The 51,365-nt window shown below is 42.2% G+C and overlaps 2 protein-coding genes across 3 annotated transcripts in view; one reads left to right on the top strand and one right to left on the bottom strand.

Moving 5' to 3' along the window:
• The first annotated feature begins 246 nt into the window (after positions 1-246).
• LOC146376795 (protein mono-ADP-ribosyltransferase PARP14-like) lies at positions 247-33,090 on the top strand. The gene is made up of 25 exons (XM_084945368.1): positions 247-524; positions 725-807; positions 3,047-3,074; positions 3,416-3,484; positions 4,641-4,814; positions 8,065-8,190; positions 10,754-10,927; positions 12,378-12,503; positions 14,404-14,505; positions 15,168-17,349; positions 17,764-17,946; positions 18,053-18,119; positions 20,420-20,656; positions 24,440-24,661; positions 27,444-27,549; positions 28,104-28,238; positions 28,848-28,910; positions 28,997-29,179; positions 29,892-30,095; positions 30,422-30,504; positions 31,064-31,299; positions 31,406-31,677; positions 31,811-31,956; positions 32,327-32,501; positions 32,602-33,090. Exons 1-25 carry the CDS (start codon positions 341-343, stop codon positions 32,880-32,882), a joined length of 5,841 nt encoding a protein of 1,946 aa, XP_084801494.1. The 5' UTR covers positions 247-340; the 3' UTR covers positions 32,883-33,090.
• Positions 33,091-45,177: 12,087 nt separating this feature from the next.
• Positions 45,178-51,365, bottom strand: part of LOC146376794 (GTPase IMAP family member 8-like) — a 15,708-nt gene continuing 9,520 nt past the window's right edge. For both annotated transcript variants that reach the window (XM_084945405.1, XM_084945406.1), the window contains exons 4-5: positions 49,627-50,859; positions 45,178-49,534 (exon numbers count right to left, since the gene is read on the bottom strand). In XM_084945405.1, coding sequence (XP_084801531.1) covers positions 47,979-49,534; positions 49,627-50,859 — 2,789 coding nt within the window. In that variant the 3' untranslated portion in view covers positions 45,178-47,978. The remainder of the gene's footprint in view (positions 49,535-49,626; positions 50,860-51,365) is intronic.

The following is a 51,365-nucleotide window of genomic DNA, read 5'->3' as shown; positions in this document are numbered from 1 at the left end:
GGCAAAATAAAAACGATAAATCCAGTATTTATTTATTTATTTATTTAAAATGTGTGCCTGCCTGTAACAAATCAAGGCAGCAGCATTAAAAACACGAACTTCTTTAACTCAAATTAGTCGAGTGCCAGAAAATATCCCAAACCAATAAACCAGTAAAAGTGTCTTTAGATGCAGGTAACACGTAACCAGAGCTGGTGACCTGTGAGTAACCAGTGAGTCACGGTTTCAGTTTTCTGGACGTTTGTGACGAAATGAAAGTGAAAGTAAAGTTTAGCCTGAAGTCTCGTTCGGCGGTCAGTGTCTGTGTGTCTGTGTGTGTCCAGTGTGTGTGTGAAGCAAGATGGAGGGATCCGAGTGTCCGCCTGTGACCGTGGAGGGGGACTGGACTCCGGCTCAGACCAAAGCCCTGAAGAACAAACTGCACATTTACTTCCAGAGCAAGAAGAAGTCGAGCGGAGGAGACTGCCGGGTGGAGGCGGAGGAAGGAGCCCCGAGGGCGGCCGTTTACTTCAGCTCACCGGAGGGTGAGTCCGCTTCATCATGGTTCGGATAGTAAAATAAATCATTTAATAATTAAAAACACCAACAGATGGAGACCTGCGAGTGTAATGATGGAACAAACAGGTCTGAGAGTTTCACTGTGACACAGAATGAAACACGTAATTCAAACAGCTGATCATAAAACATGTGTGTGTGTGTGTGTGTGTGTGTGCTGTGACGTCAGTGAGAGAGCGAGTCCTCGCGAAGAAGAATCATGAGATCATCCTGGACAGTAAAACCATCCAGTTGCGGCTGAGCTCAGAAGCAGTAAGTCCAGTTTTAGATGTTTCATGTGGATTTTTTTCCTCACTCAGAGTTTCATGTTTGCTGCTCACTATCACTGCTCTGCGTTCAGCTCTTTGGACTAAGCACCTTTAGGTTTTTATGACTCCATAAACTCTCACTGAGCGCCTCCCTTTATACAAATATCACAGTTAGTTCTTTAAAAACAGAAAACTCTGAATAACTGTGACGTATGAACCAACAGTCTAAATAGAAACGTGTCTCCTCAGTGTTTGAATCATATTCATAAACATGCTGTTATGACCAGGGTGAGTCCAGCCTGCGTGGCAGGTTTTAGAGGCGTTTTCCTCATGGATATAAATCAGTCCCTGGGTGTGTGAAGCAGCAGAAGCAGGTTGGACTTTGAGTCTCAGCTGATATTTTCATATGTTTGCCCGTGCACTGTAATCGTGCCAACAATAACCAACCTGACTATCATGATGATGTCACATGGTCTTCAGGTTTATCAGGCAGCGAAATCACCCATGAGGACAGAAAGTGTTCACCCTCTTCCTGATTTCACACTTTTGTCACACTTAAATGTTTCAGATCAGCAAACAAATGTAACAAAGATGACACAAGTAAACACAACATGCAGTTTCTAAACGAAGGAGGTGAAAACCACTGAGGCTGAACAGGTTGTTGCATGTCGTGATGGCGGCGGTGAGTGCAGCTCGCCGTCTGCCAGGCCTGCTTGGATCAATGTTTATTCAGTGTTTGTTGCCACGGTGTTTCTGCTCTCCTGGTGTATGATATCTATGCTCTCTTTGATATCTGATCACCCACAAAACTTGCATGGAGCGTGATCTGGATAACCTCAAGCCTTCTACCTTTCCTGATTATTTGGGTGTATTTTTATGACGGTGCGATTGCTGGAGCTTGTGTGGAACCAGCTTTTCTTTCTGTTCGTCCAGGCCTACCTAACTCATCGGTGCTGTTTAGAGTAGTGGAGACGAGGACCCAAATACAGGATGACACAGGCAGCTAGGAATGAATTGAGAAAAAGGAAGTGATCATTTAGGCTGATCACTGATACTCCAAAAGGCTAAACAAGGAGCCCAGAATGATAACAGGGAAGTATCAAGTTCCAGAAGACCTAAACTGGGAGACGTACTGGGAAGACAGATGCTCTGACAAAGGAGGACAAGGACGGTGATTGTTTGGCTCTCAGTAATGCTGCATCACTAACAAACAAGACTTTTCTGCTGAAGGAACTCTTTGCTTTCAATGAACTGGATTTTATGTTCCTGACACAGACTTGGCGTCGTGCTGGTGACTCCGCCCTGTTCTTAGTACTTCTTCCTGCCTGTTAGTTTTCAGCTCCCCTCACCCTGCTGGCAGAGCTAAGACGCCAGTGCCTGTGTTCAAATCCAGTTTCCTGTGTCTTACCCGTTATCCAAATTTGCAGACATTTTTCATAAACTTTAACAGTCCTGAACTGTGTGCTCTGATCTCCCACTCAACAACATTTAACACAGATTTCTTATAGATCAGATTTTCTGTCACTTCTTGAACTGTGTGTGGGCATTAAATTAAATAATTCACTCATATTTGTCAGATAGTCTGTTCTGTGTCAGGTAAGGACCATCTGTGTGTTGCACACTTGGACAAACAGTGAATTTAAACTGTTTCCTTTACTTGTCTTTTGTTCTCCAAACACAGAAAGAAAAGTGCTTCAGTTCAGTGAGGCTGAACTCTGCTGGCCGTTCATGAATATCGGCTCCCTGTTAAATTCAGAATTGAAACACCTGCTCCTCACATACAAGCTCTGTAATAACCAGGCCTCCTCAGAGGGGTTCATATGATTGTTTCTGTTGTGTCTGTAGGTCTTTACCTTACTATGAAAAGCACTCTGAGGCGACTGTTGCTGCGATTTGATGCCATATCAATGTTATAACACTGAACTGAACCGAAGTTCAGTTTGTTTGCAGCAACAGAAAAAATGTAATAACATTAGTATAAAACTCAAATTTATTTGAAAGTTAAAGTATAAGAAAGATATTTTTGTAATATTTGCAGATATATAATATTACATATTTGTATTGTATTTATGTATTTATACATATTAACCTCGTAATGAAGTTGGTTTTGCTATAAATATTTTTCCAAAGTGCAAAACTGAAAAAAACCCAGTCAGTTTGAATGTTCTTTTAAAAGTAACTGTCGACATATTTTCCTCTTTTTTTCTTCTGTTGCTTTAAACCTTTTTTTTTTTTGTTCTCAGAGCCCAACAAGCAGCGACCGTGTCTCAGGTAAATCCTCCTCCTCAGTTTTTATCATCACTGAATTTTGTTCATTTGTTTCAGCATCTTCTTCATGTGAAATAAGTGTGTGTTTGTGGCAATGAAGGAATATTTTACCAGACTTTATTCAAGCTGAAGCACATTCAGGTCAGATTGCTCTCTCGTGATTTTAATCTCAGATGAATCCAAATATGTTCCTGGTTAAATGATGATTCCCGCTCGTCTGGAGTAAAAGACTCAAATCAATTTAAACCAGTAAAATATAAGAAGTTCCACGTGTGCTTATTTTTAATAATCATATTTCAGATCTTAGGCTCTGACCTCTCTGTGATTCACTGTGTTCATGTCAGACTCATCGTCAGACTCAAAGACGCCTCAGGCTGAACCTGGAAGTGGAGCTGCTGCTGCCAGCAAAGAGGGTAAAAACAAAGTGATGAAGAATAAAGAGAACAGAGAACAAAACTACAGGAAGTTTGTATTTATACTTTATACAAAGTTGCATTAACTTGGCATTTGACACATTGACATTTAATTTTTTGACACAAACAATTTCAAAAGAATTTGTGGGAAAATGTAACCAGTTTAAAATCACACTGTTTTGTTTTTCTTGATGAAAATTGACACCTATATATTTATCATAGTCCAGCTATTTTTTATTAATGAGAAATATGAAAAATATGTTAAAATGTGAAACTTAAAATGAATTCCACTGAGTTACTCTGCAGTCATGCTTCACACATTTCCACAGCAGTGAACTTTGACATGAACTTACAGAGTCACACAGTGTCTGACATTAAATGGTCTCATCATTGATTTTCTTTGGACTGCTGTGAGTGGACGGACAAAATATAACTGTGGAGTGTTTCAGTGTTCGCAGTACTAATTAAAGGGGTTTTGTGTGGAAACAGCCAGAGGAAAACATCTGTTAATGAGAGACAGTGAGGCGGGTAACACTGCTGTCCGTCAGGTCTTAGACCTCAGTGATGAAGCGAGCTGCAGATGGACGGGACCTCCATCCTCCTGTCAGAGAGGAAAACTGAGTTCATTCGACACAATGGGAGAAGCTTTCTTTAAATAATGATGCTGTGTGTTTTCTGCATCCGCAACATCCACCCTGATCCACACTGGACTGTGACAGCTCGCCATCACACACGGGAAGCTGCAGTTTAAAACCTTTCAGATTTACATCAATCATGAAAGTTCACGCCTGCAGTGCATGTGTGAAAAGAGCTTCATTCTGTGAGGTGAAATTCAAGAACAAGAGTTTTTCCTTCATAAATTATTATAAATAAATACTTACTAGTGTTAAGGGCACAGTCACCAGCTTTCCTCTCAACTAAACAAATAAATCTAAACATATGTGGTTCTTCTTCTTAGTCCAGTGTTTTTGGAGCCATTTTTCTTCACTGATTTTATTTTGGATAAAGTATTTTGATTTTGCCCCTTGACGGTGCTTCATGTAAAGAAAGAGAAATGTCAGTAAAGTAAAGTTTTAGGAATAACAGGTGAACAAAAGACTCCTTCCCTCACTGCTCACAGACACTTTCTTTGATCAGGTTTGTGTGTTTCTCTCAGACTCAGAGTCGTCTCAGAGCTGTGCAGTGGTTTTGGAAAACGTCACAGACAACATGTCCACAGATCTGCTCTCCATGCTGGTGGAGAACATCTCCGGGTTGGATGAGAACGGCTACAGCATGGAGATGATCCTGGAATCCAACAAAGCTGTGGTCACCTTCAGCAGCCCTGCAGGTAGGAAGCAAACACTTACCACCTGATTTGGTGACAGCGGGAAGGAACAACTCCCTTTTAACAGGAAGAATTTACATTCAAAATAAAATAATAATTAAAAAATTATTATTTATTTAAAATAATGAAGGATTTTAAATTTGGTTCTGGATTTAAACTCCACTGGTTCAATAACTTTTTTGAGAAAAGGAAGTTGGAGATTGGCCTGTAATTAGCTAGGACAGCTGGGTCACTCGCCACTTTAAAGGCCAGGCGCCCATTAATTGAGATAAACTAAATTTGAGATACTAACCCATCTTTCATCTCTCTCCCCAAATGTGATCTTGGTGGGAGATTTCAACATTCACATGGACAATAATGACCTTCTGCTCACCAGAGACTTTTCCTCCTGTCTCGAAGGCTCTGAATTTAAACAATTTATCGACTTTCCCACTCACTCTAAAGGACACACCCTGGACTTGGTCTGCTGTTCTGGTCTTACTCCCTCGAATCTTTCTGCTACTGAAATCCCCATAACTGACCACTTCCTCCTTTCATTTAACCTCACTCTCTGCTGCTCTTCTACCAAGCCAACCCGTCTCATCTCGTTCCGCAACATGAAGAACATTGATATGGACATTCTCACTACCAGTTTGGACAATGTTCAGATTCCGGACTTCTGTTCTACTCCTGATGATTTGTTGTTATATTATAATAATTGTCTACGCACTGTCCTTGATTCTCTGGCTCCTGTAAAAACCCACTCTGTTTCCTTCGCTCGCTCTGCTCCCTGGTTTACCTCTGACCTCCGAGCTCTGAAGGCCAAAGCTCGGCAGCTAGAGCGTAAATATAAGAAATCTGGTTTAACTGTTGATTCAGAAATCTATAAATACCACGTACTTCAGTATAAAGACTCCATTAACAAGGCCAAACAAAGCTTCTACTCTGGTATTATCAGTTCTTATGAGGGTAATGCAAGGACTCTGTCTTCAGTTCTCAACAAACTAATTCAACCCCCCAACGCTTTACCACTGACTTCTATTCCTCTGAAACCTGCAACTCCTTGATGCTGTTCTGGACTACGAAAATCAATAACATCCACCAGCAACTCAGATCAAATGTTGTGTCTACGCCCTCTCCAGAACCTTTTCTCCTTTTTGAGCCGTTTTCCACTTTTCATCTTCCTGATTTATCTGATATTTCCGAGTTCATATGTAAATCAAAGCCTGCCACATGTCATCTTGACCCCATGCCCACGGGGCTTGTGAAATCCTGCCTCTCTTCTTTACTCCCACTCATCTCTGCTATCATTCACTCTTCTCTCACCACCGGTATCGTTCCCTCCTTATTGAAGACTGCTCTAGTCACTCCTATACTGAAAAAACCTTCTTTAGAGCCTAACAACTTTAACAACCTCCGTCCGATTTCCACTCTACCCTTCATTTCTAAGATACTCGAAAAAGTGGTTGCAGCTCAACTTCATTTACACCTGGTTAATAATAACATCTACGAGAGATTTCAATCTGGTTTTCGCTCATGTCACAGTACCGAAACTGCTCTACTTAAAGTCACTAACGATCTTCTAATCGGAGCTGACTCTGGTCTTCTCACCATTCTCGTCCTTTTAGATCTGAGCTCAGCCTTTGACACCATTTCTCACTCTGTCCTTCTAAGCAGACTTTCCTCTCTCGGCATCTCTGACACACCCCTCGCCTGGTTTCAATCATATCTCCTCGACCGTTCCCAGTTTATTCAACTAAGATCATTCCGCTCTCGTCTATTCCCCGTCACCTCTGGTGTACCCCAAGGCTCAGTTTTAGGCCCTCTTCTCTTTATAATATACATCCTCCCTCTAGGTACCATCTTCCGCAAATTTGATCTTCAGTTTCACTGTTTTGCTGATGACACCCAGTTATATCTCTCTTGCAAACCTGATTCCTCCCTCCCACCTTCTTCCCTTACAGAATGTCTATCCGAGTTAAAATCCTGGTTTACCTCTAATTTTCTAAAGCTCAATGAGGATAAAACTGAGATCCTCCTTATTGGCACCAAATCCAACCTTTTGAAGGCGAACCATTTCTCACTCACCATCGATAACTCCACAGTTTTCCCTTCTCCTCAGGTTAAGAGCCTTGGTGTCATCCTAGACAGTTCACTTTCCTATAAATCTCACATCAATAATCTCACCCGTTCTGCCTACTTCCATCTACGCAACATTAACAGATTGCTTCCTTCTCTTTCCACCCAGTCTACGTCCATTCTTGTACACAGTCTTGTTACCTCCCGTATTGACTACTGCAATTCTCTTCTGCATGGTCTCCCCCAAAAATCCCTCCATAAGCTTCAACTGGTTCAGAACTCTGCTGCTCGCATTATCACCAGAACCCCTCCTACCAGCACATCACCCCTGTTCTTCAGGAACTTCACTGGCTCCCTGTGAAATTCCGGATAATTTTCAAACTTCTTCTGCTCACCTTCAAGGCCATTCATAACCTCGCTCCTTCTTACCTTTCTGACCTGTTAACCACCACCTGTTCTGCCCGTTCACTTCGTTCTTCTTCTTCTATCCAGCTTACTGTACCTTCCTTCCGCCTCACCACCATGGGAAGCAGAGCTTTCAGCTGCTCTGCTCCCAGGCTGTGGAGCTCTCTGCCCCCAGAAATAAGAAATATTGGTTCTCCCCCAGTTTAAATCCCAACTCAAAACTCGTCTGTTCAAATCTGCATATTCACTGTGAATCCACTGTTTGTCAATTTTATCTTGTGCTTTTGTTTTATTGTTCTTATCTTGCCATTGTTTTACTAAGTGTTTTATCCTATTGTAAAGTGTCCTTGGGTGACTTGAAAGGCGCTCATAAATAAAATTTATTATTATTATTATTATTATAAATTGATCCAAAGATATTTTAAAGTGCAGCCAGCAGCTTAGGTTAGCATAGCTATTGAAACCAGGATAAAGGCTCGTTTGGTTCATCCACAGCTTTTGGAATGTTAACCTTCAATAAATGACTCGCTTTAAGCTCACCTCTGACAGCCTGAGTCTACATTTGGGTCCTGCAACAGTCGACACACTAACAGCATAAAATATTAACACATCTGTCTGCAATAAACGAGGATTATTAAATATATAAAGTAGATCCAACAAAGATTGCCTTTATATTTAAACAAGGACAAAGCCTGACATCATTATATAGATAACACTGTGTAATCCAGCTCTTCTCTCTCGTCCTCTGACCTGTTTCAGTGTGAAAGGATTAATCTGGATTATTTTGCAGATGTGGAGAGATTCCTCTCTGTAAGTCAGACCAGCTCAAAGATGAAGAAGCAAGGACTGACCGCTCGGCCCCTAAAGGTAGCAACAAACATCCGAGTGGAGAGTCTTCCTCCGACTGTGGTCAAAGGTACACGTGGAAAGCAGTATATGCTGCACTTATTCTCTTTTGGCTCTTGACGAAGGCGGTCGCACTTTCTCCTTCTCCCTTCCCTTATCTTTCCTGCTTGGCTTTCTCATGTCTCTGTCTAGTCTTGTCTACTTCTCTCCCTTTACGCTGGAAGAGTCTCACAGTCTGTTCTCTAAAACCTAAAAGAGGAATTACGGATTTGATCAACTGGTGCCTGAATGCAATTGACACCCTCTTCTCGACGAGAAGCCTGGGTTCAGGAGAGCCCATTGAAGACATCTATCTTTTCGGAACCATGATAACTGATCAGCGCTGGCTTGGCCCTGGCTTATCGAAGAATAAAGAAAGCGGAAACGGCTGTTCAAATCCCCACAAGGCTGCCCGCTGTGTTGATTGGAACGATGGAGCGAGCCGTGGCTTCTCAGAATGGGCTCATTAGACGCAGCAGAGGACATATTGGAGAAGCTTGCGGCTGCTGTGAGTACTGAGACTCTGACAACATCTGACAACATCTTGGAGAGGCTCACGGCTGTCGTGAACACTCGTGCTCTGTGAGCAAACTGGATAACTTCTCGATGTAGCTGGATAACATCGTGGAGAGGCTCACAGCTCTCCAGTGGGAATGGTGAGAGACCAGTGATGGACATTAGATGACTGTAAAATTGACATGCAGCGGTTCGCACTAAAGAAAGAACACCACCGTTATTTCATGCGGCTACCATTTCGGCGCCAGCTGCGGTCTCAAGGGTGGAGCTGAACATAACAAATAATTTCTCCCCTGATAACAAACTGTGTTCAGACTCTTCGATCCAAACGCCCCCGTACGCTTATCTCCGAGGCCGAGTCGGACAGCGGGTCTGGGCCCAGCGCTGGATGAATAGCTGCAGGGCAGGATCAGCTTACTTCTCACCCCTTACCCACCGCTGTTGCTTGTCACGTGCTTCATGATGTTGTGATGTGGACATTTATGAGCTCTTTGTGCAGAGGAGGGTTTTTTTGTTTCCTGTTCTCATGCTGTCCTTTCATAGGAGCCCAGCATGAGTAGAGGTCTCTTTTTTTTTGCTTCCTCGACTTGCTGATTGTGTTGTACATTTCTGTGTTTTTCCAAAATACTACCGGTCCCCGACCTGTCTCCCCATGTCATGTCTGTGTTGTGTATGTAAGGTCGGAGGGGGGGGGGGGGGGGGTCCTATCTGCACGTGACAAATAAAGGCTTTCTTGACTCTTCTTGACTTACTGCTGGGCAGAAGTGTAGTCCTGCCAAAATTAACTGGAGCAGCCAGATATACACTAACAGTTTGGACACACCTCCTCATTTAATGTTTTTTCTATTTCTATTTTTCTTCTTTCTACATAGTAGATACCAACTGAAGACATCAAATATATGAAGCAAGATACATGGAATTATGTAGCAAAGATAAAATTGATAAATAAATCTAAATATGTTTTATATTTTAGATTCCTCAAAGTAGCCGCTCTTTGCTTTGTTGACAGCTCTGCAAACCCTCGGCCTTCTCTCAGTGAGCTTCATGATGTCGTCACCTGAAATGGTTTCACATCACAGGTGTGCCTGTCAGGGTTCATTGGTGGGATTTCTTACTTTCTTAACGGGACCATCAGGTGTGTTGTGCAGAGGTCAGGTTGGTACGCAGCTGACAGCCCTATTTGACAACTGTTAGAATCCATATTATGGCAACAACCAATCAGCTACGTAAAGAGAGACTGATGGAGATTCATTCAAAATTGAAGGCACACTGAACCAGCATGGCTACCACAGCATCCTGCATCAACATGCCGTCCCATCATTTATTTTTCAACAGGACAATGACCCCAAACACACCTCCAGGCTGTGTGAGGATGAGATGGAGTGCAGATTGAAGGCAAAAGGCCAACAAGTGCTCAGCATCTCTGGGAACTCTTTCAAGACCTCATGAAGCTCAACGAAAGAGACCCGAGAGTGTGCAAAGCAGTAATCAAAGCAAAGGCCGGCTGACATCCAATATATAAAACATTTTTTGAGTTATTTCACACTTTTTTGTTTACTCCATAATTCCACATGTGTTCATTCATAGTTTGATGCCTTCAGTGCATAGTGATTATTCAGACAGATACTTGTGTCAGTATCACAGTGATTCAATACTGTTTTTAGTCAGTTTTCGAAACAGAAGACAAAGGTAAAATTTTCACTTACTTCCAGAATTATAACACTTATAAGAGCAGCTGCAAAAACAAAACAATAAGTGTCATAATTCTGTCATTTGATCACTTTTTCTCAGTTATAGCTGAATAAACTTCCCACTGTGTTGAGAAACAAATAACAACTCAAACATGGGTGTGTGCTGACTGATGTTCACTGTTACTTAATCAAATAGCACTAAAACTCTGCTGCTAGTTCAAGCAAACAGCCCAGAATCTGCCGCCCTCACCCCTGGAGGGGGTGCTCCAATTTACAGAAAAGAAATGCTGCTGACAGTAAAGTTTTAGGAATAACAGGTGAACAAAAGCCTCCTTCCCTCACTGCTCACAGACACTTTCTTTGATCAGGTTTGTGTGTTTCTCTCAGACTCAGAGTCGTCTCAGAGCTGTGCAGTGGTTTTGGAAAACGTCACAGACAACATGTCCACAGATCTGCTCTCCATGCTGGTGGAGAACATCTGCGGGTTGGATGAGAACGGCTACAGCATGGAGAGGATCTTGGAATCCAACAAAGCTGTGGTCACCTTCAGCAGCCCTGCAGGTAGGAAGCAAACAGCTGGACATTTCCACATACACAAACACAACAAGGCACTACAAGGACAAACATCCAAAATCCCCTTTAGATTAACCTTTGAGTCTAATTTTAAACCTGACTTTATAAAAAATCACATATCTGATCTGGAAAAGTGTAGAGGAGCACAAACCACGTGATATAATTTGAATAATGAATCATTTTCATATAAATTTTACTTTAAACTACACAAACATTGCATTCCATTTACTTTACATAGCATTAAGACTGTAAAATAATAATGCAGAGGAAACTCAAGAATCAGATAGCCACCTATCGGCAAGCACTTTGGTGACAGTGGGAAGGAAAAACTCTCTTTTAACAGGAAGAAACCTGCAGCAGAACCAGGCTCAGGGAGGGGCGGGGCCATCTGCTGTGATTGGTTGGGGTGAGAGAAGGAAGACAGGATAAAGACATGCTGTGGAAGAGAGACAGAGATTAACAACAAGTATGATTCAGTGCAGAGAGGTCTATTAACACATAGTGAGTGAAGAAGAAACACCCAGTGCATCATGGGAATCCCCAGCAGCCTACACCTATTGCAGCATAACTAAGGGAGGATTCAGGGTCACCTGGTCCAGCCCTAACTATATGCTTTAGCAAAAAGGAAAGTTTGAAGCCTAATCTTAGTTAGTGTCTGTCTCAGGATTCAGAAAGATAAAGCTTGATGCTGGATTTAAATCGTGCTATTTTAAGAACATTTGTAATAGAAACAAGAAAGTAGATAACTGGTGATCTATTGGGGTCATATGGCACTACGAGGTCTTTAGGATCAGATGGGGCCTGATCTTGGTCACGCTCAGCGGCCCTGCAGTGAGGATAACCTGCTTGACTTTACCTCGTACACAAACAAGTGAAGCACATGTTAAACAATTTTTACTTTGATATCAATAATCATAAATAAATTGTTATCAGTAAAGTAAAAGAACGAAAAGATCCAAATACCTCTACAGACTCTTTGAGCAGAGGAACCTATCACTGCTCTCCGTTATCACCATTCTGTTTGCTGCCACTGATCCCAACATCTTTGTTGCTTTACATACAACATAATGTCGTCTACATACAAATTAAGATCACAGCATTGAGCATAATCAAGAACCTGAATGAATATTGTTTCCTTTGACCACAACTAGTTGAAATATTAACTCTCTTAATCCTTCATTCAAATTTGAAACAGGGTCCATTAGAAAGAACACAAACAGCATAAAATGACAGCAGATCTGTCTCCAATAAAGCAGGATTATTAAATATAGAAAATAAATCTATATTGACTCTACATTAAAAAAAAAAAGAGGAAGCCTGATCTAGATTTGGGGAGCTTCATTCATTCATAAGAACATTTCTAGATAATATGTTGTAGCCCAGCATTTCTCTCTCATCCTGTTTCAGTCTGAAAGGATTAATCTGGATTATTTTGCAGATGTGGAGAGATTCCTCTCTGTAAGCCAGACAAGCACAAAGATGAAGAAGCAAGGACTGACCGCTCGGCCTCTGGAGGCAGCAACGAACATCCGAGTGGAGAGTCTTCCTCGGACTGTGGTGAAAGGTACATGTGCTCCTAAAAACCATAGACTGTATGTACAAGCCTTTGGATAATTAATACATTATTTTTAATAAACAGCAGGGGTCGACTCCTCTGGTTGAAAAAAGTTTACCAGAACATGAGCCTGCTGCTCAATATAGCTGTTATGTTATATTCGATTTTAGGTTAGCATTTTACAGTGGCTTTATTTGTTAGGACAGTTTGAGCTTTGTCGCTTCCAATTTCACCTGAAATCAACACATGAAATCTAGAAAGGAGCTAATCAATGCAACAAGAGGCATAGTTACTTATACAGATAATACACAAACAAGCTAAATATAAAAATAATCATCTTCTCCTCAATACAGGAAATGAACTCAGTGCATGAATGAGCTCATTCATCATTATAGCTGTATACAGTGTAGCTTCCACACTTTTTGCCCCCTGCTGACCCAAATCCAAATGGTGCTGAGTGCTTTAAGGGGTCTCCCTGGAGCTGAGCTGGGCTTTGCCATTGCTACCACATGGCTGTTAAATCGATTCAACCCTAAATTTCTTTCTAACCTTTCGGAACAATAAGGACAATGTCAAGGCTCTGTGTGCGGGCAGGCGGAGATGAGGATCCAGATGCAGGACTCTGAGACGGAATGTAACTGAAAACTTCAGCTTTTATTGCTGGCACCAACACAAAAACAGAAACCAAACCAAGCAACCAAACAGGAACACAAAGGCTGGATCTGAGGGTACGACGCGACACCGAGCACGGGAAAACACAGGGCTAATATACACAGGGACGTAATCAGGGAATGGAAAACAGGAGGGAGACACAGCTGGGAGAAATTGGACTAACGAGACAGGGGAGCAGTAAAACAGAACACACTCACATGAGACACAGACCTTCACAATAAAACAGGAAACAAGAAACCACTAAACAAAGACGCAGACAGAATATAACACATGGAACTTGAACTATGCAAAACATGAGACACAACCAAGGAGCAAATCCTAAATCATGAATAAACAGAAACCTATAATTCTCATAATGGTCAACGATGTAAAAGAATCAAAATACAATACAAAATACAAAATTAAACCAAGACACGAGAAACTCGAAATACTGGGTCAAAACTGACCCAGAACCGTGACAGTACGCCCCCTCCAAGGGCTGGCTCCTGACAGCCCTAAACAAAAAACAGAATAACGAACCAGAGCACCAGGCCAGGGTGGGCGGAGGGGGTCCAGGATGGAGGGACGGAAACAAAACAGAAAACAAGGAGCATGATTCCAGATCAGTCCATAAACAAGAAAACAGGTCAACACAAAACTAGATCCATCACGAGTCCACGAGAAAGTTCAGGGGGTCGACCCGAAGGTAGACAGCACAGGGCCAATCAGTTCAGGGGGCCGGCCGTGTGGACCGCAATGGCGGCGACGCAGACGAGACACATCAGGAGGCCGGCCACGTGGAAGGCAGTGGTGTCAACAAAGCAGGTTCGGGGGCCGGCCATGTGGAAGGCAGTGGCGGCAACGCAGGCAAAACAAATCAGGAGGCCGGCCACGCAGAAGGCAGTGGCGGCAACAGAACAGGTCCGGAGGCCGGCCGCGAAGCCAGCAGCGGCGACGACCTCGTTCTGACGGCGAAGACGTCCAACCAAAGGCCTGGAAAGTGGCCGGCAAAGGCGAGGTGGTTCAGGCAAAGCTGGGTCGGACAGCGGTGGAGTGGCAGAGGCTGACGCTGAGGCCGGACCAGGCGAGGCCGATGTAGAGGCTATAGACATTTTTCATTATACTGACAATGAAAAAATAGAAGTACTCAGATTTTTAATGCCAAAAACATTTCTGCTAAAATAACCAGATAACCAACTTTGAAAGTAATTTAACCTTCATGCATCTGTAAAGCTGTGCATTTCTGGCTTTTTTCTAGACATACTGGAGTTGTATTTTGAGAAGACTTGGACTCATCCCAAAAACATCATCATGATCCCAAAAGAAAAGGCTGCCATCATCACTTTCAGTGATCCTAAAGGTCTTTTTTTTGTTGATGTAAACCTATGCTGAACGTATGCAGACACCAGCTTGCTGTAGTAGTGGTGATTAATGTGAGGGCTTTGCCCACCAAGATCTTTCACGTCTTTAAACAGAAACTGGTTCAGCAAACTTTGGAAACATTTTAGTGTTTAAGCTTTCAGAATGGATTCTGTCCGACTAATAGTTGTCCTTACTGGAGCTAAGCAGCTGAGATGAAACCAACAACAAAAAAACCCCAAATGTTAGAACACATCACTCCTGTACTTTGGTTATATAGTGCTTTTATTCCCAAGGACGAGGTACGTCTGAGGCAGCTAGCTGCACATAGGAAATATTAGGTCAGCTTTTCCAGTTTTTTAAAGTGAACCTGAACTTAGAGGCAAAGAAATCAGTTATTACTAAAGTTAATAAAATAAAATAAAAAATGCTTTAGATTAATACCTGTTGTACTTAGAAGTAGTGTACAAATGACTGAAACGGTTAGCTAACAGTGACTGAGAAACTGTAAAAAGTCTAGATCCAATCTGAAATGTGTTTAACTGAAGTAATTTGAACATGAAAAGTGTTGTAGAAAAATGATATTTGTCAGATCAAGAAGGTTCAGAACCGCAGAGTAACCACTTATCTAACCTTTGCTTCTCTGCTCCTTGTTTGCTGCAGTTGTGGAAAAGATTTGTGTAAAGAAAGACCTCGAGATGAAATCTATCACAGTGAAGGCATATCCATACTACGAGTCACTGGGAACCGCCTTGTACAGCAAAGAACGCCCAACATGGAAGATGCCCGAGCCCTTCACAGAGCGTGTTCACCACGTTATCTGGAAATTCCTTGTGGAGAAGAAACTATCAGAACACATCAATGATCAGATGCATCCACATTTCTGCAGAGTGGATTTGAATGGCCCCGACGTGAAACTCAGCCCTGTGCCAGAGTTTTTGAGGCAGCAAGATCTGACAGCAGAACATGTAGAAAACTGGATGAGTAAGGCCCAACATGCCTTCCGTTGCCTGATGTCTCGGTACACAGCATTCATATGTCACGTAAATGCACTGGGATGGAGAGCTGCAGAGAAAGATGTCCGTTCAGTTGTGAAGGAAGATGCCATCCTGGTGCTGGATGCATCACAAGGGGTTCTGACTGTTGCTGGCCGAGCTGATGATATAAAACGAATCAGGGCTCCTGTGGAGAACATGCTTCTGAAAGCCATGAGTCACATTGAACGACAGACAAACAGCATCTCTGAGGAAATGATTTTGCCCCCTGCATGGTTCTACATCCTGAAGCAGGAGGGGCTCCACAAAGCTGCTCTGGACATTTCTCCTGAGATGAAACTCTCTTATGATGAAGGCACCCAGAAGTTAACCATTACAGGACTCACTGCAGAGTTCTACAAGACCAAGTCATGGATCTCTGAGAAGATAATGAATATGAGTAAGAAACATCAGAATGTCCCCCCATGTCTTCTAGACTTTCTCAGAACATTAGATCCCATGGACTTGTCCCAGGATCTGTTCACATCTCAAGGCATCAGTGCAGTCTATACCATTGAAAGCAAATGGCTTCTCCTGTTGGGGAGTTCTGACAGAGCCCTTGTTGATGCAGAAAGTAAGATGAAGACTGCTTTGGCTCATCAGATTGTAGAAGTGGAAGACCAAAAAGTTCTAAAACTTCCCACCTGGGGCCACCTGAAGCAAAAGCTGCTGGATACCTACAACCTATCCAAGAAAAAAACGGTTGCCATTGAGATGCATCCAGAAAGAAGAAACAAAATAACAGTGGCTGGTTTTGTGAATCCAGTGAAAGAGGTCAGCCACAGTCTGAAGGAGTTTATTGCAAGCAATTCACAAATCCAAGAAATCCTTCGTCTCCAATCCTGTGCTGTTGTTTTGTTTATTAAAAAGAAAAAATCAAAGGAATGGTCCAGTATTGCCAAAGATAATCATGTATCAGTAAGGTTTTATGTACAGAAGCAGAGCATCAGCATCCTTGGTGCTCGTCTTCATGTCCAGAAAGCCAAATCCTGCTTTATGGAACTGGCCAGTGCTCTCTTCACTGACACCTTAACTGTGGACAAGCCAGGAGCAAAGAAATATTTCCAAAACCAAGGAAAAATGTTACTGTCTACATTAATGAATGAGGTAAGATGTGCGGTCTTCCTTCGTCCAGAGATTGAAGAAGAAGAAGAAGCTGCGAATTGTGGAGAAGAAACGACCCTTTGTTATTGTGAAGTGCAGACCAACAGTGGAGTACTGATTTCTGTCAGTAAGGTGGACATCTGCAGCTTTGGTGTGGATGCTGTGGTCAATGCAGCTAATGAGGACTTAGACCACATTGGTGGCCTGGCTTTGGCACTGCTAAAGGCTGCAGGACCACAGCTGCAGAGAGAAAGCAGCGACTACGTCGCTAAAAATGGACGTCTACATCCTGGTGACGCCATCATAACAGATGCCTACAACCTGCCTTGCAAACATGTTGTCCATGCAGTTGGTCCACGATTCTCTGACTTTGACAAGAAGACGTCAGTGTCACGGCTGAAGACTGCAGTTAGAGAAAGTCTGAGACAAGCAGAGATGGCCAACTGCTCCAGCATTGCACTGCCAGCGATCAGCTCGGGCATCTTTGGTTTCCCTGTTGACCTCTGTGCTGAGACCATAGCCCAGGCAGTTCGGGAGTACTGTGACAGCCCACAAGGTCTGAGATCATTAACTGAGATTCACCTGGTGGACAACAACGATATGACCATCAGAGTCATGGCCACAGCTGTGAGCAAGGAGTTCTCAGACCTCGGACCTACCATGACCATCCCACAGCAAGCAGGCGGAAAACGAACAGGGGCTTCAGGGTAATTTTTTTTTTTAACCATTTTTAATAATGAACTTTTACTGTAAACATCTTAACATTGATACTCATCAAGCTCATGATCACAGGTAACAATATCCAGCTCCATGTAACGTCCTTATTTGGATTTTGTGTGTTGTATAACTGTATAAGCACTTCTGTATACCTGACAGCATGGAGGTAATCTATATCCACAATCCCCCAAAATAAAACTATTTCTTTAAATCTTTTCAGTAAACCTTGTTGATGCTGAGCTAGTTGAGAAAGATTATATCAATTTATTGGTCAGATTTATGGTTTATGGCTTCCTAAGCCACAAAGATGGCTGAGCAGCTATTATTAACTTTAAATGGCTGCTTAAGTATTCAGTCAAATTGGAGTCATTTGGAAAGTATTTAAAATTGTCATTACTTCCTAGTGGACATAAGCGGGGTCGAGGCAGAGGCAGAGGTCAGAACCAATCACATGATGCCAGCTGGTGTAATGAAAAGCGAGAAGAAGGAAGAGGCAGTGGAAGAGGAGGTGGAAGGGGAGGAAATCATCACGGTAACAGGGGAGGCCTGAGCCCCAAGCAACAAATCAGCCATAGAGAGCATGGAGGGTAAGGTGGTTCCCCTTCTATTTCTTTGGTTTTATCACACTCTTGATGACCTCATGTTCATTAGGCCTCTTTGATATCATCAGTCCTGTTATCTGATTGGATGCAGGTTGGAGCAGACCACAGCTGAGGGGCTGAAGATCATTTTATGTAAGGGAAACATTCAGGACCAGACTGTGAGTACCTGTGCTGTCATTTGGATCATAGTTTAGAGGATTCTGTAAATGGTCATGCAATTACAACATGAAGGGATAGATTTGGCTTACATACATCTTTAAACCAGGATTAAAAGTAAATTCTGGTTTATGCAGTATTTTTTCAATCTGTCGCTGTCTTTTCATGGTTTTGTGGAGTTTCACTCTGTTCTGCTGAACACCACAACAGTGTTCACTACAGGGCCAAATGAGCATACATAAATTCATTTGAATGCTGAGTTTACAAAGGAATGCTCATCAAAGACTTTTGTACATTAGTGCATTGATAAATACAGCACATTCAAACATCCACTGATTCCAATTTGAAAGCTGCTTTATGTTTTTAATTGACTAGTGTGAAGGTGTCACATGTTTCAAACACGACTCAAACTTTGCTCATTTAACTATAATTTGATTAACATGTCAAAATGCCTGGATACATTTCCTGGTCTTTCTATATCAGGTGGGCAAAACGATCAGCCAGAAATAATATATTAATTAAGAACAAAGCTACACACCTTTATCAGCAGGAACAACGAAGGCACATACAAATCTGATCACATAATTAAGAATTTATACTGCAATATTTTTATGGAAGACAGTACAGTTTGTGTATTTTATACAGGGAGTGCAGAATTATTAGGCAAATGAGTATTTTGTCCACATCATCCTCTTCATGCATGTTGTCTTACTCCAAGCTGTATAGGCTCGAAAGCCTACTACCAATTAAGCATATTAGGTGATGTGCATCTCTGTAATGAGAAGGGGTGTGGTCTAATGACATCAACACCCTATATCAGGTGTGCATAATTATTAGGCAACTTCCTTTCCTTTGGCAAAATGGGTCAAAAGAAGGACTTGACAGGCTCAGAAAAGTCAAAAATAGTGAGATATCTTGCAGAGGGATGCAGCAGTCTCAAAATTGCAAAGCTTCTGAAGCGTGATCATCGAACAATCAAGCGTTTCATTCAAAATAGTCAACAGGGTCGCAAGAAGCGTGTGGAAAAACCAAGGCGCAAAATAACTGCCCACGAACTGAGAAAAGTCAAGCGTGCAGCTGCCAAGATGCCACTTGCCACCAGTTTGGCCATATTTCAGAGCTGCAACATCACTGGAGTGCCCAAAAGCACAAGGTGTGCAATACTCAGAGACATGGCCAAGGTAAGAAAGGCTGAAAGACGACCACCACTGAACAAGACACACAAGCTGAAACGTCAAGACTGGGCCAAGAAATATCTCAAGACTGGTTTTTCTAAGGTTTTATGGACTGATGAAATGAGAGTGAGTCTTGATGGGCCAGATGGATGGGCCCGTGGCTGGATTGGTAAAGGGCAGAGAGCTCCAGTCCGACTCAGACGCCAGCAAGGTGGAGGTGGAGTACTGGTTTGGGCTGGTATCATCAAAGATGAGCTTGTGGGGCCTTTTCGGGTTGAGGATGGAGTCAAGCTCAACTCCCAGTCCTACTGCCAGTTTCTGGAAGACACCTTCTTCAAGCAGTGGTACAGGAAGAAGTCTGCATCCTTCAAGAAAAACATGATTTTCATGCAGGACAATGCTCCATCACACGCGTCCAAGTACTCCACAGCGTGGCTGGCAAGAAAGGGTATAAAAGAAGAAAAACTAATGACATGGCCTCCTTGTTCACCTGATCTGAACCCCATTGAGAACCTGTGGTCCATCATCAAATGTGAGATTTACAAGGAGGGAAAACAGTACACCTCTCTGAACAGTGTCTGGGAGGCTGTGGTTGCTGCTGCACGCAATGTTGATGGTGAACAGATCAAAACACTGACAGAATCCATGGATGGCAGGCTTTTGAGTGTCCTTGCAAAGAAAGGTGGCTATATTGGTCGCTGATTTGTTTTTGTTTTGTTTTTGAATGTCAGAAATGTATATTTGTGAATGTGGAGATGTTATATTGGTATTACTGGTAAAAATAAATTATTGCCTAATAATTATGCACAGTAATAGTCACCTGCACACACAGATATCCCCCTAAAATAGCTAAAACTAAAAACAAACTAAAAACTACTTCCAAAAACATTCAGCTTTGATATTAATGAGTTTTTTGGGTTCATTGAGAACATGGTTGTTGTTCAATAATAAAATTATTCCTCAAAAATACAACTTGCCTAATAATTCTGCACTCCCTGTATACTGTAGTTTGCAGACATTTAGTGTCTCGGCCTTTTTAATGCAAAAATAATGAGATATTTTTGATTTTTTACTTAAAACTGACTTTCATTTACCAAGCTTTTTGTGATTTTACTTTTGTTCCACAGACTGACGTCATCGTCAACACCATCTCAGAGGACATGAAACTGAACCAGGGAGCTGTGTCCAAAGCCATCCTGTCAGCAGCTGGAAGCAGTCTGCAGGACGCCATCTACTCTGAAGCCAGAAGGAACACGCTGCGATACGGTGATGTTGTCGTCACTGACGGCTACAACCTCACATGCCAGAAAGTCTTTCACGCTGTTTGTCCTTTCTGGGACAAAGGAGGCAGCCAGGCAGAGGAGGTGAGGCTTAATAAAGGTTGGACACTGTAAACATGAAGGACCCAGGATACACAGTTTAGCTTTCCAGCTGCTGGTCGCACACACACCAGCTCTGGGTCCTGATGCCACTGAAATAAGGAGAGCGTGAATAGTCTATTAGGCTCAGCTGCCCTGTCAGCCTGCCGGTCACTGCCCCCTGAGCCCACTGCACCACCCTACCCTCTCCCAGCCTATCACCCCTTTGGACCACCATGAACTTAAATGACTGTGGACAAATACCACTGGGTTATCTGGGCGTTGGCATCTTTCATGCGGTGGAGCCATTGCAGCTGGGCTTGGTCTGAGCAGAGGGTGAATAAGTGTCCCAGGATGCAATAACAAAGAGAGCTGACTGCCCACTGGATTGCCAGACACTCTTTCTCCACCATGCTGTACCTGGCCTCCCTCTCCGACAGCCTCCGACTGATGTAGACTACAGGGCAGTCAACCTGCCTTACCTGCTGTGACAAAACTGCCCCCAGCCCTCTGTTTGAGACATCCATCTGCAGAACGAAAGGGAAGTAGAAGTTACATGTGTGAGACAGGGGCTCCCACAAAGAACCTTTTTAAACCACACAAAAGCCACCTTGATCTGCTCCATCCATTGGACCAGATCTGGGGCACCATTTTGGTCAAGGGGCTGGTCAGGTTTGCAAAGTTTGGAACAAGCCGGTCTTAATAACCAGCCAGTTCCAAGAACCACTTAACCTCTGTTTTGGTCTTGGGACATGGGCAGGATGCAATGGCTGATGTTTTGTCCATTTAAGGGGCGCATCTGTCCACTTCCCAAGTGGTACCCGATATACTCTACCTCTCTCCCTCAAACCACACACTTCTTTGGGTTGGCCATGAGCCCCACCTGGCTCAGGGACTCCAGGATGCACATGCACATGCTCTGCCCAGGTGTCACTCTGAATGATAGCGTCATCCAAATAGGCAGCAGGCATAAGCAGCACCTGGTCCATGAGGCGTGAGGCCAGCGCTCTGAACAAGCCGAACAGAAGTGTAACAAATTGGTGCAAACTGTACGGAGTGGAGAAGGACAGTTTTTCCTTAGACTCTGCAGACAAGGGCATCTGCCAGTAGCCCTTGGTTAAATCCAGTGTTTGTTTTTTAAAAAAAAAAAAACTTGCAGTGCCTAACAAGTCCAGGAGGTGGGAATGGTGGAATTTTGTACCTCCAACTCATCTCTCTTCTTCACCAGGCTCACCAGAGAAGCCTCTCTCCATGCTTTGAGGAGGTTGAGGTGATATACAAGTGTGGTTCCTCCCCTGTCTGACCATACCACCTCATAGTCTACGTCCCCCACCTACCGTGTGACCACAAAGGGTCCTTGCCAGTTGGCAAGTAATTTTGAGCTAGAAGATGGGAGTAATACAAGCACTTTATGTCCAGGGAAAATGAGTCTAGCCCCTCTGTTGTGCAGGTGCTGTTGATGTTGCTGGACCTGGGACAAATTTTGCTGTGATAACCTTCCCAATGTGTGCAGTTTTGCTCTCAGGTCCAGAACATATTGAATTTCAGTTATAGCTGGGCGCCGACCTTCCTTCCAGTTTCCTTTAATCAGGTCCAACACCCCTGCGGCTTTATGCCAAACAGTAACTCAAAGGGAGACGATCCTGTGGGGGTCTCGGGATTGTCTGTTGTCTGTTTGCAGTGCACCTCACGCCCTGCAAACAACAGAAGGTCTAACCAGCAATCCCAATTGCATTCATCCTCGTGAATGAACGTATGAATCATGGACTGTAAAGTCTTATTCAGCTGCAACAGCCCACCAGTCTGAAGGCGACAGATGCCATCCAAACAGACTTAATGCCCAATAATTTCTAAAGCTCTTTGAGTGTGTGAGACATGAATGACGTGTCCTGGTCAGTCAGTATCTCTTTCGAATTTTGTCTGCGATGCTTGTGAGATGACCAGAAGCAGAGCCTTCACCACGTTCTGTGCACAAACGTTCCCCAGCACAAACACTTAAAGTGTGTCCCACAGACATCTGCATTTCTTCTACAGAAAGCCGTTTCTATTCTCTTTTCTTTTCTTAAACTCTGTTATTCTTATAAGCCCCAGCATGTGTGAGATACTAACTAACTTCTGATACTAACTAGAGATGGACCGATCCGATATTACGTATCGGTATCGGTCCGATACTGACCTAAATTACTGGATCGGATATCGGAGAAAAATAAAAAATGTAATCCGATCCATTAAATATCACGAAAGCACCTCACAAAACTTACAACACGCCGTAACTCGCCTCAGAACGTTAGCACGTTGGAGCAGTATGCATCACGTGATAGAGCGGCTGTGGCATGCGGGACCTGTCGGTGGTCTGGATAGCATTTGGAGCTTCGCTAACAACCCGGCATTTCATCTCCGACAAAGTTATCCCCGAGAGAAGTAAAGCAAGTGTGTAAGTCCATCTCTGAATGTTTGTAAAGCATTCCTGCGTTAAGCTTAACAAACGATATACGGAGCGACTGCCTCTTCTTGCTGCTACTTCAATCATGAAACTGCTTAATGATCAGCTGATCGGCTTTTCTGTCACGAGTCCGTCTCTCTTGTTTGTTTTTGGCCCACTTTGCACCAGAAAGAGGAAACCAGTGGATAAACAACAGCAGCACGTTTAAGCTTGATAAGCTGATGTTAGAATTTATTTAATATAACTTTCTACACCAGGATCTTTTTCTACGCAGCTGACGGCTGGTAACTGTGCAGGGGCGGATCTAGCAAAGTTTAGCCAGGGCGGCCGATAGGGCATGAACAGGGAAAAGGGGGCACATAGACATACTTTTCTTTCTTATTCTCATTTAAAATGTCGAGCTTTTAATAAATAATTATCTGACACCCAAAATTTTAATTTGATGTAAAATGAATAGAAGTCCATTACTGTATATAGTAACTATTAAGTCTAATATATATATCCTAGTAAGCTATAGTACTTTTTCCTTTGGGAAGGTACCATCTGTGCAGTCTGCAATTTTGTTGAAGAAAGATGTTGAATCTATTTAATATTTCTTGAAAAACAATTGATTTCTGTGCATTTTTTTTCACACTGCATCAAATTAAGGTTGATTACATTGATTAAGCATCATGAGGTGGAGCGTGAGGGGTGGTTCCCTATTTTTTATTTATTTATTTTTGTTGTTGCTGGGAATTGGAACCCTATTAGTTAGGTTGCTTAATATTTACGCTAAGTACTCTTTAAAATACCAGAATAGGGAGGATGGTGTAGGTTTAAGTTTATTAGATTGATCAGTATTGCTGAACTATGAATTTTTTTTTTTTGCATACAGGTATAACAGAATGGCTTTAGTGTAGTTGTTGTTTTAAACTTGAGTATGAACTTATACAAAATGCAGCAAGATATTTAAAAAAAACTGTTTTATTGATTAAAAAACACTATATCGGATTCATATCGGTATCGGCAGATATCCAAATTTATGATATCGGTATCGGTATCGGACATAAAAAAGTGGTATCGTGCCATCTCTAATACTAACATAGCACTTCTCTACGCTACCTGAGAACTCCAGATTCTTTCTACTACAAGCCTCACACATTCATCCGATCACTGTTTTCTATCCCCAAACGCTTTTTTAACCATCATTCATGCACTCATCCAGTGAGGGATGCATCAGGAGAAACTCTGTGCCCCTCACCACCACTGAAAACTCCACTTTTGTTCCTGGTCGTTCACATACCATACTGTGTATCTTGCCCAGTCACTGAAGTCCAGCTTCACTTTGTCTTATCTCTGTTTGTCAGGAGTTAACGTCCATCATCAGATACTGTCTGGAGGAGGCTGAGAAACGTGAGATGGCATCGTTGTCCTTCCCAGCCATCGGGACAGGAAACCTGAGCTTCCCCAGAGCCCTGGTGTCCAAACTCCTGCTGAGAGAGATCCGCTCATACAGCAGCAGCAGAAACCCTCGCTGTCTGAGAGAGGTGGTCATCGTCGTTCACCCCAGTGACAGCCAAACCGTGGATGTGAGTTTGTGACTCTCTGATAGGAGCTGTTTAAGTGCATATCATGTTCTGACAGTGAGCACTAGAGACGAGCAAACCCACAACAAACACATGGACACATAATGTGCAGGCAGACACTGATCAGTCACACTGTCACCTAGCTTAGCACACAAACTGGAACAAGTGAAGCTGCTTGTGGCTACAGGTAGCAAAAACCACACTGAGTGGTGATACACACTGTTAGTACAGTGGTCCCTTGCTATAACGGGCTTCACCTTAAGCCGCCCGTGGATTTTTTTTGTGTGCAATTTTGCATGTTTCCTGTTTTGTTTTTTTGTTTTTTTTACAGCGCATTGTGTTCTGCATCCTCATCGGCTGTAGACCATTGTCAATCAATCTCGTGCAGTGTCTCCTGTACAGTACAGAATGTGTTCAGCTTGTCAAATTTCCATTCATCTTCGATCGCTAGCAGTGTGACTCTGAAGTGCTGTACTCTCAGTGTTGGGAAGGTTACTTTTAAAATGTATTCCACTGCAGATTACAGAATACATGCCGAACAATTCATTTTGTAACGTATTGTGTTACGTTACTCAATGAGAGTAACGTATTCTGAATACTTTGGATTACTCAACCCTCCTGTTATGTTGGTTTCCAGGAACACCAATTATGCTCCTGGGTCAATTTGACCCGGGGCATGTTTCCTCATCCAAAAGTGTCAGAAACACCGGCATTGATTATTTTACAATTTTCTTTTATAATTTTGATTTTTTTCGTTTTCTGTAGTGATGCAGATGACATGTGACATCTCTTCTGTTCTGGGTCAATTTGACCCGCAACATAACAGGAGGGTTAATATGGTATCACAGCTACATGAATGTACTATTGCTGTGTGATTTATTACTATTACTGAAGGTTACTCTCCACACCAACACCAACTAGATGTTTAAATCTTAATATAAATGAGTAACAGTAGGTGGACATTAGGTAAGGCTGCACTTTTTGCAGCCATCTCGTATAGAAACTATTCCGCGCGTATATAAAACAGGTCCGCGGCTCCGAACCGTAGTAAAGGGACCTCTGGCTAATACGTCGGGTTCGTGTCGGGCTCGTAGCTGAAAACTAGCTTTACTTTGTTGTCTGGGTCGACTTTGCTAGCGAGAGACAGAGAGAGGCGTTGAAAGGCTGCTGCAACGGAGCTTATTGTTTCAGAGGAAAACAGGAACACAGTGTACAGTCGAGTCTTAACAGCTTACTTACAACCAGTGTTGGTCAAGTTACTTGAAAAAAGTAATCAGTAACTAATTACTGATTACTTCCCCAAAAAAGTAATCAGTAACTAATTACTGATTACTTCCCCAAAAAAGTAATCCCGTTACTTTACTGATTACTTATTTTCAAAAGTAATTAATTACTTAGTTACTTAGTTACTTTTTAAAAACACGATTTACAACCTGAATAGGTGATAAAGCGATAGATCTTTCAGCCCAATTCTACTTTTTCTACATAATCCATCATACAAAATGTAATCAAATGGAAAAGTCCCTTTTTAAAACTTGTTTTATTAGTTTTAATCTTTTAACTTTATGCATCAAGCAAAAATTAAATTATATGCAACATTCTCTGACTGGAAGAAATTTGTTTAATATTTAAACCTATTTTCTGCACATTCCAGCACATAAAATAAAATTTTATTTTTTTTTGTGTGTTTACACTCAGTCTTTCAAATAGATGCAAGTAAAACACAGCAGAAAATAAATAAAATCAAAGACTAGCGGTCCTGTTGCTCTATTTTCACCTGTAAAGCAGGAGTAGGTTAGGCGGAGGTTTACCCTGGTGCAGGTGTGCCGCAGCGGTCAGTGGAAGAATCCGCGAGTTTCTCTGTGAGTTTCCCATTACGTCATAGCTACTCGGTGCTTGCTTGAAAGTTTAGGGGTTTTTTCGCTGTAAAAAGAAGTTTTCTTCCCACGCACAACGGACACTAATGTTTTTGTCACTTTTTATGGAATCAAACTCAAAGTAAGGTCAGTACTTCCACGCTTTAAAGGCTGCACGCTCATACTCTCTCCGCACTGGATATATGATCCATTGTTGATCTGCGCACAGCTGTTGTCACGAACGTCGCACTCGCTTACGTCACTGTCATGAGACATTCTGGCAAAAAAATCACAGTTTTAGTAACGCAGTAACGCAGCGTTCCTACGGGAAAGTAACGGTAATCTAATTACCGTTTTTGCAGTAGTAATCCCTTACTTTACTCGTTACTTGAAAAAAGTAATCGGATTACAGTAACGCGTTACTGCCCATCTCTGCTTACAACTGGGCTCGTCAGGCTCTCTGTTTGGCTGCAGTGGTTATTATTATATTTACATGCTTCCAGCTCCCGTTTCTGCTCCGTGACAACTGTACTTTCTTAAGTACACCATTAAGCAGTCAATGCTTTGTATTTCTTAGGTAATGACATTAGCAGAATTATGTTTTGTCAGCAGTGTCAAGCATACAAGCAGTTGATTTCATTAGAGCTGTATGAGAATATATTTGATGCTGCTTCAGGAGGAACAAACCTATGATGTAAATTTAGCAACAAAAAACAATAAAAACTTAAAAATCAAATACAACAAAGATTAAATCAGACTACATTACATAATCTTATTAACATGTAATTAAAACCACCTTCAGGTTTTAAATGATAAAACATTAAATAGTATTTTTTTCTCTGCATTGAGCTGCAGTTACAGCAGCTTCATCAGTGCTGTGAAAACAAAAAATCACCAGTATGAACGTAACACGTGAAATATATTATCAGTGTTTCACCAGAGAGTTCACTGGTCAGAGGAACGTCCAACATGAAGCACGTGGTTTTAATGAGGTACCAGCTCAACAGGCTGTCGACCAATCACAGCACTCCTCAGGTAAGAACCATCAGAACTACAAAGAGCAGAATCCTGTTTAACATGATGTTCACAGGTTATTTAGTCTTAATGTAGCAGGTCAGAGATTGGCCAGCACAAACTGAGGATGTTTTAGTTTCACTAAGTGGCCTGATGTGACCATCAGTGACAATTCATGTCGTTAAAGATGTATGCGAGCCTAGTTTAACCAGCAGGTGTCGCTGTTGAGCTTTATGTTAAACACATTGGACAGAAGAGAGTAAACACTGTGTGGATGTTGGTGGGTGGACAGTTATTAAAAGTTCTTGTTTTAATGCCTTTAGTGTAGTTTTAGAAATAAACCTGTAAGAGGCGACGTCGTGCTTTGCTCATTGGCACATTAACTTTACAGGTCCTGGGTTCAGATCTTCAGCTCGGTCTATTCCCGTTTAATTATATGGAAGAGTTGGTCAACTGTGGATTTTTAAATAGGTGTGAGTGTGAAAAAGTGAGTGTTATAAAAGAAACTGTGTGTGTGTGTGTGCGTGTCTGTGTGTGTGTGTGTGTGTGTGTGTGTGTACATTTCTCTGTCCCAGTCTTGTCCACCTCCCTCGATGTGTACCAGATGCAGATCGATCAACTCACCCTTCAGGCATCATCAGGTGACATTACCAAGGAAGCCAGTGATGTCATTGTCAATTCCTCCAATCAGAGCTTTAACCTTAAAGCAGGTGAGTGTTGACTTTATATTTGTGGCTACAACAGTTAAGACACTGAGTAGGACCTTCCTTCAGGGTGCTGTGCAGTATCTGTGCTGTTCCTAGGACTGATCTGAGATGTTGTTCCTGGGATCTGCTGGAGCCACTCGCCCAGGTTGATAGTCACTGCACCGAGTGCTCCATTTACCAGTGGGACCAGTGTTACCTTCACCCTCCACATCTTCTCGAGCTCTTCTCTGAGTCCTTGGAACTTCTGCAGCTTCTCATTCTTCCTGATGGTGCTATCACTCGGTGTAGCTACATTCCTACAGCTGTCTTCGTCTGCTTGTCCACCTCTGCTGTCTGGTGCTTTAGAGCACTCAGGGCAGTGCCCGTCACACTGGGCTGGAGGCTTCAGCAGATTCCAGAACAGCGCAGTCCTAGGAACAAACCAAAAATCAAAAATACTGATCAAGACCGCCTGCAGGGCGGGTAGAGAATTATTATTTTTAAAATATGCACATACAAAGAGAACGAGACAGAGGTAACTGTGAAATTTAACTCTGTGAAAGTAAACATGTTTTTTCTGTGTAACAAAATCTGACTAACTGCACCTGTTGCTCTCCTCTTATTGCTGCTCAGGAGTGTCCAAGGCGATCTTAGACGGTGCTGGAGTAACAGTTGAGCAGGAGTGCGCTCAGCTTGGTGTGTACATGAAGCTCCAGCCTTTTCACTTCCTTTTTAGACTCACTGTGCTTCACACTTCTCATAACGCTGTTTCCTCCCTGCAGTGAGTTCCACGGCTCAGCCTCCTGCAATGATCCTGACATCAGCCGGGCAGCTGCCCAGCAGGAACATCGTCCACGTCGTCGGCCAGAACGACCCTGCAAACATTAAAAACACGGTTTACTTGGTGCTGAAGGTCTGCGAGAAGAAAAAGTTCAGCTCTGTGGCCTTCCCAGCCCTGGGAACAGGTCTGTACAAACTACAGTCATGTGAACAGGAACAACCTGGGATGCACACAGCTGTGCGTCCCAGTGTATCGGGCTTTCCAGCAGCTTTCCAGATGTTGCCATCTGCGCTCTCTCCCCTCTCAGGTCCTGGCGTCACTGAAATAGTGAGAGCACGACTAGTTGAGTGGACTCAGTTTCCCTGCCAGCCTCTCTGGCACTGCCCCTAACCTGCTGCACCACCCCTCCCCTGCAGCAGAGCCACAGGCTACACCTCCATCACAACTCGGTTCACTGTGCAGCAATGCGAAGCATCCTTACTTCACACCACTCTTACAAACCTGAGTTTGTGCCACTAAAATGTCTTTAATACAAAGTTGAAACACAGCTCTACCGACTCTGTGTGATGTCAGATTACAGCGATGTGTGATTAGAGCAGCTAACTGTCCGGTGGATTTACTGCTGCGAGGTAGTTTCCATCTCTGCTGCTCCTCCATGCTCGCTCATCTCAGTCACATTAGTGCTTTTTCCAACAGTGCAAACGACTCTGAGGTGGACTGTTGGTGCTCCGTGTTCTAACTGATTTATTTCTATGTTTTTCAGACAGTATGTTTCATTTGTCCAGCTCTTTCTCTTGGCACTGTATTGAAATGAAACTCATATTCTGAATCTAACAAGCTGTCATCCTTTCATCATCATCATCATTATCATTGCTTGGTCCTTGTCTGCCCATCAGGTCAGGGAGGGGCCAGCCCTTCAGAGGTGGCTGACGCCATGGTGGATGCAGTGGTGCAGTTTGTGAAGAGGAAACAGCCGAGGTTTGTTCAGAGTGTGAAGATCCTGATCTTCCAGACGGCCATGCTGAAACATTTCCACATGAGCATGAAGAAGAGACAGGAAGAGAGGGTGGAGGAGAAGACTGTCATTACCGAAACTGAAGGTATTACATTGTTTTTTAATCTGTTAACAATAAATCACATTCAGGCTGATGCACTTTTTTACATCAGCTCTTCTTTGAACAACACTCTGTCAGTGATGAAGATCTAAGAATAGAAACTGCTACAGTGTCTTAAATATATTATATTTTACTATTCTCAATTAAAATATTGTTTATTTGTTTTTTTTTAAGTATAGTGTTTTTATGGATTTTTCGCACATTGTTTTATGGAGATTGGACTCTATGTGACATTCACAGATCTCTTTGCTATAATACAACAGTTATTTTGAGCTGTTTTAGACTAACTTTGTTTTTTGGGCTCGGAGCAGAGCAGCCAATCACTGCTGACTTAGTCCTGGAGAGGGAGGAGTTTAAGCCTGTAGTGCTTCAACTGTGTGCCGATGACCACAAGGTACAAATTCATTCACGTCATGTTTCCATTCATATTTATTTATTTTACAGGAAGTCTGCTTTCTAGACAGAGGTCAGTGCATTTTAGGATGAACCCTTTCTTTAAATAGTCTTTTTACTTTAATAGTCAGGCATAAATATATTATTACACACAGTCTCTTTCTTTTATTAATATTGATCTCAGATCTTCCTACATGTGTAATGCAGAGCTCGAGGCTAGTTTAGCATAAATAACAAAGCAGCAGAGAAATAGATTTCCTTGTTTGGTCAAAAGTTCAGAAAACACTGTTAGAGAATGAATCCACAGTTCCTTCAGAGTTCAGCTTCATCAAGTCTTTCATCACAGCGAGGTTTACTACCATCGTAAATATAGATCAAAGGAAAAATCTCTGTTTCTAACTGAGCAACCAAAACTATATTCAGAGACACTGTGTTGAAGTAACTGCTGGTCTGTATACGTGTTGCTCACGAGGATATAGTTCCAGTACACTCAGTAGAATTAAAATAAAATTATTGTCTTTAAATCGCTGTTATTAACACACATTTGTCTGATGCTGCAGGCAGCGAGTCAGGCCAAGAAAAGGATTAATGACCTGATTATGGCTGAGCAGGCACAGAAAACCATCTCTGACCCCTGCATTAGTCAGCTGTCACAGGCTGACATGGAAAAGCTGAAGGCTCTGCAGAGAGAACTGATGGTCAGCATCCATCTGGACAAAGGAACAGAGGACCAGGATCCTGAGATCCACCTGGAGGGTCTGACCAGGGATGTCTACGCTGCTGAGTCTACAATCAGGTCAGAAAACAGGAAAGCCACATAAACCATTGACATGTAATAATTCTTGGGTTTAAAGTGTTACATGTTAAAGTATTGCTTTACCTTTTTATTTGATGACCATCAGGGACATCATCCGTAAGGTGGAGCGGGCGGAGGCCTTGAAGAAAAAGGCCTTGGAGATGAGTGAACTGGTGGAATGGCGATTTAAGGACCATAATGGGTCAATGGTGGCCTTTGACATGAACACCAACCTCACCCTCGAGGAAGCTTTCAAGACTAAACAAAAAGCAAAGATCAAGATCAACAATGACGCGTACACCGCCGACCCAGAGCGTGAAAAAGCAGTTTCAGCAAACGGACGTAATGACGTGGAGCTCCATCGAAAAGACCTGAAAGGTGAGTCAGTAATGTGCACGTAGTCCTCATTTAACCTGCTGGAAGAACACAGAACAATGTGTCCAACGTTTTGCATTGGATCAAGAAAAGGCTGAAAAGTTTCACTGGTGAGTTTTTACTTTTTGTTCTGCAGGTACCAGTGCTCTGCCTTTGCCTTCATGTTGGGAGGACATGAAGGACGACCTGCTGAAGTTGTTTGCTGTGGCTCCAGCATCTAATGAATACAACGATGTGGAGAAAGAACTGACGAAGACCGGACTCAACCTCAACATCATCAGTGTATGTTCAGTCATAAATACACAGCCCAGGCTGTATGATGTGCACAGAAGTATTCTATATTTTTTATATAATTGAAAACAAAAGGAGAGTAAATTAGTTCCCAAGTCTCAGCTTTAACTTCAGTTGGTTTGGCATAAACTGTATATGAAAGTTGGATCTGTGACATCACCCATTGGTTTTCCATTCCCAGTTTGAAGCCTTGACTTTGCCACCTTGGATCATTTCAAGCCAGCAGAATTTGAATGTTGAATAAATTATAAATACTTTGTCAGGTTTGTCAACAATCATTAGAGAGCAGACACAGAGGTAAGGAGAGTTTTTGTACTTCAATGAAAATCACCAACATGATGTGTTTGGATTACGTCGGCAGATCGAACGAGTCCAAAATCCGTCACTGTGGCAGAATTACCAGATCATGAAGAAACAAATGGAGGTGAAGAATAAACACACAAACAATGAACTGCTTCTGTTTCACGGCACCACTGACACCTCCATCCATCTGATCAACAAACAAGGCTTCAACCGCAGCTACGCAGGAAAACATGGTAAAGCCATCACACACAGTACACACATACAAGGGTAGAATATTTTAACACTAGTTTAAGTGAATTAGTTATTCAGTTAATTTGTTCACTCTGTCTACAGCTGCGATGTACGGCAACGGTTCTTACTTTGCTGCAGACCCTACATATTCAGCAGGAAACTACGCCACGCCCGACACCAGCGGACACAAGCGCATGTACCAGGCCAGAGTTCTAGTTGGAGACTACACCCAAGGACAAAAAGGCATGATCACCCCTCCTCCCAAATCTGGGAGTGCCTCAGACCTGTATGACAGCGTCACAGATGACGCTGCTAATCCAACCATGTTTGTGGTCTTCAATGATATCCAGGCCTACCCAGAATACCTCATCACATTTACATAAACAGCCATGCTCCCACTGTGCAACATGTCTGGGAGTCGGGTGTTTTAATTTAACTTCAGTCTATTAACTCTGTCAGATAATATAAAATACTGTACGTCTTTGAAGGGGGCGCTGTTGTTATAGTTTTTCTTGCAGCAGGTGTCACTTTGTACTTTAAATCTAATCAAATGCAGTTTGAAGGAGCATTAAAGTAACAATACAACAATCAGTGAGTCTCTTGTTGGTTATTTCATACACGCTTCATGTTGATAATGTTATGTTTGAGTTTACAGATCATGTTCTGAATTAGTCACTTGAGCTTTGACTGGATACATTTATTAATGAGTTCAGATGCTGCTTTGGTCATGGAAGAGCATTCCCCTTCATCAGAGGACTGAGGATGTCCACAGTGATCATTTTCTGAGTTCCACTGAGCACTACTGTGAAGTAAATATACGTCTAAATTATTGTTTATTGCTCAGTCTTCTCAAACCTTAAAATAATTTCAAAGTAACTAAGAACTAGAGCTGTTCTTGACTAGATTCTGATACAAGTCAGAATGTGAAATCCCACATTGGTAAATAATCCTTTCAAGTTGAAAGTTGAGCCAAACCTCATGGATGACATTTTCATACAGACCTGTGCAAAACTGAGTGAAGAATCCTGAAAACAAACAAATAGGCCAAACCAGTCAAAAATGTAATTTGTATTAATACTTCAGCTTTTGGCCTCATGTGATGACATCCACTGAATTGAAGGCTAACTGTGTATTTATGCTTCAGCAGCAAACCTGTACCTTCCACTATAAACACTATAGTGTTGTAGTGAAACATTATAAATAATCCTATAATAATAACTCGTCTGAACACTACGATGTAACCTGACATGCCACCATATTATTGTAGCGTCTACCTTACAATATACAGCACCTGTTGTTGTGAGTTGGTGCTGTATAAATAAAATTGAACTGAATTGAATCTCCCTGGAAATCTAACTACAGTGTTGTGGATGCATTCAATAACTATTGTGATCAGATCACTGCTGATTCCTCCTCCTGCATTTCTACATATTTTTTTCACCAAAGTTTTCAAATTGGCAGTCAGAAAATAACAACAGTCAATACAGGAACTCACAAATATAAAAATGAACGAATAAAAGCAAATTCATGGAGAGAGACTGGCAAAAGTTAGACGAGAGAGAAAATACAAAGAAATGGAAACTTTAGGGGTAATTATGGCCTGTATTTGTATAGCGCCTTACTAGTCCCTAAGGACCCGAAAGTGCTTTACACATCAAGTCCAATTATGTTAAATATGTACCAACATCTTATTTCTTTCTATCATGGCTGGTACAGTATATAAAACATCACATGTACATGTAGTACACACGTGTACTTAATTGAATTGGATTCAACTCAACTTTATTCATTTTCAGAAAATCACAACAACAGGTGCCTCAAAGTGCTTAATTTTGTAGGTAAAGACTCTACAGTTATACAGAGAAGGCAGGAAACAGGTAATGACCTACGCCTGACTCCTGTGACGGCACACATGGTTAATACTGGGTTAAGAACCACCTCTTAAGGGACGACCCCCACTAGGGTTTAAATACCTGAGACTCTCCCCCCGTTCAGTCACTTCTTTCAAGCTCCTAACTATGAGAGAAACATGCTCTCTGTTTCTACTTGGTTTGCTCGAGTAAAAGAAGAATTTATAAACTTTGTATTTTCTTTTGTCTCCTTCTTACGCTGATAGCAATGCCTGACCAACGGTGAACATTTAGAAAATGTATGATCTGCTGCACACAGCTTAACACACAGCTTTCCTGCATGGAGCAACTTTTGTTCCTCACTGGTTCTAATAGGAGCTGTTGATTAGCGATAATTCATTAAAACACAGAAATTTTATCATATTATTACAAATATCACTAAAATCATCTGCTGCGACGGGTTCAGGTGAGGGGAGGAACCGAAGTTAATTATAACTAACAAATAAATGCAGAGAGGTAAAAACAAACAAAAAAGTTGGGTGAAGGAGAAACACCCAATGCATCATGGGAATCCCCCGGCAGCATATGCCTATTGCAGCATAACTAAGGGAGGATTCAGGGTCACCTGGTCCAGCACTAACTATATGCTTTAGCAAAAAGGAAAGTTTGAAGCCTAATTTTGAAAGTAGAGATAGTGTCTGTCTCCTGAATCCAAACTGGAAGCTGGTTCCACAGAAGAGGGGCCTGAAAGCTGAAGGCTCTGCCTCCCATTCTACTTTTAAATACTCTAGGAACAACAAGTAGGCCTGCAGAGCGAGAGCGAAGTGCTCTAATAGGGTGATATGGTACTAGTAGTTTAGAGATATTGTACAAATGGAAGAAAATATTTCTTTAATATGCACAATGAAGGACATATCCTGGTCAAAAATCAATCAATCAATCTTAGTAAGTTACACGTACATGTTGCGTGTTGCATGTACAGTTACCTGCACCCTTTACATCCTTCCCTCTTTACATCTTCCACCATGTAAAAAGGACGTGACATGCAATTCTTTAGGCTTCGAGAACAAAACTGAGAGACTCTCTGAAGGTTAGAGTTAGACGAGTCTAGACAAGGACATGAGAAGCCAAGCAGGAAAGCTAAGGGAGGAGAGGGAGAGAGATGTGACCGCCTCCATCAAGAGCCAAAGCAAAATGAGCAAAAATGACTCCAAGGTTCCTCACAGCGTTACTGGAGGCCAAGGTAATGCCATCCAGAGTAAGAATCTGCTTAGATACCATATTTCTAAGATTTTCAGGGCCGAGTACAATAACCTCAGTTTGATCTGAATTAAGAAGCAGAAAGTTAGCGGCCATCCAGGTCTTTATGTCTTTAAGACATTCCTGCAGTTTAACTCATTGGTGTGTGTTATCTGGCTTCATGGACAGATAGAGCTGGGTGTCATCTGCATAGCAGTGTAAATGTATGCTATGTCTTCTAATGATGCTGCCTAAGGGAAGCATGTATAATGTAAACAGAATTGGTGCTTGATGATTAAACAGGCTGGACACAATAATATAATATATATAATTATAAATTGAGGTTTACTCAGTAGACAAAGAAACAGTTTGATCTGATTCTTAGGACTGATGTGTGTTTCTAAGTTTAAGCGCACGGATAAAGCGCATGAGCAAAAGAGAAACTCTTGCAGGCGTGGTGGTTTCTTTGTGTGCATAGCTGCTGAGTTCTGCCCACGTGATTGTTGAATTTACACCGGTGAAATGAAATTATTTGCTCTAATTATGTTTTTTCCCCCATGGGACTAAAGATCATTCCATATGCAGCACATCCAGAAGAAAACTGTACCAAAGTAAAGATGATCTGACTGATCGCTCTGAATATGAATCCAACAAGGTTGATTCAATCATCTGGTTGTTGTTTTACTGAATGGCTCAGATTTATTCTTCTGCATGAAACTTGTTAAACAGCCAGTTAATGATGTAATCAATAACTGGTATTGATTACATCTGAAGCCTAAAGGAACATGAAGATCAGACGTGTCCAGACAGCAGTGATAGAAATGAGAGTGCTGTTGTTCAGAATCAGAATCAGAATCAGAAAGGGTTTTATTGCCAAATGTTGAGCAGGTTTACAACATTAGGAAATTGCTGCGGTGCTTCAGTGCAAACATACTGTCATAAATTACGCTTAAATAGACATGAAAATAAGAATAAGAATAAGAATTAAAAGTGCTAAGTAGATAGATATATACATGATATATACATGAGTGCAGGTGGTGATCAGTGCCAAACATGGAATGATGCAGTGAACACAGTGTAGGGTCATGTGTTAGTGGTGGGAACAGTCATACGGTTATTGTTCATGAGTCCAACAGCAGAGGGGAAGAAACTGTTCTTATGGCGAGAGGTTCTGGTGCGAATGGACCGGAGCCTCCTGCCTGAGGGGAGCAGGTCAAACAGACTGTGTCCAGGGTGAGAAGGGTCAGCTGAGATCCGAGCTGCACGCCCCAGTGTCCTGGAGGTGTACAGGTCCTGCAGAGATGGGAGTCTGCAGCCAATCACCTTCTCAGCAGAGCGCACAACACGCTGCAGTCTCTGTTTGTCCCTGATAGTGGCTCCAGCGTACCACACGGTGATGGAGGAGGTGAGGATGGACTCGATGATTGCAGTGTAGAATTGCATCATCGTCCGTGTTGGCAGGTTGAATTTCTTCAGCTGCCTCAGGAAGTACATCCTCTGCTGGGCTTTCTTAATGACGGAGGTGATGGTGGGCTCCCACTTCAGGTCCTGGGTGATGGTGGTACCCAGGAAGCGGAATTAGTCCACAGAGGTGATGGGTGTGTCAGTCAAGATGATGGGGGGGAGTGGGGCTGTGTGCTTCCTGAAGTCCACAATAATCTCCACTGTCTTCTAGGCATTCAGCACCAGGTTGTTGTGGCTGCACCAGGACACCAGACGTTCAACCTCCCTCCTGTAGGCAGACTCATCCCCGTCCGAGATGAGTCCAATAACGGTGGTGTCATCTGCAAACTTGATTAGCTTGACAGACTGGTGGGTGGAGGTGCAGCAGTTGGTGTACAGGGAGAAGAGCAGAGGAGAAAGAACACAGCCCTGAGGGGAGCCGGTGCTGATGGTCCGGGAGTCCGAGACGTTCTTTCCCAGCCTCACATGCTGCTTCCTGTCCATCAGGAAGTCAGTGATCCACCGGCAGATGGGATCAGGCACATTCATCTGGGAAAGCTTGCCTTGGAGATCGTCTGGAAGGATGGTGTTGAAGGCAGAGCTGAAGTCCACAAACAGGATCCTGGCGTAGGTTCCTGGGAGTCCAGATGCTGCAGGATGAAGTGTAGGGCCATGTTGATGGCGTCATCTACAGACCTGTTGGCTCTGTATGCAAACTGCAGGGGGTCCAGGAGGGGGGCCGTGAGGGTCTTGAGATAGGAGAGAACCAGGCGCTCAAATGACTTCATGACCACAGATGTCAGAGCCACAGGTCTGTAGTCATTTAGTCCAGTGATCCTAGGTTTCTTGGGGACAGGGATTATGGTAGAGGACTTGAAGCAGGCAGGCACATGACATGCCTGCAGTGAGGAGTTGAAAATGCCAGAAAACACTGGGGCCAGCTCGTTTGCACAGTGTCTGAGGGTGGCAGGAGACACACCGTCTGGGCCAGGAGCTTTCCGAGCATTCAGACTCTTAAACTGCTTCCTCACACCTGCTTCATGAATATGAAGAGTTGTGGTGGGAGGAGGTGGTGTGAAATCCTCTTTTGTGTGGGGTGAGGAGGGGGGTGTTGTAGGTGAAGTGTTTGAAGGTGGTGATGGCTCTATGGAGGGGGGGAGAGGTGGGGGAATGAGTGTCCAAAGTGTCTCTATTGTTGGGGCCGTTGGAGGTGTGAAGGCTGCTTGATGGCTCGTCAAAACGGCAGTAAAAGTCGTTAAGGGTGTTGGCCAAGAGCAAGTCATCAGTGGAGTGGGGGGTTTTAGGCTTGTAGTTGGTGATATTCCTAAAACCTTTCCACACAGAGGCCGAGTCATTCTCTGAGATCTGCTGCTGCATCTTCTCAGAGTGCTGGTGTTTAGCAATGTCCACTTCTTTAGTGAACCTGTACTTGGCCTCTCTGTAGCAGTCCCTGTCTCCGCTTCTGAACGCCTTTCTCTTTTCCAGCCACAGCTTTTTGAGTTTAGGAGTAAACCAGGGTTTGTCATTGTTATAACTCACCCTGGTGCGTGATGGCACAATGCTGTCCTCACAGAAGTGGATATAGGAGGTGACAGTGTCCGTAAACTCGTCCAAGCTGTTAGAAGCAGCCTTCATTGTGTCCCAGTCTGTAGACTCCAAACACGTGCGAAGCTCCTCCACAGCCTCGTTGCTCCACAGTTTTTTGGTCCTCACGACAGGTTTGGAGAGCTTCAGCCTCTGTCTGTACGCGGGGATTAGGTGGATCATGACGTGGTCAGAAAGTCCGAGTGAAGCGCGGGGCACCGCACGATAGGCCCCGCTGATCGTGCTGTAACAGTGTCGGGCATTTAATATACTGCTTGTATTTGGGAAGCTCATGGCTCAGATTGGCTTTGTTAAAGTCCCCAAGAGCAATGATGTCCACTCCATGTGCAGTATCTGCTCCGCGAGTGCGCACTGAGCTGCCTGCGCATCCGCATCTGGCGGGATGTAAACAGCGGCCAGGATGAATGAAGCAAACTCCCGCGGAGAATAAAACGGTTTGCAGTGAATAAAAAGGTATTCCAGAGAGGAAGAGCAGTGCTGAGCAATCACTGTTACATCTGTGCACCAGCCACTATTAATGTAGAAGCAGACACCTCCACCTTTGGTCTTACCAGAGAGAGAGGCCTGCCGGTCCGCGCGCAGCAGATGAAAGCCCTCCAGCTTGAGCACGCTGTCCGGGATGTCCTCACAGAGCCACGACTCCGTAAAACATAAGACACAGGAGGAGGCAAAGTCTCTGTTCATGCTTCTCATCAGGGCCAGCTCGTCTATCTTATTCCTGAGTGAGCGTACATTGGAAAGGAAGATCCCAGGAAGAGCAGTTCGCGTCTCCTCAGACGCACAAGTGCGCCGGCTCGCTTACCTCTTTCGGCGTCTGACTTTCCTGATCAGAGTCTGCAGTAAATCTGCCGCAGATGCGACAAATAGTGGAAGTAAATCCACAGGTGTTGTAGTCCTGTAGTTAAGAAGCTCTTCTCTGGTGTAAGAATATCCAGAGGAGTGCCCAGACACAGAAGTTATGCACAAAAACAAAACAGAAGTAATGCACTGAAGCACCAGGGCATCCATACGCGGCGCCATCTTGGAGAGCTCTTAGTTGTGGGTGTTTGGCCTTTAAAAAGACCTTTTGGTTTTAGGGGTGAAGATCCGGCTGACGTGGAGCTGCTGTGGACGTGATGGAAGTCTTTCACAGGTCTGTTTCCTCGACATCGCTGGCCTCCTGCAGACCGTCCACAGCCAGGCAGTGAGCGCACACGTGCTGGTCAAAGTGCAGAGCCAGCTCCCGAGCCAGCTCCTGGAAGTCCTGACCACGGCTCAGCGTCTCCAGTTTGTCCCTGCAGTCAGAGATGTCCATCGGAGAGAAGTAGAAGCGTGTCTGGCTGACGGTACGTGAGGAGAGGACAGGAGGTGTCCTGGAGGTTGGAGTCTTGTTTTTGGGACTGGATGGAGTCTGGCTGCTGGATCTGTGCTCTGTGGTCCTGCTTCCATCCATCGTGGTCTGGGTGATGTTCTCAGTGTGAACTGTGGGACTCTGCCTTTGGACTGCTTTATATCATGAGAGCTGCGTGCTGATTGGATGAGACTGAACAGGACCTACAGGTCCAGGTCTCCATTGTTCAAGTGAAACCCCCCCCCCACCACAGGGACCTGAAGCCATTCAGGAACAAACCAGAGTGTAATCAAAGCTGTTGATTAGTTTTAGTTGAACACAAAGACTTTGATCATTGATTTATTGTAACAATTCATAAAAACAACCGAACATTTCACAGAGATAAAGCAGCGAGCTCTGAACTGTCTGAAAGATCTTTAAACATAAACTGGTTCAAATGTCAGTTTGTTCTTCAGCATCATCTCCAAAAAAACCTCCAGCTCTGAAATGTCTCCTCAGACTCCAGCACTCATAAACGTCCGGTTTCACTAAAATGTTGGATGTTGTAAAACTTCAGCTCTGCAGTAACTGATGTTCACTGCAGCACAATAAATCTGCAGCTACAGACATTTATGGTCTGTAGCTGACTTCATGACTCATGATGTCCTTTTTTAAATATTTGATATTATATTTATATTTGTATTGGGAAAAAGACATTTTCTTACAATGCTTCTTATACTTGGAACAAATGACAGCAGGACCTGAAGCTGTGCAGCTTAACTAAACTGAAGGGTTTTAAACTTATTCTAAGGACAATGCAGAAAGCATCAGTGGCTGTTCCTGTTCCTAATGCTTGTTATTGTATTTTATTTTTTATTGTATTTTTCCAGTTAATTGATTATATGAATTGTAATCATTATAGTGTGTTTTAGCATGATATACTTTTGCATGAATATTTTAAACAGGTCACTTTTGAAAATGAGTCCTAGTGTCTCAGTTAGATTTATTTGTATAAATAAAGAGGAAATTCTGGGAAAATTTAAAAGGAACGTTTACAGGATACTGAAGGGAAATCTTTAAAAAAATACCTTTGATATAATTTTCTCAGCATTAAAAAACACATTTATGTTTGTTTTTAAGAATCAAACAAATATTGAACTAGAAACTATGATCCAAGCTTAGATTAGAGATGGAAACAACACACTGATTTTATTAACGGCAAAATATCAATTGTGGTTTTACATAAAGCTACGAGGCCTTGCATGAACCTTATTGCTCACTTCCTCACATTTCTGACTGTGTGGAGTTTAAAACGTTCAAATTTAGATTTATTATAAAAAGAGCCACACACTTATTTAACAGAGATAGTTACAGTGATCACTGATTCTATAGTCAGTTTGATATGAACTTGGATGTGTTCATGAGGACTGATTGTTTTTTTCCTTCCCTCAGAGGTCGGTCCTCTCTGATCTGAGGACCTAATAGAGAACAGGGCTGGAGATTGAAGTTGCTTTAAAAATAAAAAATGTAGTGCTGTCAAAATGAACGCGTTAACGCAGATTAAGCCTCCATCACGATTAACGCAATAAAAAAATTTTTTAACGCTATTAACGTATCTGGAGTACAGAATGACTCAAAACCCCTGAAATGTTTCTTTCAATGCATTTCGGACAGTTTCAGAGTCATCTTCGCACATGCGCACGGAGCAGCTGATCTGTAGTGACGGGCAGCTGAACCAATTAACTCAATATGGAAGATGATAAATGCACATCGGCCCTCTGGATGGGAAATTTGAGCATTAAAAAAATAACAAGACGGAACAGTCGACCCACATAAAGTATTATGCACATTGTGCAAGAAGGATTTTTTTTTCTTCACCGAAGCACTTCCAGCTTAAAATATCACATTGACGCGAAGCATACGTTAGCCGGGGATGCTGCTAGCACTTTGGCTAACGCCTCACCCAGCTTGGACAAATCACTCACGGAGCATCGGGGGCTCAGTCCACCTCGGACATATTGACTGACACAGTTGCCAAGTTCATTGCAACAAACTGCAGACCTGCTAATATCATTGAGAACACAAGCTTTACAGAGCTTTGGTTCCTCGTTTTCAAGGACTTGACGCCTCCCCAAGAGTGACAGAGAGAGAGAGGATAAATTTTTACAGAGTTATTTGTTAACATGAATGTTCAAGATGTTCAATAAACATGTTAAGTGCGTATATTTTCCCTCTTTTCTCGAGTCTGTTTGCTCATGCAAAATGAAATACGATTAATATAGAATAAAAATGAATGATGTTTAATCGTGATTAATCAGAATGAATCCACAGTAACCCTGTGATGAATCCGATTAAACATTGTAATTGTTTGACAGCAGTAATATATATTATATATTAGTGCATACTTACCTATTAGTATATAGGTTTTTTTAAAAAGTAGTATTTCACAGGAGAGAACCTGCGCTAAAAGACTGAAGAAAACTATTCAAATTCTCTTTGAATGTAAGCATTTAACATTCTTTGTGTTTATTCTCCATTTACTTCATTATATTGCATAAATGTCAGTTACAAGCTTAAATATAAAGTTGAAGAAGTGTAATTGAAGCCAGGCTATGGATCAAGTAATCTCACAATGCTTCAATTCTTTGAAGCACCCATCAAAACATTTTCTTGGGGTTCCTTTGGTGCCGAATTCTTCTTCCTGATAGAACGAAGGATTTTCCTGACATTGCTTAGACACTCCTCCAGAAATCCAGTTGCTGGCCTATGAGTTCTGCAAAGGCTGAACCACTTATCCTTAAATGTTTAAACGAAAGAAAAGGGTCAGTAAAGTAAGATTTAAAAGATTATTTGCAGCTGTGTGGGTAATGTCAAGTTGTCTGGAATCCTGGAGCGGTGAGCTCCAACACTGTGCCTGACATTTGTTCAGAAAGGACAAAACAACAATGAAGCAGACCAGTCTGTGGTTGTGAATGCTTACAATTAACTGTTAAGAGATGGACTAAGCCAAGATCATGTTTCACACACTTTATACTGTCACTAGGTTGCACAAACCTTTTTGCCAACATCTCAATAGATTTACAACAAATGTTATTATAAATGCATCTATAATGTGCATATGACTACAGATGCCACTAGGATGAGTGACATATAATGTGCATATATCTTTTAAAGATATGGAAATTGAGCACATACAAACTGTATATTTAGTTTTATAATCAGCACAACGCAGTGCCCCTGACGTTCTGACCAAGAAGCCCAAATGTAGCCACAGTGAAAATGCCACACACACACACACACACACACACACACACAAACCAACAACAACAACAAAAAAAACCTTATAACTGATATAGTGTATGTACAAGAAGTTTCCCCTTTGTCTCGTTCAGGTAGGTTAGTTTGTTTGAGTTAGTAGTGTTGTTTGTTGCCAGCTTTTGAGAAGAGTTCTGCTACTTTGACGTCTTTTATGGGCCCAAGATTTAAAATTTTCTGTATAATTTAACCAACTTTGTTTTAGGGTCAAATAAAAAAACTTTTTTTGCACTGTAACCTGTGCCTGACGTTCCTTCACTGCTTGGTCCATCACAATACTCAAACGTTAGCAAGGATAACAAAAGATGTTGCTATCAACACAGAGGTCATTTAGGTTCAATTAAATAATTGAATTAAATTAAATAGTTTAGATCGACTGTGTTCCTTTTTCTTTTTTTTTACCTTTGTCCCACAAATGCAACACCCAGTCTCATACTTCCTTTGTTCTGTATACAGTGATCTCTAAATAGTTAGTCAAACAGAGCAACCTCAGCCTCATTTCAAATCATAACTGCAAAAGATGATATCAAGCATTGTTAAGTAGAAATAACTTTCTTCATCACAAGCTAGCTGGTGTTATCTGTTAAAAGACCTTTAATGAGCAGGTAAAGCGCCGAGTATGGCAGTCTCGTCGCGAGCACCCCCAAACAACAGCTGGTTTTTGTGTTTAATTTTACTTTTCACGAGTAGCATGTCTTCTTGTGTACGACTGACAAACCTTACTGGACATAAGAGATGGACTTTCTCATCACTTTCCAGAGTTCAAGTTTTGCAACAGACCCTCCGTTTGCAGACCCCCCCATTCATCTCACCTGAGACGCCTTTGTTCTGTGTCTGAGGAGGATGTGCGGAAGTGCTTCAGGAAGGTGAACGCACGCAAAGCAACTGGTCCGGACGGGATCCACGGCCGCGTCCTCAAGTCATGCGCGACTCAGCTGGCTGGAGTTTTTACACACATCTTCAACCTTTCCCTCTCTCTGTCTGTAGTCCCAGCATGCTTCAAAATGGCCACCATCGTCCCTGCACCCAAATCCTCCACCATCTTATCACTGAATGACTGGCGACCGGTAGCCCTGACCCCCATCGTGAGCAAATGCTTCGAGAAGCTGGTCAGGGACTTAATCTGCTCTGCACTGCCCAACTCACTGGACCCTCTAGAATTCGCATACCACCACAACAGATCCACTGATGATGCCATAGCCCTGACACTACATACTGCCCTCTCACACCTGGAGAAGAGAGACGCGTATGTGAGAATGCTGTTTGTAGATTACAGCTCAGCATTCAATACCATCGTTTCCTCGAAGCTGGACAGGAAACTGCAGGATCTAGGACTGAGCAGCTCCCTCTGCAGCTGGATCCTTCACTTCCTGTCTGACAGAATCAGAATCAGAAAGACTTTATTTATCCCCAAGGGGCAATTAACATACAACAGAGCAGCATGACGTTGAAGATAAGAACAATAAGAACAGGCAATAAGAGTGAGAAAATAAATACACAGATTATACAGTATATACAGTTTTAAAATTACACGGTTTAAAATTAAAGTGACTGAAAGGTGAATAAATAACTGTAAGTGACTAAGAGTGAATAAAGTGTCGGCAGTATAAGAGTGTAGTTTATGTTTATGGGTGTGAGAAATGTTCTTATCTACTGGAGTTAAAAAGCAGAGTGGCTTTGGGGACTATGGTGGCTCTCCTCCTCTCAGTCCTGCAGGAAATGCAGTGGAGGCGCCGCCCAGAGGGGAGCCATTGAAATGCGGGGTGAAGAATGCGAGAGGGGTTTTTGATGATTTTGGCTGCCTGTCTAAGGGCCTGTTGGCTGAAAACCTGTGCCAGAGTTCGGACAGGCAAGCCAATGATTTTAGAGCACACTGATGCAGTGTGCTTCAGTCTAACAGACAGACAGACGCCAAGTGGTCAGACTGGGCCACTAGCAACTCCAACATCATTGTGAAGTATGTGGACGACTCTACAGTGGTGGGTCTTATCATCAAAGTTGATGAGACGGATTACAGGGAGGAGGTCAGCGCCCTGACCCACTCATGTCGAGACAACCATCTCACCCTCAACGTCGCAAAGACAAAGGAGTTGATAGTGGACTTCTGGAGGTGCAGAGAAGCACACACCCCCATCACCATCAACGGCGCTGCTGTGGAGAGAGTGAGCAGCTTCCGTTTATTGGTGTACACCTGGCTGAGGATCTCACATGGTCATGACACACAAACAAAACAGTGAAGAAGGAGCAGCAGCGCCTCTTCTTTCTCAGGAGACTAAAAAGATTCGGCATGAGCCCCACATCCTCAGGACCTTCTATCGCTGTGCCATTGAGAGCATCCTCACTGGATGCATCACCACCTGGTATGGCAACAGCAGCACTTACAACTGCAAAGCTCTCCAGAGAGTAGCGCGGTGTGGGGAAAGGATAACTGGAGGTGAGCTTCCCTCCCTCCAGGACATCTACAGGAAGTGGTGCCTGAGGAAAGTGGGGAGGATCATCAAGGACTCCAGTCACCCCAGCCATAAACTGTTCAGACTACTTCCATCGGGAAGGAGGTTCTGCAGCATCCGGTCCCGAACCAGCAGACTGAGAGACAGCTTTTTCCATCAGGCCATCAGACTGCTGAACACTTCATAGACACCTCAGCTTCACTACTGGAACTTCAACATTATGCACTCCACACTGTATATAAATGCCACTCGTTTTGCACATTTCCAACTGCCGACCTCTGTAGATTTAATTTAATTTAATTTTATATATATGTATATATATATACACACACACACACACGTAGATATACATGTTTACTATACATATTCAGCAATGCGCATACATACTATCCCATAGCCCCCATCCTTAAAACCTCCTCCCTCACAGAGAGAATTATGACCTTGTTTTCTGCTTGTCCATCATCTAAAACAGGAGTCTCTGTTTAACGTCTCCCATGAACTTACAATGGCCTCACTGTGGCAAGTGTGTGTGGTAGAGCATAAGGCCCATTTGTAGTTCACATGCATACAACTAAGTGAGAAAGTGATATTACTATTACTAATGTGATATGATTAAAATATGTGAACAATACACAGGATAAAGAAATCTGCCACCACACGGGAAACATGGAATTGTTTTCCATTGTTATGCCGATGACTCGAGGATTCATTAAAAAGATAAATGGTTTCTCAGTAGACTCCCTGCTCAGGTGTCTTGATGAATTAAAGGCCTGGATGGCTTTGGGCTTTTTGCATTTTAATGAGCAGAAAACAGAAGTGACGGTTTTTGGTGGCTTTTCTGAGACCACGACTATGGATCTTGGTTCTTTGACACAGTTTGTTAAACCAATCATCACTAATCTGGGAGTTAAAATGGAAAACATACATCAGTGTAGGTGGAGATATAAATTCAATGTTTACTTTGATGAAACATCAAGAAAGACATGAAGTTACTGAAAAAAGGTTTTGGACTTCACCATTTAACAACAGTCCACACTGAACCACAGACAAGAACTGTAGTAAAATCAAATAATCCATATGAAACAAGCAAACGACATATCATTAAAATCAGTCTCAGTTATGTCATTAATTATGAAACAAAAAACATATTGAAGAATCAATAATCAAAGAAAAAAATCAAAGCATTAAAGGCATTTTTATTACAATATGCGATTGATTTAAGTGATATTAATATATATTAAAAATTAAGTTAATGCTGTAATATTTGTAATTTAAAGGTCACAGAGAAAATAGAATGACTTATATGTAAACATTCAATTTCATTCAAGTCATAAAAATCTTTTTTTTTCACTGAAAGAAAACCAAACTGTCTCTAATGACCAAAACTAAAGACGTTTTCCTGTCACCTGTTTATTCATACATTTATGATAAATTGCCTTCTTTACTAATCAAACATATATTTATGAAAATAGTAATGGTTATAAATGAACATATTGTTACTTAACAACTCAGGGACATAAAACTCAGGGAATCCACACGTTTGGCTTTAATAATACAGTATATAATATTAGCCAGTCTGAGTACAGTTCGTACTTGATACACATATACTGTGTTGTGATAACAGCTGTATTATACCACTGTCTTTTCATATTTAGACACAACTATAGTTACATGTCTCATTATTAAGTCTCTATTAACTAGCAGTCGAAGTATATTATGATCACACAAAACTGTATTACAGCTTTCTGCCATATTGTTTACTGTAATAATCAAATAACATGTCGATCCACTGTGATTTTTTTATTGACTGTTTTCAGTATTGTAATTCAATTTTTCCCCTTTTCGGATCATTTTGTGGCCTGGCTGCATCTGACGTCAGAGATTTGTGTTAAACTAATAAATTCTTCTCATCTGCTGTGATTGTTCATTGTAATTGGTGACAGAAATAAATTATGTGAAGAAGTGCTTGTATAATAACTTGTCTTTAGTGTTTTTGTAAGCTAACAAATGGAGTTCTGTAACATACCCTTATATTGTTAGGTTGTTTTTTGTGTATTTATTGGAAAAGAGAGTTTAAATGGGAAGAACAGACCACTACTTCCACTCATCCCTGTGTTAACCTTTAGAAAATAATGAATCTCCAGGCAGAAGTGTTTTCTATGTGCTGCAAAATATGGGGAAGTATACAGAACTTTAAAGAAGTACTGATTCATTTTTGTTTTGTTTTTACTGACATAAAATGAAGCATCTGAAACTGTTCGTTTCTTATCACATAACGCTGCAGGCTGAAGCGTCATTGATCTCTTCTGATAAGATTTCTTGCATAAGCGTAACTAATTCTTTTTCATGTGTTTCCTGGAGTTCCTCTTTTTTATCCTCATCCTTCACTTTCTTCATTTCATTTTCCTGTTTTTCCAGTAATCTCTTGATCTTGTAATAACTGGAATTCCTTTTGATGACATGTTTCAGTAACTCATTCATTTCCTTCTGATATTCTTTCTTCTGATATGCTAATTCCTCCACAAGTTTCTTTTGGGATTCATTGGCATTTTCAGCTGCCTTTCTTGCGTCCTCTTCATGTTTTTTCTTCATCTCATCCAGGGTTTTCTTATATTTCTCCTCCAGTTCTTTCTTCTCTTTTTCCTCCTGTTCTCTTCTGAGTTGATCTTCCTTAAGTTTGTTTTCATATATTTGCTTTTCTTGTTTGTACTTTTCTTCAAGCTCCTTGATTTTTTGCTCTTCCTCTCGTCTCGTCTCTTCTTCTTGTCGTTGTTTCTCCCACCATTCTTTCTGTTCTTTCTCCCACTCTTCTTGTTGTTTTCTCAGCTGTTCTCTGCTTTCTTCCAGCTTTCTGTCGACATTTGTCTTTTCCTCTTTTTCTGACTGAATTTGTTTATCCACAATTTCAATCTGTTTGTTAAAATTCTCTCGATATCTTTCTACTTCCTTTTTCTTATTGATTTCTTCTTCATTTCTAATTTGTTCTTCTTTTCTTCTCCTCTCTTGTTCGAGCCTAATTTTCTCCTCCATTTCCTGGAGTTCTTTGGCTTTTTCTTGTCTCTCCTGTTCCATTTGTTTCCTCTCTTTTTCCATTGTTTCCTTAATGGCTTCCATTTCTTGATTGTATTTTCTCTGAATCTCTTCTTCCTTCTTCTTTAGAATGCTCTCCATTTTCATCTGTATCGCTACTTCAGCCTCTTGCAGCATCTGATTGGTGAAGTAGATGCCTCCATTGTCCTTCACCATGGTGTCAATCTTTGCTATCAATTCAGTGACTTGTTTTTGGTTTTGTTTGTCAGAGTTATTGAACACATGGTATCTTCCTCCACAGTCAGAGATCAGCTTCTTAAAGGAACTGTGACATTTTTTCTTGATGTAATCATCAATAGACTCTCCCTGACGCTCCAGTTCATCACCTCTGGTTAAAAGAACAATGGTGAACTTTTTTGAATCCTTCCCAAAGAATTTCTTGATGAGCTTCAGTGTCTCTTTCTCCTCTGCTGTGAATCTACCAACCTGTATCACCACCAAGAAGACATGTGGTCCTGGAGCCAGGAGACTGACACATTTCACCATCTCCTCTTGAATGTCATCATTGGTCAAACTTGTGTCAAACAGACCAGGAGTGTCGACCACAACAACAGGACGACCGTCCACCTCACCGTGTACTTTCTGACATTGTTGTGTAACTGATATTTGACTTGATTCAGCTTTAAACTCATGTCTTCCTAAAATGGTGTTTCCTGTAGAGCTCTTTCCACAGCCGGTCTTCCCAATCAGCACAATCCTGAGACAGTCTGAGTCCTGTTCTCCACCTTCACCACCTAAAACATAAACATAAAGTTTTATATTTATTATTATAGGTTGTTATGTCAAGACTGTAGGACATCAGACTAAGAAAAATATTTGTGCTTACCTGTGATCATGTTCATCTTCAATTTCTTAGCTTCATCTTGTTGCATCTTAATGATTTTCTCTTGTTGTAAGACTTTCTCCATTTGTGCATGTAGGAAGGTTATAGCTGTATAACAGTGTGGTTTGCCCATGCTCTTTTCAGACAGGCTCATTTTATCCACAGTCCGAAGCATGGTCTCTAAACTATCCCTCTGCTGTTTAGCCTTGATATTGAGAACCACATGTCTCTGTCTGAAGGTCTGAAGGAGCTCCTGGATGTCCTGGTTTTCCTTGAAAAAGTTAATAACAGTTGGATCTGTAGGATCTGAGTCCACAGTGAACAGAATCATGGTGAAGTCATTGACTCGAGAGCTGAATGTGTTCTGGATGGTCTCCAACTCTCTCTTGTCTTCATCAGTGAGGGGAGCCACAGGTAGGACCAGGATGAAGGCATGGATTGCCTGACAGAGGGAGATACACTTGAATGATTCCTCCATCACTGCCTCCTGAGGTTTTCCATACAAGGCAGGCAGCTCCACCAGGGAAACCCAACGTCCACACACCTCTCCCTGATGTTTAACACACTCTGATGAGTTGGAGACTGAATGAAGCTCAGTCTGACCTAAAATGGCCTTGGCTGCTGAAGTCTTCACTGCTCCTCTCCTCCCACACAGAACCAGGTTCAGACTGGACTTCACTCTCGTGGGTTTAGCCTCTTCTTTTAACATTAGATATTTTCCCCAGTTTTTACTCACTATTTGATTCATTTTTTCCATCAACTTTGAGTAAGATATGGAAATGTCTTTTTTGTCAAAACTGATATATTCCTGCCTGTGATCACAGTGTTTGATGAGTCTTTCCACTGAGTTACTCTTTCTCTCATTATGTGTCACGATGACCATGGAGTGCTTAAATGCATCTTGACCAAACACACTGAGGACCAAATTCAGAGTTTTTCTGTCCTCTTCAGTGAAATCAGAAGGTTTCACTAACAGCAGCAGAACATTTGGTCCAGGAGGACAGAGGCTCACATAGTTCTTCATCACCTCTAACAATTTATCAACAGACAGACTGAAGATGTCGGGAGTTTTGACTACTATCAACGGTTTCCCGTTCCACTCTCCAGAGGCAGCGCGACATTGCCTTCCTCCAAGGACTTTAGACACAATGGAGCTTTTCTTTCCAGTGATGATGTTTTCCAGGGCTGATTTCTTGTCATCATTTTTTCCAAACAGCATTATTCTGAGTTCATGTGCTGAAAAATAAATTTCATAATGAGAACACACATATGTCCATCACACTCCCATTTACCACATTTCATTACGTAGTTTTCAATAACTAAATAGACCACAAAATGTTCTTTAAAATATTTCTGACTATATCTTTTAGTTGGTTACAGGTGGATCAGCACAGACAGAAAACTTAGTGTTTCACACTCAAGTGACACCTAGATAAGTATTTATTGTCATTGTCAGAGAACAATGAAATTGTGTTTGGAGCTTCCGTACAACCCATAAATACAATAATAAAGAAAATAATAAATACCCCTTAAAACCCAAGTGTAAATATTTAACCCAGTGTGACTCCAGTGCAATAAGACAATCCTTAGCAACAACATGAGAACATGACAAGTAATGTTCATAAGAAATTCAGACAAAGACCTGAGAAACATGACAAAGTACAACAATGCAACCCATTCAATATTATTATTGTACTGTGAGATATGATGTTAGATATGATAGTTATCTATTTAAGAAAGAG

The sequence above is a fragment of the Perissodus microlepis genome, chromosome 12 (assembly GCF_051167445.1).
Source record: "Perissodus microlepis isolate ML-2025 ecotype Zambia chromosome 12, ASM5116744v1, whole genome shotgun sequence".
NCBI lineage: Eukaryota > Metazoa > Chordata > Actinopteri > Cichliformes > Cichlidae > Perissodus > Perissodus microlepis.
This window is presented reverse-complemented; position numbering and strand designations above follow the sequence as displayed.

Bases quoted from the DNA above. Each gene is read 5' to 3' on its own strand.
- LOC146376795 (XM_084945368.1), top strand. From the start codon at position 341: ATGGAGGGATCCGAGTGTCCGCCTGTGACCGTGGAGGGGGACTGGACT. The intron at 3,075-3,415 runs GTAAATCCTCCT...TGTTCATGTCAG, and splicing joins AAGCAGCGACCGTGTCTCAG to ACTCATCGTCAGACTCAAAG. The intron at 10,928-12,377 runs GTAGGAAGCAAA...ATTATTTTGCAG, and splicing joins CACCTTCAGCAGCCCTGCAG to ATGTGGAGAGATTCCTCTCT.